Source organism: Primulina eburnea, chromosome 5 (assembly GCF_022965805.1).
Source record: "Primulina eburnea isolate SZY01 chromosome 5, ASM2296580v1, whole genome shotgun sequence".
Classification (NCBI taxonomy): Eukaryota; Viridiplantae; Streptophyta; class Magnoliopsida; order Lamiales; family Gesneriaceae; genus Primulina; species Primulina eburnea.
In genome coordinates, this window is record NC_133105.1 from 38,073,468 (window position 1) to 38,145,556 (window position 72,089).

Here is a 72,089-nt window from a genome sequence, read left to right on the forward strand (position 1 = left end):
CCTAAGCTTCCTACTTCTTCCCATCACCTGTAACACATTACAGAGATGTGATCAACATTTGGTATCCAATACCCAAGAAGTAGAGTTAATTGAAATGTTTACTTCAATGTAGAACATACCATTTCCAGAACTTTTCTGGGCAAGATATTCTTTGCAATTACGCCTCCAATGTCCGGGCTTCTTGCAGTGATGACATACATCATCAGTCTTGTCAGCCTTAACTGGTCTGGCTGCCTCAACGGGATTCGGAGATTGCCTCAACAAGGGCACGTTCTTCTTGGGATGTTGGAAAGAACTCTTCTTTCCCTTCCCATGTGGATCAATCTTCGTACCAGATGAAGAACCCACATAAAGAACCAACTTCTCTTTCTTGATGGTGGATTCAAACGTAACAAGCATGTTCAACAACTCCTCAAGGGTCGGTTCCATCTTGTTCATGTTGAAGTTCACCACAAAAGGATCAAATGAGCTAGGCAGCGATAAGAGCAACACGTCGGTGGTCAACTCCGAAGGCAAGATCATATCCATGCCAACGAGCTTGTCCACGAGCCCGATCACCTTTAGGCCATGCTCTTGGACCGAGGCCCCATCTCGCATGCGCAAAGTGATCAGCTCCTTGACGGTAGCATGCCTTAGAGGTCGTGTTTGCTCACCAAAGAGCTCTTTGAGATGCAAATGAATGTCAGCAGCACTCTTTGCATCCTCAAAACGCCTCTGCAGCTCATCATTCATAGAAGTCAGCATATAACACCTGGCTATCAAGTCATGGTCACACCATTCCTTGTATGTCTGCAATTCCTCAGGAGTGCAGTCAGTCGGAGCCTCAACAGGGGGCGACTCAGTCAGTGTATATGCTACCCTTTCCGAATTCAAGACAATTTTCAGGTTTCTTAGCCAAGTGAGGTAATTATGTCCAGTTAATATGTGTTTGTCGAGTATTACGGATATCGGATTGCGAATCGATGACATTGTCAATTTGTACTGAAAAGTAAAAACAGATAAATGTTGATGACTATTTTAAATATTTAGTAAGATATGAAGTTTGGACTTTTACTTCATAAATATTTGCTCCCACTGTTTTGACATCTTTCACTACCCTCTAGTGAAAACGGGAAACTCCTTTCCTCAGTAGTTACGTAAGGTCCAATTAGCGAATTGTGATCACGAATAATATCAGCCAATCACAATTCCTAAAAGGTAGTTTCCAATTGCATCACAATGCAACCCTTTACGTAAACTTTTGTCTCACGTTTGATTAGGACCCAATAATATGACGTCGTTCATCTTCACGTGTCAAGCCTTACCCATCGATGTTGAACCTTAATGGACGGTCGCCATGAGTTCCCCCAATAATATGAGCCGAAATCATGGGAGTTCCACGTAGTTCACATCACCATGTCAATGGATGTCACAGCTTTCCGGCACTAAAGGCTCCCCCAATAATATGAGCCGAGCCCCGAGTACGGGATAGCGTTCATCATGCACTCATTGTCGATGGAAGACAAGGAAATTATAAACAAATTTATAATTCCCCTTTTCGGGCTTGATATTAATTTTGAATCTTATTCAAAATGAGGGTTTTTAATTTTGAAAGGTCTCATCATTAATTTTATTTTAAAAGCTCGCCATGTTTGATCGTATGTTTGCCGGATTCATGCAACTTTGTTATTATAATAATAACGCACATACTCATTATTTATAACATATCATGCATATATATTATAAATAGAAACAATACAAGGATGATCAATCGCCCCAAGTACTAATGGCCCGTGTGAGCTAAACACGGGCCTAGGTCCAATCCTAGGGTAAATGCACGGGATGCAATGCAACTATTACATTAGCTTCCAATATTTACATGTCTTCGATCTTCATAATCATCTTGGCCACCATCTTCCAATCTTGATCATCCGCTATTCTAATATTTACAAATAAATATCCATGGCACATAGGGATACATCTCATGGGGGTGGGAACGGGCCATAAACCAAGCCCACTTTATAAATTGATAATTATTACAATCATTCAACATCAAATATCCTAGCATACACCTAGCAAATTGGGCTTGGGCTTTTGATCATCCTTCATGCATAATATCACATATCATACACCATCAATTAATTATCACAATAATTAATTGATCCAATATTATATATCTTGATCTAATCACTAACCGCCACAATTATAAATTAAATTAACAAAGTATACAAACACCTTTGTCTACTTTCAAATTAATTTATTTATAATCGAATTTCTTGTAAATCACAATTTACTATAAATAATTAAAGTCCTACTTCAATTATTTATTTTATGAGAAAATATATGCAACAATTGTAAATTTAAACTTAAGGGGTCAAAACTCATTTTTCACCAAAAATACTTTGGCCCATTTAAATTTCACAAAATATGTTGACCATCTAATGGCCCAACAACTCAAGGCCCATGACACTAAGATTATCCAAAACACTTTTGGAAACCCTAGTCGTCATCGCCGTCGCCGAGCTCCGTCGCCGGATTCTGGTAGCACAAAAATTTTTTTTTTAAAATTTTAAAAACTGAATCTTTCGGGCTGCCCCCATGCTGCCCGAAATTCTCGGGCAGCCCCCTCGGGCTGCCCGAAAATTATTATTTTTTTTTGTTGTTCAAAATTTTCGGCCTTGAGGTATATGTGCAAAATATTTCTCAAGCGGTTAGAAATCGATCTCAACATAATATTACGTAAATATTACAAAAAAACCGTAACCTTAGCTCTGATACCACTTGAAAGCGTACCGGTTACGGTGGCCGAAGCGCAACGGAAGTAAAATTTCGATTTTAAGCCACAAAATTTCGGCCACCATGATTTGTGTGCAATATTACAAACAAACACCATACATAGGATGTTTTAGAATTTTTTACCTATCAACCTCTTGAGGTTGATGATGGCTCCAACTTTGTTGTTGACACAAAGCTCTTGTATGGCAAGAAAGATCTACAAGCCTCCAAGCCTCCTTCTTTCCTTCAAAATCAAGCCCACCACTAACTAGGAAGATCCCCACTTAATTTGCACTAGAAAATTAAGAGGATTTTTCAAAGAGAAGTGTTTTTGATCTCCAACAATTGAAGAACAAAAGAGAGAAAAATGGAGGAGAGAAATTGGCTCTAAGTTTCGGCCATGAGAGAAGGGGAGGAAGGGAATGAGTTGTCTTGGTGTGTAAAAAGTAGTCACTCACTTTTGCATGCCATCCAATTTTTTAATGAAAAGAATTACCCAACCCTTCACCTTCCAAGCATGCTTTGCATGTGGGCTTGTAACAATTTACAAGGGCCCATGGACTTTATTTAAATTGTCTCAACACATTTGAGCCCAATTAATCCTTACTTGATTTTACTCAAGCCCACTAGTTAAATAATTATTTCCAATGGGCTCTACAAGGCCCAATGTTATTTAATTAATTCAACACTTGAATTAATTTAATTATTTGGACTCTACTCGGTCCACTAGTGTTTAATTAATTCAACACTTGAATTAATATAATTAGTCCATAATAATGTGTATGAAAATCACAATTTTCAAAAATACATTATTCTTTTGGCCAAATTTTAATTTAGGAACACTTCCAAAAATCAAAATTTACATTTCTCTCATAGAAGTCATACTTCTATTTTCTTTACGCTTATAAACACATTTATAAGCCGTTCAACACATTGCAACCAAAATCACATGCTAGTATTATTAGATTATTTAACAGTTTATGAATTGTGTATAGCATTATATTCAATCTTTTAACATGTTTTGCTTGATTTCAGAATTGTATTCAATCATGTATGATCAGTGTGATATTCAGATTGAATAGTTGTACTTTGTTTACATATTGTATTCATTGCATCTAAGATAGGAGAGTCTTTAACAGGCATTGTCAAACGCTAGACGTTTCGGTGTATCTCACGCATAAGAGTAGGTATTACTCTTATTGCCGCCGTTGATACAGCTCAGACCGAAGTCTAGGAATGAGACGTTCATTACCCCGATTGGAGGGTAGGTAGTGACGTCTTATCCACACGGGATCCCTGAGTTCTATCGAGTCGAGTCCAGACTGGTTTGATTCGCATTTCATTGCATGTGCATATGATGTCATTCATGATAGCATGTTTCATGTTTAATTGATTTTGTATGTATACATGTTTATACTGGGATTTATTCTCACCGGTTTTCGGCTGTTAAGTTATGTCTGTATGTGTGCATACAACAGGTGGGGCAGGATCTGGGTCACGCCGAGGATGGAGATGGTTGTTGCGACTTTGATTGCACTCCAAGAGCAGGTTGTCACAAGTAGTATTTCGGGAGTCCGAATATCGTATCCACAGGGAAGCTAAGGTAATTACAAGTCCACTACAATGTCTTTTTGTTTTTGTTTTGTTCTTTTTAATTTTAATTGAATCTTTAATGGGTAAATTTTAATTGTTCAAATTTAAATTTAAGTAGTTGAGATTAAAGGATCCACTCTTGGATTTTAATAAGTTAACATTAACGAACAATATTGAAATCCACTTAATAAAATGGTTCCAATATATTAAATAATCATATTTATATTATGTTATAAATTATAATCTTATAAGTACATATATATACCAAAACTTATAAATGTGGTCAAGTATTTATTGTGCTATATTATTTGTAAACACTAAATCAAGTTCCCCTTTAAATGGTTGGTAAAACCAAACAAAACTTTAAATGGTACCCTAATTATACTATAATATCATTCATATATAATAAATCAAGGAATCCAAGTTAAATGGTTGGTAAAACCAAACTACATTAAATGGTTCCAAGAATTTATATTATAATATTTTATATATATAACTCAAGGCATCCATTTTAATGGTTGGTAATACCAAACTAACATTAAATGGTTCACGAATTTGTGTAACATATAGCAACAATAAATCAAAACTCCCACTTATAAGTAGGGTATAAAAATGCTTAAAGAAATAAATTAACATAAACAATAAATATGATTAAATAAATAAACATAGATTCTACCTATAATACCTTATTACATGCCAAGAGCTTCACCTATTCATCTCAACTTTAGGAAGTTAGCTATTCATTATTCAAAGTGTAAAACTTTGAATATGAAATTAACATGCTAATATATTTAAATGAAGAAATAAAAGAAAATATAGAGAGAAATATTATGAACCTCAAGATGTTTCATAGAATGAGGGATATCTCAATACATTACAATGCACCCTATTTATAGCCAATTTGGGGAGCAACCACAAATAAAATATTATTTTTTCACATAGTCTTCATTGGTGTTCCAAGAATTAATATTATAGTCACATCACTTTTGACAAGCATCTTCTCCGAATTTTCTTCTTCACATAAAATGAAACATGTGGTAATTGAGGTTGTCTAGCTGTGGTATTTTTTCAGGATATTTGACCAAGTAGTTGAGAGATATGGTCAAAATACTAGAGCATGGTAAAACTGCACTCCTCGGTAACTTTAATTGTTGCTTAATTTGATCCCAATTGTGAGAGGATTTTTATCTCATGCTTGCCACCAATATTGTAGATTTTAACATCACTTTCTACAGGTCCAAGAATCTCTTAATCCCATTTGCAACGCCAAGGTTATTCTTGTTTTATCGACCTGTTAAAAATAGTAAAAACTTTATATTACACAAACAACTATATTTTATACAATTTATTATAAAACATTATATTTAAAATTTAATAAACAAAAACTATATATTTATATTATAAAACATTTAATTAATGTACAATTTTTATGTTTATCACACCTCCCAACCAGCTTATGCTAGTCCCTAGCAATTTAAGCGTTAATAGCAATACCAAAACATATTGATTAATTTAAATAGAAATGTAATCAGAACTATCTAAGTGTTTAAATAAATTGAAACTGTCAAAGTATATCAAGATCATCATAATTATAATTTTGAATAATTGAGATGATTAATTCAAAGCTTATTTTAGGTAGTTAAATGTACACGGCCTTCAGAAATTCCTAGTAAGAGTCTCAACTCCCTATCCTCACAGGTTAATAATGTTTCAATTTATGGCAACGATTTCCTCCTGGAGTTCGAATACAGATAAATGCTCCGAAAATGGTTTACAGAATGCAGACAGACAACGAGCCAAACTAATCAAAAGATAGAAAATCAATTGATTTAAAATCCAGTTGTTCTTATTATATTTTTTTTCCTGATTTTTTTTTTTTTTTTTTTTACATCATGGAATCAGACTAAGTTTATGCTTTTTGACCACATTTATTTAATTGTGTACAATATATTCTCTCTTTCTTTTTTTTTTTTTTTATTTTTTTTTATTTTTTTATTCTTATGAGAGAAAAATGGGTCGCAGCATATAACTTAAAAATTACATAATCTTCAACATCTTTTCTTTTTGTATTTTTCTTTTTTCTTTCTTTTTTTTTTCAGGAAATATATATTTTTTTTTTCAAAATAAGAACTCAAGATCTAAACAATAGATAGTCTCTCTCATGATCATTAAAGGCTCGAAAGCTGTTTTCTCAGTCCTCTCCACTCACTCACAAATATGTGTGAGTTCAAAATTTTAGGCACTCTTATATAAGGTTATCTTGGGCCATATACTTTACTACCTAATTTTATCACAATGGTTATCACTCAAAAAGATTATAAATCAATTTTATATTGATCAGAATATTAAAATGACCTTTTTTCAAATAAATTTAAACATTCTTAAATAGATTAATGCATGTTCTAATTTAAATCTTCAATATGTAAGTATGAATTTTTGCAAAAATTACTAAGGTACAAACAATAAACAGGTTTTATTTTAAAATAATATTAATTTTTTTGTTTTTAAATTTGTTTTTTTTTTTTTTTTTTATATGTGTTTCTCCCCCAATCAGAATTGACATTGTCCCTAATGTCAAAATAGCTATCATAAAGAGTACATAATGAAGAGATATCACCTGGAACTTATTGAAGATAAACAAACTGAAACAAACGCAAACCATCCACGATTTTGAATCAAGATCCAACTTCCTTTCTTACTGCTTGATTGCGACCAATTGATCTTTGTTTCATCGGATCAGGCTATGAAACAAAAGCTTCCAAATCATCAATTAATTGATCGGCAGTCGAAGCACAGATGAGCATCCGTCGTGAATTTCTGAAATGAAATTCTGTTCCACAGCTTTATCAGAAATGTCAACAAACTGTCATAATAATTATTGATATTCAACAAGCCCACGGGTTTATTATGGAATTAAGTTGTGCCCAAGAAACAGTGTGAAAATTTCTTCTAATGTACCAAACCACTGGTAGTGCGATAAAAGCATCAGAATTTTCAATCATTTGAGTGATTCTTCATACATAGAAGAAACTTTTAATTCCTCCCCATCGTAACACCTGTAATATTTCCTTCAGCTAAGCTTAGGGATAATACCCAATACCTGACTACCTCCAAGATGGAGCAGATGTTGAAACAGATCCCATTAACCCAATATTACCCCCCATATACCAAGTGAATTTTTCTCTCAGCCAATATCTTTCCCAAGATTATTCGCTGCTTCTACAAACACTTCATTTTTTCCAGGACTCGACCCACAAATACACAAATATTTTTCAATGTTTGTTGCAAGAGGATCCAGTCATGTTTTTACTTTCCTTTTTTTTTTCTGCGAAGTAGAAAGAAAGATGATAGATTTTTAGGGGTAATATGTTATCATGACAAAACTATGGGTCAAGCTGTAACAGAATAAATAGTAAAAAATTAATGACACACATGCTTATAAACAGTATGTGATTGTGGCTCACAATTTTCCTCTGGTTTTTACGTCCAGAAACGCTCTCAACGCCTTCTATGATCGAGGATATGCTTCCCATCCAATTTCTTTTATAAATTGGCAAACAGGGTCTTTTTTAGTCAGATTCCCAAGACTATGACGCTCATCTTGAATTGTTTCAATAACGGGAATTCAATATGCACATGTCCACTAGAATGCGTCTCAAGAGTCAATAAAGTTATCTAAAGACTCCTACTCAGCCATCTTAATGAAATCAATTTATCTTCTCTGTTATTGGAAACACATCCCAAAGATCTGCATCGTTTGTCACAAGTCCATCTTGCACACTATGACAAACCCCTAAAACTTTTGGCCCTTCGTTTTTTCGCATAAGTGCTTTTTCCTAATCCAGGCAAATACCGAATAAGCAATGATGTTTGGAACTTCTCCTCCTAATCGGACCTGCTTCTATTACAAGACGAATATCTTCTGGATTCCTTTTGCATTAGTACATCTCAATCTTTCACACCTTCCTGCATAAATTTTTCTTAGAACTTTTCAGAAACAGAGGGAAAATATTTAAATTTTTGAGAGAAATTTCATCCATTTTGAAAAGAAAAGAAATGATTTTTTTTTTTTTTTAAATTTTTGTATCAGCAATTGTGGGAAAACTGTTTAACCGACTATGAGAGTCACGGAGTACCGTTATCCGCCATTTAACCGGGAAAATAAAAAGATTAAAAAACCTGAAATAAAAACAAACAATAATCAAATGCAACACAAAAAAAATCAGGATCAGAAAGGGAAATAAACTCTTCTTGAAAGATTTCATTTTCCAAAAATGGTTTAAGCCTTTGTCCATTTACTTAAAAACATCACCATTTTTAGGATTTTCATCATCCACAGCTCCATAAGGATACACATGCTTTATAACATATGGGCCTGTCCATCTTGATCGTAATTTTCCTGGGAATATGTGAAGTCGAGAATAATAAAGCAAAACTTTTTCCTCATCTCAAAAGATTTCTAAGAATTGTTTTATCATGAAATGATTTGATTTTTGCTTTATAATCCTTGAATTCTCATACGCATGCATTTCTGAGTTCATCAAGTTTCATTAAGTTGCAATTTACGCAATTTGTTGGCATCATCCATGCTTGAATTTAAAGTTTTTATCGCCCAATAAGCTTTATGTTTCCAATTCCCACAGGCAAATGACATGTTTTCCTAAAACCAACCTATAGGGAGATATTCAATGATGTTTTAAAAGCTGTTCGATATGCCCACATGCATCTTAAGTCGCAGAGACCAGTCTTTTCTATTTGAGTTAACAGTTTTTTCAAAATTTGCTTTATCTCCCTATTAGCTAATTCAACTTGTCCATGTTTGAGGATGATAAGGAGTTGTTACTTTGTGAGTAATACCATATTTTTTCATGTAATGAAGCAAATGGTTTATTAAACAAAGTGAGTTCCCCCATCACTTATCATAGCTCGAGGAATTCCGAATCTACTAAAAATTTTCTTTCAAAAATTTGATGACGATTTTATGATCATTGTTCGACATGGAATTGCCTCTATCCATTTGGAAACATAATCAACTGCAACTAAAATATACAGTATCCAAACGACGGTGGAAAAGGTCCCATAAAATCTCTTCCCCAACAATCAAATATTCAATTTCAATGATAGGATTCAAAGGCATCATGTTTCTTTTTGAAATCGCAACCCAATTTTTGACAATTTTCACAGATCTTGCAGATTTCGTGGGTGTGCTTAAACAAAGTGGGCCATAAAATCCACACTGCAAGATTTTTGCAGCGTTTTCTTTGAAGAAAAATGTCCCCCGCCATGCTTCTGAATGACAAAATTTAATGCACTACTTACCTCATTGTCGGGTATGCAACGTCGAAAATTTGATCCGGACAATACTTGAACAGATCCGGATCATCCCAATAAAAGTTTTTTACCTCATTCAAAATTTCTTTTATCTTGGGAACTCCATTGCGTGGCATTTTTCCTGTCACAAAAAATTTACTATGTTCGCAAACCAAGGATGTAGTAGTAACTGAAATAGATGTTCATCAGGAAAATTATCGTTAATTGGTGTCATTCAAAAGATGATCCTGTTCTAGTCTCGATAAATGATCGGCTACGACATTCTCGGTTCCTTTTTTATCTTTGATTACAATGTCAAATTCTTGGAGCAACAAAAATCCATCGTATCAGTCGTGGCTTTGCATCCTGTTTGGTCACAAATATCTAAAAGCAGAATGATCAGTAAACACGATAGTTGTTGATCCAATCAAATAAGAACGAAATTTATCTAATGCAAATATTACAGCAAGTAGCTCTTTGTTCAGTTGTGGAGTTAATTCATTTGAGCATTGTTTTAAAGTTCTTACTTGCAATATATCACATAAGGCTTACCGTTTCTTTCTTTGACCCAATACGCACCACTGCATAATCACTCGCATCGCACATGATTCAAATGGTAAGACCAATCAGGAGGTTGCATGATAGGAGCTGATTTTAATGTCGAATGATTTTATCAAAGCTTTTGACATTCTTGAGTCCACTCAATGCACTGTCTTTGTTAAGAGGTTACAAATGGTTTAGAGATTAAACTAAAGTCCTTTATAAACCTCCTATAAATCCAGCATGTCCCAAAAATGAGCGAATTTCTTTAATGGTTTTTGGAGGGGGTAAATTGGCCAATGACATCACTTTGCTTTATCGACTTCAATTCCTGAGATGACACGACATGTCCCAAACCAATTCCAGAAGTAATCATGTAATGGACATTTTTCCCAATTTAAAATAAGACCTTTTCCCTCGCATCTTTTTAAAACTTTTTCCAATTTTCAAGACAATTTATCAAATGTATTCCCAAAAACAGTTAAATCATCCATAAAAATTCCAAACAATTTTCAACCATGTCGCAGAAAATGCTTAGCATACATCTTTGAAATGTTGCTGGGGCATGCATAAACCAAATGGCATCCTTCTGATGCAAGTGTCCCAAAAGGACATGTGAATGTAGTTTTTTCTTGATCTTCGAGTGCAATGGGAATTGTAATAGCCTGAATATCCGTCAAGAAAACATAGTAGGGGGACCTGCTACTCTTTCTAAATTTGATCCAAAATGGTAATGGAAAATGATCTTTTCTAGTGGCGTCATTAATTTTCTATAATCATACACATCCGCCAACTAGATGGACTCGACTTGTTACAATTCACTTTTTTCATTTTTTTATCACTGTGATGCCAGATTTTTTGGAACTACTTGTGTTGGGCTTACCCACTTACTATCAGAAATAGGTAGGATAATTCCAACATCAAGTAGTTTGAAGAACTTCAGTTTTCACAACATCTTTCATATGTGGATTTAATCTCCTTTGTGGTTGTTGATGATGTTTTTGCCATTTTCTTTCTAAGTGAATTTGGTTGTGCAAATAGTGGATTAATGCCCTTAAGATCTTTTAGTGTCCAACCACATTGCATTTTATGTCTTTTAAGCATATCAACTAATTTACCTCTTGATTACTTGAGAGTTTGGAAAATTACCACCGGATATGTTTCATCTTCTCCAAGAAATGCATCTACTTCCATTCTTCTGCAAAGGGTTTTATACTCCAATACTGTGTGGTTCGTCTTTGTTCTCATATTTTTCATCAAATTCTTTCTCTGATCCTGGTAACAGATGATACCTGAAAAAATCGTCAAGATCAATTTCAATATTTCTTTAACAGTTTCAATTGAACAAATATCTAATTGATCACGAGTACTCCCTTCTTGAATGTTTTCTTCCACAGAGTTTCAATAAGATTTTCATCTTCACTTTCATCTCCTTTGTCATGTGCGTTGCTTACAAAGATTAAAAACATTGAGCTCCAAGGTCATGTTACCAAATGACAACTTCATTATTCCATTCCTGCACATTTATAAGAGCATTAGAAGTTGCTAAAAATGGGACGACCTAAAATTACAGGTAGTTGCATTACAAGCTTCAATAGGTTGTGTATCTAAAAACTATGAAATCGCACAGATATACAAAGTATAACTGGACCACCACGTCTTCTACCTAACCTCTTGGCACTTAACCGATCTATCAGCAAGTAAAAGTGTTACCGAGTAGGTTTTTAACTCGCCTAGATTGAGGTTCTTGATTAAACTGAATATGGAAGTAAATTCACACTAGCTCCAAGGTCAAGCAAGGCTTTTTTATCTTTCGTTCTCCAATACTACACGAATAGTAGGACAAACCAGGGTCTTTGATTTCAAAGCATTATTATTTTGAATGATTTGCACTTACTTGTTCGGCTAAAAATGCTTTCTTTTTCACATTCAATTTTCTTTTCACAGTGCACAAGTCTTTCAAAAATTTGGCATATGATGGTAACCTGTTTTTTATTTGCATCTAATAAAGGAATATAACTTTTACTGTTTAAAAATATCAATATATCAGAATTCAAATTTGATTTTTTTGTATTTTTCAATGCATGAGGGAATGGTGGTGACACTGTCTGTTGAACCTCCTCTTCGCAGTTATGGTTCCACTTCCTACCCTTTGGATGTTGATTATCATCATCTTCACAAGGTTCAAGAATGGATTTTTTCCACAACCTTACCACTTCGAAGGGTAATAACAGATTTTACCTGATCCATCGGTTGAGTTCCAGAAGTTTCCAATTTGTGTATGATGATCCTTGGGATTAGGCAGAGGTTGTGAAGGAAATTTACCTTTTTCATGAACATTAAGTGCAGATGCAATTTAGCAAAGAGTATCTTTCAAGTCTGTCAATGGTTTGAGCAGTTTTTGAGTATTGATGAGACTCTTGCTTTGCAATGAAAGAATTCAAGTATCTTCCAAATTCTTTTCGGCGGAGGAACATAAGTGCATAATTTTGAAAATTTTTGTTGATTTTGAAATGTGGTTGCGGAAATTGTGCAGATTATCATTCCTCCAACTAAATTTGTATGATTTCGCCAACCTGGATTGTAATTTTGAGAAATGGTTCAAAATTTGTCCTTTTGAAATTTGTTCAAAACATTGGCTTGCTCATGAGACATTCTTTAAAGAGGGCAAAGTGGGACAATCTTTTTAAAATGATCACTTGTATCACAGATGTGGCACACACAATTCTTGAACAGATTTTAATTGACCATTCCTTTTTCAATCAAGTGCCTCAACTTTCTTGCCAAAGAGGTAAATCTAGCTTGAAGATCATGTTCATCTTTGAGAGTGTACATACCTCCACCAGCATGTAGAGATTGAATCTTGTTTGATGGTTCGATTGTACCTATAGTGTCCCAATTTTGACATTTTCAGCTAATGAATCGAGATACTCATTGCCTCGTTCGGATCTTTATCTTCAATGTTCCATTACACATAAATTCAACCATTTGCCTATCTTTAGGTGTTAAGCCTTCATAAAATGAAAACAACTCTCCAAATTTCAAACCATGATGTGGACAAAGATGTAAGCATTCTTTGTATCTATCCCAACACTGATAAAAAGTTTTCTTGCCTTGTTTTTGAGTGAAAGTGATGATTTTGCCTTTTGAAAAGAATTTGTTCTATGAGATGGAAAAAACTTTTTTCAAAAATTGTTGTTGCAATTCATCCCAAGTTCGAATGGATCCCGATCTAAGATTTTGTAGCCAAGTTTTAGCTTTATCTTTTAAAGAAAAGGAAAAAGCTGTAAGGCGAATGGTGTTCATGCTTACATTTAATCATTATATGTGTTGCCACTTCTTCAAATCTCGTAAATGCATGTATGGTTTTCAGAATCTAAGCCATGAAAGTTGGGTAAAAGTTGGATAATACCAGGCCTTAAAATGAATGAGATGCATCAGGGGGAAAAACTAGACATGAAGGTGCACTATTACGTGTAGGATCATGTGATCTCTAAGTGTTCTTCGTCATCATGTCATGTTGAGATTGAATTTAATCTTCATTTTCTTGGATGTTCTTCCGCCTGTTTTGTAAAATAAAGGGTTATTTCGACATGAGTCGACCACTAAGTGTACGTGACCAATGCTCTGCAAATGCAAAACAAAAAGAACAAAAAAAAAAAACACACAAAGCAATAAAAGAAAATAAACTTTAACCAATATTAAATAGACTTGAAATTAATTATACTTCCCGGCAACGCGCCGCCAAAAACTTGTTGCGACTTTGATGTTGCACTCCCAAGAGCAGGTTGTCCACAAGTAGATAATTCGGTGAGTCCGAATATCGTATCCACAGGGAAGCTAAGGTAATTACAAGTCCACTACATGTCTTTTTGTTTTTGTTTTTGTTTCTTTTTATTTTAATTGAATCTTAATGGGTAAATTTTAATTGTTCAATTTAAATTTAAGTAGTGTTGGATTAAAGGATCCACTCTTGGTATTTTAATAAAGTTAAATTAACGAACAATATTGAAATCCACTTAATAAAATGGTTCCAATATATTAAATAATCATATTTTATATTATGTTATAAATTATAATCTTATAAGTACATAATATATACCAAAACTTATAAATGTGGTCAAGTATTTATTGTGCTATATATATTTGTAAACACTAAATCAGTTCCCACTTTAAATGGTTGTAAAACCAAACAAACATTAAATGGTACCAATAAATTAATACTATAATATTCATATAATAAATCAAGGAATCCAAGTAAATGGTTGGTAAAACCAAACTAACATTTAAATGGTTCCAGAATTATATTATAATATATTATATTAATAACTCAAGGCATCCATTTAAATGGTTGGTTATACCAAACTAACATTTAAATGGTTCCAAGAATTAGTGTAACATATAGCAACAATAAATCAAAACTCCCACTTAGAAGTAGGTAGAAAAAATGCTTAAAGAAATAATATAACATAAAAAATAAATAATGATTAATAATATAAAACATAGATTCTTACCTTATAATAACCTTATTATCATGCCAAGAGCTTCACCTATCATCTCAACTTTGAAGTTAGCTATTCATTATTCAAAGTGTAAAACTTTGAATATGAAATTAACAGCTAATTATATTTAAATAAGAAGAGAATAAAGAAAAAATAGAAGAGAAATATTATGAACTCAAGATTTGTTCATAGAATGAGGATATCTCCAATACATTACAATGCACCCCTATTTATAGCCAAATTTGGGGAGACAACCACAAATAAAAATTATTTTTTACCACATAAGTCTTCATTGGTGTTCCAGAAATTATATTATATTGCGCAATCATTTTGACAAGCATCTTCTCCGATTTTCTTCTTCACATAAAATGAAACATGTGGATAATTGAGTTGTCTAGTTGTGTATTTTTTTTCAGAATATTTGACCAAGTAGTTTGAGAGATATGGTCAAAATACTAGAGCATGGTAAAACTGCGCACTACCTTCGTCAACTTTATTGTTGCTTAATTTGATCCAATTGTGAGAGGATTTTTATCTCATGCTGCACCAATTTGTAGATTTTAACATCAACTTCTACAGGTCCAAGATCATCTTAATCCCATTTGCAACGCCCAAGGTTATCTTGTTTTAATCGAACCTGTAAAATAGTAAAAACTTATAATTACACAACAACTTATATTTTATACAATTTATTATAAAACATATAATATTAAAAATTAATAAAACAAAAAAACATATATTTATAAATTATAAAACATTTACATTATACATTTTATGGTTATCAGATGGACATAGCGGGTGATCTCGGGCATAGCAGAAGAACTAGTAGTTGTACTTTGGCATTACTGTATTTAATTACTCAGTTGTCGAATATGGTTGGAACCAGACATATTTGTATATTATGTGTTGAATAACCATAGAGACTCTCAATGTTAGCTTCATTTGAGTTAATGTAAAAGCAAAATTTGCCCCCGTTTTATTATTATGATCCGTTTTATCCCAAAGAAAAGAATTAGAGCCCGGGTCCCCACCACACAGGTGTAATCCAGCAGAAGAGTTCCTTTAGACTGAGAAGGATAGAATGAGCGGGGTAGATCGAGTCTTCTTCCTTGCTTATGATGTGCTAGCATGATTATTGCTTCCTATTACATGTTGGTTGTGTTTGATTTCTTTCAGCATGTGATAAACTGAATCAGAACTGATTCTAGATCGGAGGTAACTGACTCAGAGGGATGGCTGAGACAGTTGTATATCTTTATACTAATCCTTTGGATTATTAGATATACCTCCTAAAGAGCAGTTGTGCCAGTACGACCACCCGCGCCAGAGCGGGTAGCACATCCGAGATCGATGGATGTCACTGCCGGCCCATGGAAACTCTATTAAAGCGATTCCAGTCATTCCGACCACCGACTTTAAGGGTACAGAAATGCAATTGAATGTGAAAGCTGGTTGGGGATATCGAGATGTTATTCGAGCTCGGAATATAGTGATGAGAAGCGAGTGAAACTCATTGGCCATCAATTGTAAATGTGGCTAAGTTTGGTGGGTGAATATAAGGAGAGCACGAAACAGCGTGGCACCGAGGTTACATGGAACGCATTCAAGACGGAGTTTATCAGCGATTCTTTCCTGTATCCTACCGTAAGATAAAGGCGCTGACATTTGCAAACCTAAGGCAGGAGGGCAATTGAACATTGAGGAGTACGTTGATAAATTTTTCTTCCTTGCTTCTCTTTGCACCTCACGTTTCAGGTAGTGATGAAGGCCCATGGCAGATCAGTTTTAAATGGCCTGAATCCAGATATCTTTACGTTGGTAAATACGGGGAGACCCACAACTTCGGATGCATTGAATCGGGCCAAAGGAGATGATGATTGGTGTTTGGATTGTGTTGGTGTTTTTGTGGTTGGTTTTGGTTTGGGTGTTGTTTTGTTTGTTGGTGTTGGGTGTTGTTGGGTTTGGGTTTTGGGGGTTTGGTTGGTTTGGGTTGTTGTTTTGTTTGGGGGGGGTGGTGTGGTGTGGCCCGTTTTTGGGGTGGTTGGTGTTTGGTTGGTTTGTGGTTGTGGTGTGGTGGGGTTTGTTTGTGTGGTGGGGGTTGGGTTGGTTTGTTGTTGTTGGTTTGGTGGTGGGTTGGGTTTTGTGGTTTCGTGTTTGTTTGGTGTTTGGGGTGGTGGGTGGTTGTGGTTTGTTTAACACACACCAACCACAACACCATCCCAACAACACAACAAACACCCAAAGGGGGTGTTTGTGGGGGGGGGGGGGGGGGGGGGGGGGGGGGGGGGGGGGGTGTGGGGGGGGGGGGGGTGGCGTGGTTGGTGGGGTGGTTGTGGGGGGGGGGGGGGGGGTGGGGGGTGGGGGGGGGTTGGGTGGGGGGGGGGTGGTTGTTGGGGGTTGGGGTGTGGTGGGGGTGGTGGTGGGGGGGGGTGGGGGGTGGGGTGGGGGTGGGTGTTTGTTGGGTGGGGGGGGGGGGGTGGGGGTGGGGTGGTTTGGGGGGGGGGGGTGGGGTGGGGGCCCCCCCCAAACCACAAACAAAACAACACAAAACAACCAAACACCAAACAAACAACAGGGGGTGGGGGTGGGGGGGGTTTTGGGGTGGGGGGTTGGGGGTGTGGTGGGGTGGGGTGGTGGGGGGGGGGGGTGTTGGGGGGGGTTGGTTACTGAGGACACGGAGTGTTCGTATGTGGCTCCGAGTCTAAGACCGCCCATTACCTCCAGTACAACCTCCTTCTCGATTCGAAAGTTGGTGGTAGCAGCAGCGGACGCAAAGATCAGTTGAAGCAAAGGGTAAACAGGTTTAAGAGGGCAGGGAGCAGTCTTCGAGCTCCCGCGGGTCCAGACAGAGAGGCTTTGGCCAGAGGTCTAGAGGTGGCAAGTGGATATTGCAGTTACTTGTGGAGGTAAGCATGCCACAGACCAATGTCAAGGTGTAGTTGCGGCAGGTGTTAACGTATGCAAAAACAGGGGCATTAGCCAAGGTCTGTCCTCAGAGGAGTGGGGGCATCGAGATTCCAGGCTGCCGGATCGTCTGCCTCCGTGATCACAGCCTGAGAGGCAAGCTTCATCTGTTCACTCATTTCAGCCGCCACCAGCACAGACCCAGCCTTCGAGCCAGAGGGCGGCCAGCCAGGGAGTCAGCCTCAGAGACAAACAGGCTCAGGTGTTTGCTTGACTGAAGAGCAAGCACAGGATGCCCCAGATGGATGTTATAGATGGTAACTGTTCTCTTTATGGTTATCCTGCTTATATCTTGATAGATACGGTGCCGCATACATTCATTTCAGACGATTGCATTGTTGCATTCATTGCCTGTTGAGTCTTTGTTAGATGTTGTATCTATTACTCTCCTTGGGAAGTGGGTTGATTTCTGTAAACTACGTGTTAGACATTGCCTTCTACAGTTTGAGGGGCTGAGATTGACCTAGATTGTATAGTGTTGGTCTAGCTGATTTTGATTGTTATAGTCGGTATTGACATGCTAACCAAGTACAGGAGCCACTGTAGATTGTTTCCATAAGATTGTCAGATTCAGACCCGAGATGACAGACGAGTGGAAATTCTACGGGAAGGGTTCCAGATCTCGGATTCCCTTGATTTCGGCTCTTACTATGAACAAGATTGTTGCCAAAAGGAGCAGATGGTTTCTTTATTTATGCCTGTTAGATATGCAGAAGTCGAGCCCAGCGTTGGCCAGATTTGCCAGTAGTATACGGGAATTTCAGATATTTTTCCAGATGAAATCCCAGGATTACCTCCTGGTTCGAGAGGTAGATTTTAGCATTGAACTTTGTACCAGGTACCGTTCCTATTTCGAGAGCTCGTATAGGATGGCACCTATTGAACTAAAAGAATTGAAAGCACAATTAGAAGATCTTCTAGCCAAGGGATATATCAGACTAGTGTGTCTCCTTGGGGCGCTCGGTTCTATTTGTGCGAAAGAAAATGGTTCGATTGCGTTTTATGTTGATTACAGGCAACTGAACAGGCAACGATCAAGAATAAATATCCTTTGCCTAGGATTGATGATTTATTTGATCAGTTGCAGGGTCCTCCGTGTATTCTAAGATGATTTGCGTTCTGGGTACCATCAGCTCAGAGTTCGAGATTATACATACCTAAGGCAGCATTTCGAACCAGGTATGGACATTACGAATTTATTGTCATGCCTTTTGGTTTAAACCAATGCTCTGCGGTATTTATGGGCTTGATGAACCAAGGTGTTTCAAAGGTATTTGGATGATTTGTATTGTCTTCATCGATGATATTTTGGTGTATTCGCCGAACGAAATGAGCATGCAGAGCATCTCAGAATTGTTTTCAGACGTTGAGAAACGAGAGCGACTGTATGCTAATTGTCCAAGTGTGAGTTTTCGTTGAATCGTAGTTGTATCTCTTGGGGCATAATCATATCTGGAGATGGTATTTCTTTTGATTCCGAGTAAATGGAAGCGTCGGTGATCAGTTGGTCGAGACCGACTTCTGTACCCAGAAATACGCAGTTTCATGGGCTTAGCCGGATACTACAGGAAGATTTATCAAAAGATTCTCCAGTATTGCAAAGCCAATAACTCAATTGCGCAAAAGCAATGCACCATTTGTTTGGTCAGAGGAGTGCGAGTCTAGCTTTCTAGAGTTGAAGAGAAGGCTGACCAGTGCTCCAGTACTGGACGATATACCTTCAGGTAACGGGTGATGATTTCGTTGATATTGTTTGCTTCTCATAGAGTTGTTTTGGATGCTTTCTCATACATGATGTATGTATTCTAGTCGGTTATGTGTTCTTATGCAGCGAGGCCATGTGATCGCATACGCCTCGAGGACAATTGAAGCCACACAGATCCGATACCCCATTCATGATCTGGAATTGGCGGCTATCGTATTTGCTTAAACATTTGGCCGTCATTATCTCTACGGCAAAAATTTGAGCATTTGAGATATTTTCCGATCACAAGGTTAAAGTAACCTTTCTCTCAATCAGAACTGAATATGAGGCAGCGTAGTAGATGGTAGATCTTCTGAAAGACTTTGACTGATGAAACAATATTATCCAGGGAGGAGAAGTCAAAGCAAGCAGCAGATGGCCTTGAGTCGTAAGGTATTGTCCTTGTCCTTATCGCGATAGGTGTTAACAAGTTAGTTGAAAAATTGCTGTACATCTGGATTAGAATTTGATACAGATAGTAAGCCACTGCGACTTGTATGATCCAAGTTGAGCCCAATTTGATTATGAGGATCAAGGAAGCACAAAGAAGCACGATATCGAATGTGCCAGAAATCAATCCAAATGGTCAGATCAGGGCATGTATCAGATATCAGGTACGAGATCATGTGTTGTACGTGAATAACGTCTAGTTGTGCCAGATGTTGCAGATTTGAGGACAGCAGATTCTGACAGAGGCAACATTGTAGGTCGGTTCAGCATTCATCCGGTGGCAGGAAGATGTACAATGACTTGAAGGACACAGTTCTGGTGGAAACAAATGAAGTCAGACATTGCCGAATTTGTGTCTAAGTTTGAACTGCCAACAGGGTAAAAGCCTGAGAAAGGAAGAAGCCCGGAGGTTTACTTCAGAGCTTAGCCATTCCTGAATGGAAATGGGGACCACATTTCCAGGATTTCGTGACGGGAAGTTACGCATCCATCCAAGGGCTTGTGATGCGATTTGTTATTATTGACAGATTGACCAAATCTGCATGTTTCATCACCATACAGAATGAACGTATAGAAAGGATCAGATGGCGGAGAGATTTATATTCGAGAGTGTAGTCAGATACATGGAAGTGCCGAAGTCTATCGTATCGATCGTGATCCACGATTCACTTCAAACTTCTGGCACATGTTTCAGCAGCCTTAGGTACGACATTTACACCTGAGTACTGTTACCATCCTCAGACAGACGGACAGTCAGAACGGACTGTCCAAACATTAGAGGTATGTTGTTGAGGCATCGTTGCTAGTTTTGGCATTGGTTGGCAAGATTCCCTAACCTCTTTGTGAATTCTCTTACAACAATAGCTATCAGACGAGTATCGAGATGGCACCGTTGAAGCTTTGTATGGCAAGAGTGCAGATCTCCGTTTATATGGGATGACGTATCAGAAGTACCAGAACTTGGGCCAGATATGATTCGTGACATGACAGAGGGAAAGTGAAACTCATTCAGAAGAGGATGAAGACAGCACAAGAGTCGACAAGCAAGTACGCCATATCAGACGTAGACCTTAGTATTTGAGGCGGGAGATAGAGTGTTTTGAAGATTTCTCCTTCAGAGGCGTGTTCGTTTTGGCAAACGCAGGGGGAAATTATCTCCTCGATACATTGGTCCTTACGAGATTCTTGAAAAGATTGGCGATCGAGCTTATCGACTTGCCACTTCCTTCTTCTCTATCTAGGAAACATGACGTATTTCATGTATCGATGTTGCGGAAAATATATGCCAGATGTTTCTCATGTCATTCAGCCTGACGAAGCGGAGCTTGATCAGACCTTGAGCTATGTTGAGCAACCAATACAGATTCTTGATCGGGAAAGAAAAAGAAAAATCAGAACGAAGATATTCAATTGTGAAAGTTCAGTGGAGTCGACATGGCATTGGAGGAAGCGACTTGGGGAGACAGAGGCAAGGCATGAGACAGGAAACACCCGTTAGTTTTATATGATTGTAAGTTTACATCTAGCTTTGATGTCATTACTTTGATGCTTTCAATGATGATAGAATGATGTATGAGTTAGAGGAAGAACTCTTATCTAAGAGGGGGGAGGGAGAAATGTAATGCCCGAGGATTGATTATCGTAAGTTTCTATGAGATTAGTGAATTAAATAGATATAAGTGTAACGGACCCTACGAGACCAGATGGTAAAGATATAATTCACCATATTTCGGGCAGAAACTAGTGGCTCCGAAGCGTAGGCGAAAAGAGATGAATAGAGATTTAGGGCAGAATTAGAACGTAGATAGTAGGTATAGAAGAAGTGACCCTCCGAGCGCCAATGCTCAAGGGGGAGTACGTTCGGGCAGAAGGTGTGTGGATGGCGCACGGGCGGTTAATTTATGACCGCCGCAGAGCGCAGGAATCTCGCATGGCGGGCAGAACCTTCCGCGCCCGGGCGTAGATCTCTTACCGCCGAGCGCCGAGCTCGCGCCCGGGCGGTAAGTTTCGACCGCTCCCGCGCGCCAGCAAGATTTGGCCAAGGGAAGCCACGTTCGGATGCATGCACGTGGTAATATATAACGATTTTTCCCTCAGAAATCTGAATACGAATCAGAAAGGAAAAAAGCTCCGAGAGGCTTTGAAATCCTTACGCTCGCATCTTTCAATCCGTCCGTCAGATCGAAATCCGAACTTCGGTACCGTGTTCCTATGTTGTATGCTACGCATGGACGTAAGTTTTACTATGTTTTGGCATGTCTTGAAATTATGATGTTGAAGAATCAGATAGGATTCATATACGTTGTTTCTGACATTTAGACATCGTATAATTACAACGATTTAAGAACGGACACCGTATAGAATTGTTATGAATTTTAGAGTTTGAATTGACTGGGTGTTGGTACCAGATTTATACCATTATCAGTTATAAATTAGGGGAATTGATGTAGATGTTTAATATGGAGATTGTACAGTTGAAATGATACCGAAAATCAAGTATTTAATTGGATATGTGTTGATTGAGAATAGAGATTGATAGAAAGTGTATCAATGTACTCTTTCAGATTTGATTGACAGACTTGATATCAACTTCGAGACTTCGACGACTTGAAAGGTATAAGTCATGGTTTTGTTTGGGGAGATGTAACTCAAATAAGATATTATTTTAAGTTTCCAAACCAAAATCACACACTAGTATTTTAGATATATATGTAACATGTTTATGAATTGTGTATAGCATTATATTCAATCTTTAACATGTTTATGCTTTGATTTCAGAATTGTATTCAAGCATGATGATCACGTGTGATATTCAGATATGAATATTGATTATACTTTTTTACGATATGATATTCATTGCATCTAAGATAGGAGAGTCTTTGACAGGCAATTGTCAAACAGCTGAGACGTTTCGTGTGTATCTCAGCATGAGAGTAGGTATTACTCTATTGCCGCCGTTGATCAGCTCAGACCGAAGTCTAGGAATGAGACGTTCATTACCCCCGATTGGAGGGTAGGTAGTGACGTCTTATTCACACCGGGATCCCTAGAGTTCTAGTCGAGTCAGCCGACATGGTTTGATTCGCATTTCATTGCTGTGCATTGATGTCATTCATGATTAGCATGTTTCTGTTTAATGATTGTATGTATGTATACATGTTTATACTGGGATTTTCTCACCGGTTTTCCGGCTGTTTTATGTCTGTATGTGTGCATCAACCACAGTGGGGCAGGATCTGGGTCACGCAGAGAGGATGAGATGGAGATGGAACCCATATGTGGTGATCTCGGGCATAGTGAAGAAAGAGTGTACTTTTGGGCCCATTGTACTGTATTTAATTACTAGTGTGTCGAATATGGTTTGGTCAAACCAGAACATTTTGTATATTAGTGTTGATACACTAAGAATGCTAATGTTATCTTTCATTTGATGTTAAAGTGTAAAAGCAAACAATTTGACCCACTTTTTATATATACTGATCCAGTTTTAATCCCAAAGAAAGAATTAGAGCCGGATCCCCCACCATCTCCGGTACCAACTAAAATTCATTCTTGTAAATATTGCAAAAACCTTTGCCAAGAACAAGAAAATCCATCAATATCAAGCATAGAAATGAAATAATGTTTTTCACAAGTCTGGTACAAATACAAACATCTCTAAAACAGCTTAAAATCATTGTTCAATCACTAAATAAACATCTCCTACGCTTGGCAGCAACTCTTGCTCCATTGCCCATCCTCAAGGAAGGTCCACCCCTGAGCTTCCTACTTCTTCCCATCACCTGCAAATCCATTACAAGATGTGAGCCCAACCGGTATCCACTATACCCAAGAAGTAGAGTTAATGAGAGATATTTACTTCAATGTAGAACCTTACCTGCCAGAACCTTCGGGCAAGATATTCCCTGCGTTTTCGCCTCCAATGTCCAGGCTTCTTGCAGTGTGGACAGATGTCAACGTCTCTCAGCCTTCTGGCGCGGCTGCCACTACGGGATCGGGTCTGCCTTTCAGGGCATCACTCTTTTTGGGGCGCTTGAACAGAGCGTTCTTTCCTTCCCAGGTGGACGGTCTTCGTACCAGATGAAGAGCCCACATAAAGAACCGACCTTCTCCTTTCTTGATGTGGACTCAAGTCCAAGCATGTTCAACAACTCTCAAGGTCTCTCCATGCTTGTTCATATTGAAATCACCACAAAAGGTCAATGAGTTGGCAGCGATGATCAAAGCAACACGTCGTGGTCAACTCCGAGGCAAATCAAATCCATGCCAACGAGCTTGTCCACGAGCCAATCAACTTTAGGCCATGCTCATGGACCGAGGTCCCATCTCGCATGCGTAAAGTGATTAGCTCCTTGACCGGTAGCATGCCTAAGAGTCCGCGTGTGCTCCACCAAGACTCCTTGAGTGCAATATGAATGTCAGCAGCACGTCTTTCACCCTCACGCCTCTGTAGCTCATCATTCATAAAGCCTGCATATAACACTGGCCTTCAAGTCATGGTTCACACCATCCTTGTAGGTCTGCAATTCCTCGGGCTGCAGTCAGTTGGAGCCCTATCAGGGGGCGACTCAGTCGTGATATGCATTTCTCGCCGTTCAAGACATCTTTGATTTTAGCCAGTGATATAGTTAGGTCCGGTTGTTAGACGTGTTTTTCGAGTATGCGAGAAAGTGGGATTGCAATTGAAGACATTGTCCAAATGTTTGTACTGAAAAGTTAAAACAGATAATGTTAATGACTATTTTAAAAAATATTATAAGATATAAAGTATGGACTTTTACTTATAAATATTTACTCCCATGTTTGACACATCTTTCACTACCCTCTATTGAAAACGGGAAACTCCTTTCACTCAGTGGTACGTAAGGCCCCAATTAGCGAATTATGATCCCGAATAATATCAGCCAATCACAATTCCTAGAGGTAGTTTCCCATTGAGTCATACCATGAAGCTATGGCTAGCAAAATCCTTATGGACTTGAACATTGCGACTGGGGAAAAGGTTTCCTCAAAGTCAACTCCTTGTCGTTGAGTATATCCTTTTGCCACCAATCGCGCCTTGAAGGTCAATACCTTCCCATCCGCCCCAAGTTTCCTCTTGTAAATCCATTTACACCCTATGGGAACAGTTCCCTCAGGTGGATCCACAAGATTCCACACTTGGTTCGAATGCATGGAATTCATCTCAGATTCCATTGCTTCAAGCCACTTGGATGAATCGGCATCAGATAACGCTTCTTTGAAGGTCCTTGGATAACATCCAAGGTTAGGCTCATCATGGCCCTCTTCAAGAAGCAGACCATACCTTATAGGTGGTCTCGAGACTCTCTCGGATCTTCTAGGAGCTTGTATCTCCTCTCTTGGCTCTTCGGGTGTGGGTTCTTCAATTGTGGGTGTCTCTCGAACTTCTTCGAGTTCTATCGTCTCCCCTTTTCTATACAATAGAAATTCCTTTTCCAAAAAGGTTGCATTCCTAGAAACAAACACTTTTGTTTCTTGGGGATGATAGAAGTAGTATCCAACCGAATTCTTTGGATATACCACAAAGTAACATAAAATGGATCGACTATCCATTTATCTCCCACTACCTGCTTCACATAAGCAGGGCACCCCCATATTCTAAGATAAGAATATTTGGGTGGCTTACCCATCCATATCTCATATGGAGTCTTGTCAACTGCTTTTGAATGGACATTGTTCAACAACAGTGCCGCTGTCTCAAGCGCATATCCCCAAAAGGATGGCGGCAACTCCGTGAACCCCATCATAGACCGAACCATGTCCATCAGAGTCCGGTTACGACGCTCCGAAACACCATTCAACTGTGGTGTAGCAGGCGGAGTCCACTGTGAGAGAATCCCATTCTCCCTAAGATACTCTTGGAACTCGGCACTCAAGTACTCACCACCTCGATCCGATCGAAGTGCCTTGATGCTTCGTCCCAATTGCTTCTCTACTTCACTTCTGAATTCTTTGAAGCTTTCAAAGGCTTCAGACTTGTATTTCATCAAATACACATACCCATACCTCGAAAAGTCATCGGTAAAGGTGATGAAGTAGGCATGTCCATGCTTAGTAGTGATGCTAAGCGGACCGCACACATCGGTATGGATCAAATCCAATAACCCTTTGGCTCGCTCCACATGGCCCTTAAAGGGAATTTTGGTCATCTTTCCTTTCAGACAGGATTCACAAGTCGTGAGAGCATTAATATCGGACATATCAAACATGCCAACTCCCACTAGCTTGTTCATCCTTCTTAAGGAAATATGTCCTAATCGAACATGCCATAATTGTGCCGAATTAAGAGTATCTTGTTTGCGCTTATTTGTTGTTGTTATTGCTTGGACATTGTTAATCGGAATATCTTTTAATTTTAAGGTGTAGAGATGGTTTTCAAGTTCTCCTGTACTGCCCGAGGATTTGATTATCGTAATTTGCTATGAGATTAGTGAATTAAATAGATATAACTGTAACCGGACCACTACGAGACCTGATTGGATAAAGAATATAAATTTCACCAATTTCGGGCAGAACTAGTGGCGCCCGAGCGGTAGAAAGTGACCGCCCGAGCGCCAATGCTCAAGGGGAGTACGTTCGGGCAGAAGGTGTGGCGCCCGGGCGGTAATTTATGACCGCCCGAGCGCCAGAATCTCGCATGGCGGGCAAAACCTTCCGCGCCCGGGTGGTAGATCTTTACCGCCCGAGCGCCGAGCTCGCGCCCGGGCGGTAAGTTTCGACCGCCCGAGCGCCAGCAAGATTTGGCCAAGGGAAGCCACGTTTCGGATGCATGCAAGTGGTAATATATAAACGATTTTCCCTCAGAAATCTGATAAGAATCAGAAAGGAAAAAGCTCCGAGAGGCTTTTGAAATCCTTACGCTCGCATCTTTCAATCCGTCCGTCAGATTCGAAATCCGACTTCGGTACCGTGTTCCTATCGTTGTAGGCTACGCGTGGACGTAAGTTTTACTATGTTTTGGCATGTCTTGAAATTATGATGTTGAAGGAATCAGATAGGATTCATATACGTTGTTTCTGACATATTAGACATCGTATAATTACAAACGGATTTAAGAACGGACACCGTATAGAATTGTTATGAATTTTAGAGTTGAATTGACTGGGTGTTGGTACCAGATTTATACCATTATCAGTTATAAATTAGGGGAATTGATGTAGATTGTTTAATATGGAGATTGTACAGTTGAAATGATACCGAAATCAAGTATTTAATTGGATATGTGTTGATTGAGAATAGAGATTGATAGAAAGTGTATCAATGTATCTCTTTCAGATTTGATTGACAGACTTGATATCAACTTCGAGACTTCGACGACAAGAAAGGTATAAGTCATGTTTTGTTTGGGGAGATGTAACTCAAATAAGATATTATTTGAGTTTCCCAACCAAAATCACATGCTAGTATTATTAGATATATTGTAACATGTTTATGAATTGTGTATAGCATTATATTCAATCTTTTAACATGTTTATGCTTTGATTTCAGAATTGTATTCAATCATGTATGATCAGTGTGATATTCAGATATGAATATGATTGTACTTTGTTTACATATTGATATTCATTGCATCTAAGATAGGAGAGTCTTTAACAGGCATTGTCAAACAGCTAGACGTTTCGGTGTATCTCAGCATAAGAGTAGGTATTACTCTTATTGCCGCCGTTGATACAGCTCAGACCGAAGTCTAGGAATGAGACGTTCATTACCCCGATTGGAGGGTAGGTAGTGACGTCTTATTCACACCGGGATCCCTAGAGTTCTAGTCGAGTCGAGTCCAGACATGGTTTGATTCGCATTTCATTGCATGTGCATATGATGTCATTCATGATAGCATGTTTCATGTTTAATTGATTGTATGTATGTATACATGTTTATACTGGGATTTATTCTCACCGGTTTTCCGGCTGTTAAGTTATGTCTGTATGTGTGCATAACAACAGGTGGGGCAGGATCTGGGTCACGCAGAGGATGAGAGATGGTGTTGCGACTTTGATTGCACTCCCAAGAGCAGGTTGTCCACAAGTAGTATAATTCGGTGAGTCCGAATATCGTATCCACAGGGAAGCTAAGGTAATTACAAGTCCACTACAATGTCTTTTTGTTTTTGTTTTTGTTTCTTTTTAATTTTAATTGAATCTTTAATGGGTAAATTTTAATTGTTCAAATTTAAATTTAAGTAGTTGAGATTAAAGGATCCACTCTTGGTATTTTAATAAAGTTAACATTAACGAACAATATTGAAATCCACTTAATAAAATGGTTCCAATATATTAAATAATCATATTTATATTATGTTATAAATTATAATCTTATAAGTACATAATATATACCAAAACTTATAAATGTGGTCAAGTATTTATTGTGCTATATATATTTGTAAACACTAAATCAAGGTTCCCACTTTAAATGGTTGGTAAAACCAAACAAACATTTAAATGGTACCAATAAATTAATACTATAATATATTCATATATAATAAATCAAGGAATCCAAGTTAAATGGTTGGTAAAACCAAACTAACATTTAAATGGTTCCAAGAATTTAATATTATAATATATTTATATATAATAACTCAAGGCATCCATTTTAAATGGTTGGTAATACCAAACTAACATTTAAATGGTTCCAAGAATTTAGTGTAACATATAGCAACAATAAATCAAAACTCCCACTTATAAGTAGGGTATAAAAATGCTTAAAGAAATAAATATAACATAAACAATAAATAATGATTAAATAATATAAAACATAGATTCTTACCTTATAATAACCTTATTATCATGCCAAGAGCTTCACCTTATCATCTCAACTTTAGGAAGTTAGCTATTCATTATTCAAAGTGTAAAACTTTGAATATGAAATTAACATGCTAATTATATTTAAATGAAGAAATAAAAGAAAAATATAGAGAGAAATATTATGAACTCAAAGATTTGTTCATAGAATGAGGGATATCTCAATACATTACAATGCACCCCTATTTATAGCCAAATTTGGGGAGACAACCACAAATAAAATATTATTTTTTACACATAAGTCTTCATTGGTGTTCCAAGAAATTAATATTATATTGCACATCACTTTTGACAAGCATCTTCTCCGAATTTTCTTCTTCACATAAAATGAAACATGTGGATAATTGAGTTGTCTAGCTGTGGTATTTTTTTCAGAATATTTGACCAAGTAGTTTGAGAGATATGGTCAAAATACTAGAGCATGGTAAAACTGCCACTCCTTCGGTAACTTTAATTGTTGCTTAATTTGATCCCAATTGTGAGAGGATTTTTATCTCATGCTTGCCACCAATATTGTAGATTTTAACATCAACTTTCTACAGGTCCAAGAATCATCTTAATCCCATTTGCAACGCCAAGGTTATTCTTGTTTTATCGAACCTGTAAAAATAGTAAAAACTTATAATTACACAACAACTTATATTTTATACAATTTATTATAAAACATATAATATTTAAAAATTTAATAAAACAAAAACTATATATTTATATTATAAAACATTTAATTAATGTACAATTTTTATGTTTATCACACCTCCCAACCAGCTTATTGCTAGTCCCTAGCAATTTAAGCGTTAATAGCAATACAAAACATATTGATTAATTTAAATAGAAATGTAATCAGAACTATCTAAGTGTTTAAATAAAATTTGAAAACTGTCAAAGTTATATCAAGATCATCATAATTATAATTTATGAAATAATTTGAGATGATTAATTCAAAGCTTATTTTAGGTAGTTAAATGTACACGGCCTTCAGAAATTCCTAGTAAGAGTCTCAACTCCATATCCTCACAGGTTAATAAATGTTTCAATTTATGGCAACGATTTCTCTCATGGAGTTCGAATACAGATAAATGCTCAGAAAAATGGTTTACAGAATGCAGACAGACAAACGAGCCAAACTAATCAAAAGATAGAAAATCAATTGATTTAAAATCCAGTTGTTCTTATTATATTTTTTTTTCCTGATTTTTTTTTTTTTTTTTTTTTTACATCATGGAATCAGACTAAGTTTATGCTTTTTGACCACATATTTATTTAATTTGTACAATATATTTCTCTCTTTCTTTTTTTTTTTTTTTATTTTTTTTTTATTTTTTTATTCTTATGAGAGAAAAATGGGTCGCAGCATATAACTTAAAAATTACATAGATCTTCAACATCTTTCTTTTTGTATTTTTCTTTTTTTTTCTTTTTTTTTTCAGGAAATATATATTTTTTTTTTCAAAATAAGAACTCAAGATCTAAACAATAGATAGTCTCTCTCATGATCAATAAAGGCTCGAAAGCTGTTTTCTCAGTCCTCTCCACTCACTCACAAAATATGTGTGAGTTCAAAAATTTTAGGCACTCTTATAAGGTATATCTTGGGCCATATACTTTACTACCTAATTTTATCACAATGGTTAATCACTCAAAAAGATTTCATAAATCATATTTTTATATTGATCAGAATATTAAAAATGACCTTTTTTCAAATAAAATTTAAACATTCTTAAATAGATTAATGCATGTTCTAATTTAAATCTTTCAAATATGTAATGTATGACATTTTTGCAAAAAATTACTAAGGTACAAACAATAAACATGGTTTTATTTTAAAATAATATTTAATTTTTTTTTTTAAATTTGTTTTTTTTTTTTTTTTTATATGTGTTCTCCCCCCAATCAGAATATGACATTGTCCCTAATGTCAAAATAGCTATTAATAAAGAGTACATAATGAAAGAGATATCACCTGGAACTTTATTGAAGATAACAAACTGAAACAAACGCAAACCAATCCACGACTTTTGAATCAATGATCCAACTTCCTTTTCTTACTGCTTGATTGCGACCAATTGATCTTTGTTATCATCGGATCAGGCTTATGAACAAAAGCTTCCAAATCATCAATTAATTGATCGGCAGTCGAAGCACAGATGAGCATCCGTCGTGAATTTTCTGAAATGAAATTCTGTTCCACAGCTTTATCAAGAAATGTCAACAAACTGTCATAATAATTATTGATATTCAACAAGCCCACGGGTTTATTATGGATATTAAGTTGTGCCCAAGAAACAGTGTGAAAAATTTCTTCTAATGTACCAAAACCACCTGGTAGTGCGATAAAAGCATCAGAATTTTCAATCATTTGAGTGATTCTTTCATACATAGAAGAAACTTTTAATTCCTCCCCAATCGTAACACCTGTAATATTTCCTTCAGCTAAAGCTATAGGAATAATACCCAATACCTGACTACCTCCAAGATGAGCAGATGTTGAAACAGATCCCATTAACCCAATATTACCTCCCCCATATACCAAGTGAATTTTTCTCTCAGCCAATATCTTTCCAAGATTATTCGCTGCTTCTACAAACACTTCATTTTTTCCAGGACTCGACCCACAAAATACACAAATATTTTTCAATGTTTGTGCAGAGGATCCAGTCATGTTTTTACTTTCCTTTTTTTTTTCTGCGAAAGTAGAAAGAAAGATGAGAGATTTTATAGGGGTAATATGTTATCATGACAAAACTATGGGTCACAGCTGTAAACAGAATAAATAGTAAAAAATTAATGACACACATGCTTATAAACAGTAGTGTGATTGTGGCTCACAATTTTCCTCTGGTTTTACGTCCAGAAACGGCTTCAACGCCTTCTATGAGTCGAGGATATGCTTCCCATCCAATTTTCTTATAAATTGGCAAACAGGGTCTTTTTTAGTCAGATTCCCAAGACTATGACGCTCATCTTGAAATTGTTTCAATAAACGGAGAAGTTCAATATGCACATGTCCACTAGAATGCGTCTCAAGAGTCAATAAGATGTTATCTAAAGACTCCTTACTCAGCCCATTCTTAATGAAATCAATTTTATCTTCTCTGTTATTGGAAACACATCCCAAAGATCTGCATCGTTTGTCACAAGTCCATCTTGCACACTTATGACAAACCCCTAAACTTTTGGCCCTTCGTTTTTTCGCATAAGTGCTTTTTCCTAATCCAGGCAAATACCGAATAAGCAATGATTGTGGAACTTCTCCTCCTAATCGGACCTTAGCTTCTATTACAAGACGAATATCTTCTGGAATTCCTTTTTGCATTAGTAATCTCAATCTTTCACACCTTCCTGCATAAATTTTTCTTAGAACATTTTCAGAAACAGAGGGAAAATATTTACAAATTTTTGAGAGAATTTCATCCATTTTGAAAAGAAAAGAAATGATTTTTTTTTTTTTTAAATTTTTGTATCAGCAATTGTGGGAAACTGATTTAACCGACTATGAGAGTCACGGAGTACCGTTATCCGCCATTTAACCGGGAAAATAAAAAGATTAAGAAAACCTGAAATAAAAACAAACAATAATCAAATGCAACACAAAAAAAAATCAAGGATCAGAAAGGGAAATAAACTCTTCTTGAAAGATTTCATTTTCCAAAAATGGTTTAAGCCTTTGTCCATTTACTTTAAAAACATCACCATTTTTAGGATTTTCAATATCCACAGCTCCATAAGGATACACATGCTTTATAACATATGGGCCTGTCCATCTTGATCGTAATTTTCCTGGGAATATGTGAAGTCGAGAATTATAAAGCAAAACTTTTTTACCAATCTCAAAAGATTTTCTAAGAATTGTTTTATCATGAAATGATTTGATTTTTGCTTTATAAATCCTTGAATTCTCATACGCATCATTTCTGAGTTCATCAAGTTCATTAAGTTGCAATTTACGCAATTTGTTGGCATCATCCATGCTTGAATTTAAAGTTTTTATCGCCCAATAAGCTTTATGTTCCAATTCCACAGGCAAATGACAATGTTTTCCATAAACCAACCTATAGGGAGACATATTCAATGATGTTTTAAAAGCTGTTCGATATGCCCACAGTGCATCATTAAGTCGCAGAGACCAGTCTTTTCTATTTGAGTTAACAGTTTTTTCCAAAATTTGCTTTATCTCCCTATTAGCTAATTCAACTTGTCCATTTGTTTGAGGATGATAAGGAGTTGTTACTTTGTGAGTAATACCATATTTTTTCATTAATGAAGCAAATGGTTTATTAACAAAGTGAGTTCCCCCATCACTTATCATAGCTCGAGGAATTCCGAATCTACTAAAAATATTTTCTTTCAAAAATTTGATGACGATTTTATGATCATTTGTTCGACATGGAATTGCCTCTATCCATTTGGAAACATAATCAACTGCAACTAAAATATACAAGTATCCAAACGACGGTGGAAAAGGTCCCATAAAATCTATTCCCCAACAATCAAATATTTCAATTTCAATGATAGGATTCAAAGGCATCATGTTTCTTTTTGAAATCGCACCCAATTTTTGACAATTTTCACAGATCTTGCAGATTTCGTGGGTGTCTTTAAACAAAGTGGGCCAATAAAATCCACACTGCAAGATTTTTGCAGCTGTTTTCTTTGAAGAAAAATGTCCCCCGCATGCTTCTGAATGACAAAATTTAATGACACTACTTACCTCATTGTCGGGTATGCAACGTCGAAAAATTTGATCCGGACAATACTTGAACAGATACGGATCATCCCAATAAAAGTTTTTTACCTCATTCAAAAATTTTCTTTTATCTTGGGAACTCCATTGCGGTGGCATTTTTCCTGTCACAAGAAAATTTACTATGTTAGCAAACCAAGGTGTAGTAGTAACTGAAAATAGATGTTCATCAGGAAAATTATCGTTAATTGGTGTCATTTCAAAAGATGATCCTGTTACTAGTCTCGATAAATGATCGGCTACGACATTCTCGGTTCCTTTTTTATCTTTGATTACAATGTCAAATTCTTGGAGCAACAAAATCCATCGTATCAGTCGTGGCTTTGCATCCTGTTTGGTCAACAAATATCTAAAAGCAGAATGATCAGTAAACACGATAGTTGTTGATCCAATCAAATAAGAACGAAATTTATCTAATGCAAATATTACAGCAAGTAGCTCTTTTTCAGTTGTGGAGTAATTCATTTGAGCATTGTTTAAAGTTCTACTTGCATAATATATCACATAAGGCTTACCGTTTCTTCTTTGACCCAATACTGCACCGACTGCATAATCACTCGCATCGCACATGATTTCAAATGGTAAAGACCAATCAGGAGGTTGCATGATAGGAGCTGATGTTAAATGTCGAATGATTTTATCAAAAGCATTTTGACATTCTTGAGTCCACTCAAATGCACTGTCTTTTGTTAAGAGGTTACAAATGGGTTTAGAGATTAAACTAAAGTCCTTTATAAACCTCCTATAAAATCCAGCATGTCCCAAAAATGAGCGAATTTCTTTAATGGTTTTTGGAGGGGGTAAATTGGCAATGACATCAACTTTTGCTTTATCGACTTCAATTCCATGAGATGACACGACATGTCCCAAAACAATTCCAGAAGTAATCATGTAATGACATTTTTCCCAATTTAAAATAAGACCTTTTTCCTCGCATCTTTTTAAAACTTTTTCCAAATTTTCAAGACAATTATCAAATGTATTCCCAAAAACAGTTAAATCATCCATAAAAATTTCCAAACAATTTTCAACCATGTCGCAGAAAATGCTTAGCATACATCTTTGAAATGTTGCTGGGGCATTGCATAAACCAAATGGCATCCTTCTGAATGCAAATGTTCCAAAAGGACATGTGAATGTAGTTTTTTCTTGATCTTCGAGTGCAATGGGAATTTGATAATAGCCTGAATATCCGTCAAGAAAACAGTAGTAGGGATGACCTGCTACTCTTTCTAAAATTTGATCCAAAAATGGTAATGGAAAATGATCTTTTCTAGTGGCGTCATTTAATTTTCTATAATCAATACACATCCGCCAACTAGATGGGACTCGACTTGTTAACAATTCACCTTTTTCATTTTTTATCACTGTGATGCCAGATTTTTTTGGAACTACTTGTGTTGGGCTTACCCACTTACTATCAGAAATAGGGTAGATAATTCCAACATCAAGTAGTTTGAGAACTTCAGTTTTCACAACATCTTTCATATGTGGATTTAATCTCCTTTGTGGTTGTTGAGATGTTTTTGCATTTTCTTCTAAGTGAATTTTGTGTGTGCAAATTAGTGGATTAATGCCCTTAAGATCTTTTAGTGTCCAACCAATTGCATTTTTATGTCTTTTAAGCATATCAACTAATTTACCTTCTTGATTACTTGAGAGTTTGGAAGAAATTACCACCGGATATGTTTCATCTTCTCCAAGAAATGCATACTTCAATTCTTCTGGCAAGGGTTTTAACTCCAATACTGGTGGTTCGTCTTTGTTCTCATATTTTTCATCAAATTCTTTCTCTGATCCTGGTAACGAGTGATACCTGAAAAAATCGTCAAGATCAATTTCAATATTTTCTTTAACAGTTTCAATTGAACAAATATCTAATTGATCACGAGTACTCCCTTCTTGAATGTTTTCTTCCACAAGAGTTTCAATAAGATTTTCATCTTCACTTTCATCTCCTTTGTCATGTGGTTGCTTACAAAGATTAAAAACATTGAGCTCCAAGGTCATGTTACCAAATGACAACTTCATTATTCCATTCCTGCAATTTATAAGAGCATTAGAAGTTGCTAAAAATGGACGACCTAAAATTACAGGAGTTGCATTACAAGCTTCAATAGGTTGTGTATCTAAAACTATGAAATCGACAGGATATACAAAGTTATCAACTTGGACCAACACGTCTTCTACCATACCTCTTGGCACTTTAACAGATCTATCAGCAAGTAAAAGTGTTACCGAAGTAGGTTTTAACTCGCCTAGATTGAGTTCTTGATAAACTGAATATGGAAGTAAATTCACACTAGCTCCAAGGTCAAGCAAGGCTTTTTTAATCTTTCGTTCTCCAATAATACACGAAATAGTAGGACAACCAGGGTCTTTGTATTTCAAAGCATTATTATTTTGAATGATTGCACTTACTTGTTCGGCTAAAAATGCTTTCTTTTTCACATTCAATTTTCTTTTCACAGTGCACAAGTCTTTCAAAAATTTGGCATATGATGGTACCTGTTTTATTGCATCTAATAAAGGAATATTAACTTTTACTTGTTTAAAAATATCATATATATCAGAATTCAAATTTGATTTTTTTGTATTTTTCAATGCATGAGGGAATGGTGGTGACACTGTCTGTTGAACCTCCTCTTCGCAAGTTATGGGTTCCACTTCCTTACCCTTTGGAGTTGATTTATCATCATCTTCACAAGGTTCAAGAATGGATTTTTCCACAACCTTACCACTTCGAAGGGTAATAACAGATTTTACCTGATCCATCGGTTGAGTTCCAGAAGTTCCAATTTGTGTATGATGATCCTTGGGATTAGGCAGAGGTTGTGAAGGAAATTTACCTTTTTCATGAACATTAAGTGCAGATGCAAATTTAGCAAGAGTATCTTTCAAGTCTGTCATGGTTTGAGCAGTTTGAGTATTGATAGACTCTTGCTTTGCAATGAAAGAATTCAATGTATCTTCCAAATTTCTTTTCGGCGGAGGAACATAAGGTGCATAATTTTGAAAATTTTGTTGATTTTGAAAATGTGGTTGCGGAAATTGTGCAGCATTATCATTCCTCCAACTAAAATTTGGATGATTTCGCCAACCTGGATTGTAATTTTGAGAAAATGGTTCAAAATTTGTCCTTTTGAAATTGTTCAAAACATTGGCTTGCTCATGGAGACATTCTTTAAAAGAGGGCAAAGTGGGACAATCTTTTGTAAAATGATCACTTGTATCACAGATGTGACACACAATTTCTTGAACAGATTTTAATTGACCATTCTTTTTCAATTCAAGTGCCTCAACTTTTCTTGCCAAAGAGGTAAATCTAGCTTGAAGATCATGTTCATCTTTGAGAGTGTACATACCTCCACCAGATGTAGGAGATTGAATCTTGTTTGATGGTTCGATTGTACCTATAGTGTCCCAATTTTGAGCATTTTCAGCTAATGAATCGAGATACTCAATTGCCTCGTTCGGATCTTTATCTTCAAATGTTCCATTACACATAAATTCAACCATTTGCCTATCTTTAGGTGTTAAGCCTTCATAAAATTGAGAAACAACTCTCCAAATTTCAAAACCATGATGTGGACAAAGATTAAGCAATTCTTTGTATCTATCCCAACACTGATAAAAAGTTTCTCCTTGTTTTTGAGTGAAAGTGATGATTTGCCTTTTGAAAGAATTTGTTCTATGAGATGGAAAAAACTTTTTCAAAAATTGTTGTTGCAATTCATCCCAAGTTCGAATGGATCCCGATCTAAGATTTTGTAGCCAAGTTTTAGCTTTATCTTTTAAAGAAAAAGGAAAAAGCTTAAGGCGAATGGTGTTCATGCTACAATTTAGATCATTATATGTGTTGCACACTTCTTCAAACTCTCGTAAATGCATGTATGGATTTTCAGAATCTAAGCCATGAAAGTTGGGTAAAAGTTGGATAATACCAGGCTTAAAATTGAAATGAGATGCATCAGGGGGAAAAACTAGACATGAAGGTGCACTAGTACGTGTAGGATTCATGTGATCTCTAAGTGTTCTTCGTCTATCATGATCATGTTGAGATTGAATTTAATCTTCATTTTCTTGGATGGGTTCTTCCGCCATGTTTTGTAAAAATAAAGGGTTATTTCGAATGAGTCGACCACTAAGTGTACGTGACCAAATGCTCATGCAAATGCAAAACAAAAAGAAAAAAAAAAAAACACACAAAAGCAATAAAAAGAAAAATAAACTTTAAACAATATTAAATAGACTTGAAATTAAATTATACTTCCCCGGCAACGGCGCCAAAAACTTGTTGCGACTTTGATTGTTGCACTCCCAAGAGCAGGTTGTCCACAAGTAGTATAATTCGGTGAGTCCGAATATCGTATCCACAGGGAAGCTAAGGTAATTACAAGTCCACTACAATGTCTTTTTGTTTTTGTTTTTGTTTCTTTTTAATTTTAATTGAATCTTTAATGGGTAAATTTTAATTGTTCAAATTTAAATTTAAGTAGTTGAGATTAAAGGATCCACTCTTGGTATTTTAATAAAGTTAACATTAACGAACAATATTGAAATCCACTTAATAAAATGGTTCCAATATATTAAATAATCATATTTATATTATGTTATAAATTATAATCTTATAAGTACATAATATATACCAAAACTTATAAATGTGGTCAAGTATTTATTGTGCTATATATATTTGTAAACACTAAATCAAGGTTCCCACTTTAAATGGTTGGTAAAACCAAACAAACATTTAAATGGTACCAATAAATTAATACTATAATATATTCATATATAATAAATCAAGGAATCCAAGTTAAATGGTTGGTAAAACCAAACTAACATTTAAATGGTTCCAAGAATTTAATATTATAATATATTTATATATAATAACTCAAGGCATCCATTTTAAATGGTTGGTTATACCAAACTAACATTTAAATGGTTCCAAGAATTTAGTGTAACATATAGCAACAATAAATCAAAACTCCCACTTATAAGTAGGGTATAAAAATGCTTAAAGAAATAAATATAACATAAAAAATAAATAATGATTAAATAATATAAAACATAGATTCTTACCTTATAATAACCTTATTATCATGCCAAGAGCTTCACCTTATCATCTCAACTTTAGGAAGTTAGCTATTCATTATTCAAAGTGTAAAACTTTGAATATGAAATTAACATGCTAATTATATTTAAATGAAGAAATAAAAGAAAAATATAGAGAGAAATATTATGAACTCAAAGATTTGTTCATAGAATGAGGGATATCTCAATACATTACAATGCACCCCTATTTATAGCCAAATTTGGGGAGACAACCACAAATAAAATATTATTTTTTACACATAAGTCTTCATTGGTGTTCCAAGAAATTAATATTATATTGCACATCACTTTTGACAAGCATCTTCTCCGAATTTTCTTCTTCACATAAAATGAAACATGTGGATAATTGAGTTGTCTAGTTGTGGTATTTTTTTCAGAATATTTGACCAAGTAGTTTGAGAGATATGGTCAAAATACTAGAGCATGGTAAAACTGCCACTCCTTCGGTAACTTTAATTGTTGCTTAATTTGATCCCAATTGTGAGAGGATTTTTATCTCATGCTTGCCACCAATATTGTAGATTTTAACATCAACTTTCTACAGGTCCAAGAATCATCTTAATCCCATTTGCAACGCCAAGGTTATTCTTGTTTTATCGAACCTGTAAAAATAGTAAAAACTTATAATTACACAACAACTTATATTTTATACAATTTATTATAAAACATATAATATTTAAAAATTTAATAAAACAAAAACTATATATTTATATTATAAAACATTTAATTAATGTACAATTTTTATGTTTATCAGATGGACATAGCGTGGTGATCTCGGGCATAGCAGAAGAACTAGTAGTTGTACTTTTGGCATGTACTGTATTTAATTACTAGTTGTCGAATATGGTTTGGAACCAGACATATTTGTATATTATGTGTTGAATAACATAGAGACTTCTAATGTTAGCTTTCATTTGAGTTAATGTAAAAGCAAAAATTTGACCCACGTTTTATATTAATGATCCGTTTTAATCCCAAAGAAAAGAATTAGAGCCCGGGTCCCCACAACAGGTGGTATCAGAGCAGAGAGTTCCTTTAGACTGAGATAGGATAGAATGAGCGGGGTAGATCGAGTCTTCTTCCTTGCTTATGATGTGCTAGCATGATTATTGCTTTCCTATTACATGTTGGTTGTGTTTGATTTCTTTCAGCATGTGATAAACTGAATCAGAACTGATTCTAGATCGGAGGTAACTGACTAGAGGATGGCTGAGACAGTTGTATATCTTGTATACTAATCCTTTGGATTATTAGATATACCTCCTAGAAGAGCAGTTGTGCCAGTACGACCACCCGCGCCAGAGCAGGGTAGCACATCCGGAGATACGATGGATGTCACTGCTACGCCCATGGAAACTCTATTAAAGCGATTCCAGTCATTCCGACCACCGACTTTAAAGGGTACAGAAAATGCAATTGAATGTGAAAGCTGGTTGGAGGATATCGAGATGTTATTCGAGTCTCTGGAATATAGTGATGAGAAGCGAGTGAAACTCATTGGCCATCAATTGTAAGATGTGGCTAAGTATTGGTGGGTGAATATAAGGAGAGCACTAGAACAGCGTGGCACCGAGGTTACATGGAACGCATTCAAGACGGAGTTCTATCAGCGATTCTTTCCTGTATCCTACCGTAAAGATAAAGGCGCTGAATTTGCAAACCTAAGGCAAGGGCAATTGAACATTGAGGAGTACGTTGATAAATTTTCTTCCTTGCTTCTCTTTGCACCTCACGTTTCAGGTAGTGATGAGGCCATGGCAGATCAGTTTATAAATGGCCTGAATCCAGATATCTTTACGTTGGTAAATACGGGGAGACCCAACAACTTCTCGGATGCATTGAATCGGGCCAAAGGAGCTGAAGCAGGGTTACTGAGACAACGGAGTGTTCCGTATGTGGCTCCGAGTCTAAGACCGCCATTACCTCCAGTACAACCTCCTTCTCGATTCGAAAGTGGTGGTAGCAGCAGCGGACGCAAAGATCAGTTGAAAGCAAAGGGTAAACAGTTTAAGAGGGCAGGGAGCAGTTCTTCGAGCTCCAGCGGGTCCAGACAGAGAGGCTTTGGCCAGAGTCTAGAGGTGGCAAGTGGATATTGCAGTACTTGTGGAGGTAAGCATGCCACAGAACAATGTCAAGGTGTAGTGGGCAGGTGTAACGTATGCAAACAACAGGGGCATTATGCCAAGGTCTGTCCTCAGAGGAGTGGTGCATCGAGATTCCAGGCTGCAGGATCGTCTGCCTCCGTGACTCAGCCTGAGAGGCAAGCTTCATCTGTTCACTCATTTCAGCCGCCACCAGCACAGACCCAGCCTCGAGCCAGAGGCGGCCAGCCAGGGAGTCAGCCTCAGAGACAACAGGCTCAGGTGTTTGCCTTGACTGAAGAGCAAGCACAGGATGCCCCAGATGATGTTATAGCTGGTAACTGTTCTCTTTATGGTTATCCTGCTTATATCTTGATAGATACAGGTGCATCGCATACATTCATTTCAGAGCGATTTGCATTGTTGCATTCATTGCCTGTTGAGTCTTTGTTAGATGTTGTATCTATTACTTCTCCGTTGGGAAGTGGGTTGATTTCTGTAACTACGGTTAGACATTGCCTTCTACAGTTTGAGGGGCATGAGATTGACCTAGATTGTATAGTGTTGGGTCTAGCTGATTTTGATTGTATAGTCGGTATTGACATGCTAACCAAGTACAGAGCCACTGTAGATTGTTTCCATAAGATTGTCAGATTCAGACCCGAGATGACAGACGAGTGGAAATTCTACGGGAAGGGTTCCAGATCTCGGATTCCCTTGATTTCGGCTCTTACTATGAACAGATTGTTGCAAAAAGGAGCAGATGGTTTCTTTATTTATGCTGTAGATATGCAGAAGTCGAGCCCAGCGTTGGCAGATTTGCCAGTAGTACGGGAATTTCCAGATATTTTTCCAGATGAAATCCCAGGATTACCTCCGGTTCGAGAGGTAGATTTTAGCATTGAACTTGTACCAGGTACCGTTCCTATTTCGAGAGCTCCGTATAGGATGGCACCTATTGAACTAAAAGAATTGAAAGCACAATTAGAAGATCTTCTAGCCAAGGGATATATCAGACCTAGTGTGTCTCCTTGGGGCGCTCCGGTTCTATTTGTGCGAAAGAAAGATGGTTCGATGCGTTTATGTATTGATTACAGGCAACTGAACAAGGCAACGATCAAGAATAAATATCCTTTGCCTAGGATTGATGATTTATTTGATCAGTTGCAGGGATCCTCCGTGTATTCTAAGATTGATTTGCGTTCTGGGTACCATCAGCTCAGAGTTCGAGATATAGACATACCTAAGGCAGCATTTCGAACCAGGTATGGACATTACGAATTTATTGTCATGCCTTTTGGTTTAACCAATGCTCCTGCGGTATTTATGGGCTTGATGAACCAAGTGTTTCAAAGGTATTTGGATGAATTTGTTATTGTCTTCATCGATGATATTTTGGTGTATTCGAAGAACAGAAATGAGCATGCAGAGCATCTCAGAATTGTTTTGCAGACGTTGAGAAACGAGCGACTGTATGCTAAATTGTCCAAGTGTGAGTTTTCGTTGAATCGAGTTGTATTCTTGGGGCATATCATATCTGGAGATGGTATTTCTGTTGATCCGAGTAAATTGGAAGCGGTGATCAGTTGGTCGAGACCGACTTCTGTACCAGAAATACGCAGTTTCATGGGCTTAGCCGGATACTACAGAAGATTTATCAAAGATTTCTCCAGTATTGCAAAGCCAATAACTCAATTGACGCAAAAGAATGCACCATTTGTTTGGTCAGAGGAGTGCGAGTCTAGCTTTCTAGAGTTGAAGAGAAGGCTGACCAGTGCTCCAGTACTGACGATACCTTCAGGTACGGGTGATTTCGTTGTATATTGTGATGCTTCTCATAGAGGTTTGGGATGTGTTCTTATGCAGCGAGGCCATGTGATCGCATACGCCTCGAGACAATTGAAGCCACACGAGATCCGATACCCCATTCATGATCTGGAATTGGCGGCTATCGTATTTGCATTAAAAATTTGGCGTCATTATCTCTACGGCAAAAAATTTGAGATATTTTCCGATCACAAGAGTCTAAAGTACCTATTCTCTCAATCAGAACTGAATATGAGGCAGCGTAGATGGCTAGATCTTCTGAAAGACTTTGACTGTGAAATCAAATATTATCCAGGGAAGTCAAATGCAGCAGCAGATGCCTTGAGTCGTAAGGTATGTTCCTTGTCCTTATCGACGATAGGTGTTAACAAGTTAGTTGAAAATTGCTGTACATCTGGATTAGAATTTGATACAGATAGTAAGCCACTGCGACTTGTTATGATCCAAGTTGAGCCCAATTTGATTATGAGGATCAAGGAAGCACAAAGAACCGATCAGAATGTGCAGAAATCAATCCAAATGGTCAGATCAGGGCATGTATCAGAATATCAGGTACGAGATCATGTGTTGTACGTGAATAACCGTCTAGTTGTGCCAGATGTTGCAGATTTGAGACAGCAGATTCTGACAGAGGCACATTGTAGTCGGTTCAGCATTCATCCGGGTGGCAGGAAGATGTACAATGACTTGAAGACACAGTTCTGGTGGAAACAAATGAAGTCAGACATTGCCGAATTTGTGTCTAAGTGTTTGAACTGCCAACAGGTAAAAGCCGAAAGGAAGAAGCCCGGAGGTTTACTTCAGAGCTTAGCCATTCCTGAATGGAAATGGGACCACATTTCCATGGATTTCGTGACGAAGTTACCTCGATCATCCAAGGGCTGTGATGCGATTTGGGTTATTATTGACAGATTGACCAAATCTGCATGTTTCATCCCATACAGAATGACGTATAGAAAGGATCAGATGGCGGAGATTTATATTCGAGAGGTAGTCAGATTACATGGAGTGCCGAAGTCTATCGTATCAGATCGTGATCCACGATTCACTTCAAACTTCTGGCACAGTTTACAGCAGGCCTTAGGTACGACATTACACCTGAGTACTGCTTACCATCCTCAGACAGACGGACAGTCAGAACGGACTGTCCAAACATTAGAGGATATGTTGAGAGCCATCGTGCTAGATTTTAGCATTGGTTGGCAAGATTCCCTACCTCTTTGTGAATTCTCTTACAACAATAGCTATCAGACGAGTATCGAGATGGCACCGTTTGAAGCTTTGTATGGCAAGAAGTGCAGATCTCCGTTATATTGGGATGACGTATCAGAAGTACCAGAACTTGGGCCAGATATGATTCGTGACATGACAGAGAAAGTGAAACTCATTCAGAAGAGGATGAAGACAGCACAAGATCGACAAGCAAAGTACGCCAATATCAGACGTAGACCGTTAGTATTTGAGGCGGGAGATAGAGTGTTTTTGAAGATTTCTCCTTTCAGAGGCGTTGTTCGTTTTGGCAAACGCGGGAAATTATCTCCTCGATACATTGGTCCTTACGAGATTCTTGAAAAGATTGGCGATCGAGCTTATCGACTTGCACTTCCTCCTTCTCTATCTAGGAAACATGACGTCTTTCATGTATCGATGTTGCGAAAATATATGCCAGATGTTTCTCATGTCATTCAGCCTGACGAAGCGGAGCTTGATCAGACCTTGAGCTATGTTGAGCAACCAATACAGATTCTTGATCGGAAAGAAAAGAAACTCAGAACGAAGAATATTCAAATTGTGAAAGTTCAGTGGAGTCGACATGGCATTGAGGAAGCGACTTGGGAGACAGAGGCAAGCATGAGACAGAAACACCCTGAGTTATTTATATGATGTAAGTATTAATCTAGCTTTGATGTCATTACTTTGATGCTTTCAATGATAGAATGATGTATGAGTTAGAGGAAGAACTCTTATCTAAGAGGGGGAGAAATGTAATGCCCGAGGATTTGATTATCGTAAGTTTCTATGAGATTAGTGAATTAAATAGATATAAGTGTAAACGGACCACTACGAGACCAGATTGGATAAAGAATATAAATTTCACCAATTTCGGGCAGAACTAGTGGCTCCCGAGCGGTAGAAAGTGACCTCCCGAGCGCCAATGCTCAAGGGGAGTACGTTCGGGCAGAAGGTGTGGCGCCCGGGCGGTAATTTATGACCGCCCGAGCGCCAGAATCTCGCATGGCGGGCAGAACCTTCCGCGCCCGGGCGGTAGATCTTTACCGCCCGAGCGCCGAGCTCGCGCCCGGGCGGTAAGTTTCGACCGCCCGAGCGCCAGCAAGATTTGGCCAAGGGAAGCCACGTTTCGGATGCATGCAAGTGGTAATATATAAACGATTTTCCCTCAGAAATCTGATAAGAATCAGAAAGGAAAAAGCTCCGAGAGGCTTTTGAAATCCTTACGCTCGCATCTTTCAATCCGTCCGTCAGATTCGAAATCCGACTTCGGTACCGTGTTCCTATCGTTGTATGCTACGCATGGACGTAAGTTTTACTATGTTTTGGCATGTCTTGAAATTATGATGTTGAAGGAATCAGATAGGATTCATATACGTTGTTTCTGACATATTAGACATCGTATAATTACAAACGGATTTAAGAACGGACACCGTATAGAATTGTTATGAATTTTAGAGTTGAATTGACTGGGTGTTGGTACCAGATTTATACCATTATCAGTTATAAATTAGGGGAATTGATGTAGATTGTTTAATATGGAGATTGTACAGTTGAAATGATACCGAAATCAAGTATTTAATTGGATATGTGTTGATTGAGAATAGAGATTGATAGAAAGTGTATCAATGTATCTCTTTCAGATTTGATTGACAGACTTGATATCAACTTCGAGACTTCGACGACTTGAAAGGTATAAGTCATGTTTTGTTTGGGGAGATGTAACTCAAATAAGATATTATTTAAGTTTCCCAACCAAAATCACACACTAGTATTATTAGATATATTGTAACATGTTTATGAATTGTGTATAGCATTATATTCAATCTTTTAACATGTTTATGCTTTGATTTCAGAATTGTATTCAAGCATGTATGATCAGTGTGATATTCAGATATGAATATGATTATACTTTGTTTAGATATTGATATTCATTGCATCTAAGATAGGAGAGTCTTTGACAGGCATTGTCAAACAGCTAGACGTTTCGGTGTATCTCAGCATGAGAGTAGGTATTACTCTTATTGCCGCCGTTGATACAGCTCAGACCGAAGTCTAGGAATGAGACGTTCATTACCCCGATTGGAGGGTAGGTAGTGACGTCTTATTCACACCGGGATCCCTAGAGTTCTAGTCGAGTCGAGTCCAGACATGGTTTGATTCGCATTTCATTGCATGTGCATATGATGTCATTCATGATAGCATGTTTCATGTTTAATTGATTGTATGTATGTATACATGTTTATACTGGGATTTATTCTCACCGGTTTTCCGGCTGTTTTTATGTCTGTATGTGTGCATAACAACAGGTGGGGCAGGATCTGGGTCACGCAGAGGATGAGAGATGGACATATCGTGGTGATCTCGGGCATAGTAGAAGAACTAGTAGTTGTACTTTTGGCATGTACTGTATTTAATTACTAGTTGTCGAATATGGTTTGGAACCAGACATATTTGTATATTATGTGTTGAATAACATAGAGACTTCTAATGTTAGCTTTCATTTGAGTTAATGTAAAAGCAAAAATTTGACCCACTTTTTATATTAATGATCCGTTTTAATCCCAAAGAAAAGAATTAGAGCCCGGATCCCCACATCTCCGGTACCAACTAAAATTCATTCTTGTAAATATTGCAAAAACCTTTGCTAAAGAGACAAGAAAATCCATCAATATCAAGCATAGAAATGGAAATAATGTTTTTCACCAAGTCTGGTACAAACAAAACATCTCTTAAAACAAGCTTAAAATCATTGTTCAAATGCAAGTAAACATCTCCTACAGCCTTGGCAGCAACTCTTGCCCCATTGCCCATCCTCAAGAAGGTCTCACCTTCCCTGAGCTTCCTACTTCTTCCCATCACCTGCAAATCATTACAGAGATGTGAGCCACAGCCGGTATCCAATACCCAAGAAGTAGAGTTAATGGAGATATTTACTTCAATGTAGAACATACCTTTGCCAGAACCCTTCTGGGCAAGATATTCCCTGCAGTTACGCCTCCAATGTCCAGGCTTCTTGCAGTGATGACAGATGTCAACAGTCTTCTCAGCCTTCACTGGTGTGGCTGCCACTACGGGACTCGGAGTCTGCCTCTTCGAGGGCACACTCTTCTTGGGGCGCTGGAAAGAACGTTTCTTTCCCTTCCCAGGTGGACCGGTCTTCGTACCAGATGAAGAGCCCACATAAAGAACCGACTTCTCTTTCTTGATGGTGGACTCAAAAGTCACAAGCATGTTCACCAACTCCTCAAGGGTCGTCTCCATCTTGTTCATATTGAAATTCACCACAAAAGGATCAAATGAGTTAGGCAGCGATAACAGCAACACGTCGGTGGTCAACTCCGAAGGCAACATCAAATCCATGCCAACAAGCTTGTCCACGAGTCCAATCAACTTTAGGCCATGCTCATGGACCGAGGCCCCATCTCGCATGCGCAAAGTGATTAGCTCCTTGACGGTAGCATGCCTAAGAGTCCGCGTCTGCTCACCAAAGAGCTCCTTGAGGTGCAAATGAATGTCAGCAGCACTCTTTGCACCCTCAAAACGCCTCTGTAGCTCATCATTCATAGAAGCCTGCATATAACACTTGGCCTTCAAGTCATGGTCACACCAATCCTTGTAGGTCTGCAATTCCTCAGGAGTGCAGTCAGTCGGAGCCTTATCAGGGGGCGACTCAGTCAGTGTATATGCAATTTTCTCCGAGTTCAAGACGATCTTTAGATTTCTCAGCCAAGTGATATAGTTAGGTCCGGTTAGAACGTGTTTTTCGAGTATGGCAGAAAGTGGATTGCGAATTGAAGACATTGTCAAATTTTGTACTGAAAAGTAAAACAGATAAATGTTAATGACTATTTTAAAAATATTTAATAAGATATAAAGTATGGACTTTTACTTTATAAATATTTACTCCCACTGTTTTGACATCTTTCACTACCCTCTATTGAAAACGGGAAACTCCTTTCCTCAGTAGGTACGTAAGGCCCAATTAGCGAATTATGATCCCGAATAATATCAGCCAATCACAATTCCTAAGAGGTAGTTTCCAATTGCATCACAATGCAACCCTTAACGTAAAATTTTGTCTCACGTTTGATTAGGACCCAATATTGACGTCGTTCATCTTTACGTGTCAAGCCTTACCCATCGATGTTGAACCTTAATGGACGGTCGCCATGAGTTCCCTCAATTATCTGAGCCGAAGTCATGGGAGTTCCACGTAGTTCACATCACCATGTCAAATGGATGTCACAGCTTTCCGGTACTAAGGGCCCCCCCAATAATATGAGCCGAGCCCCGAGTACGGGTAGCGATTCGTCATGCACCCATTTGTCGATGGAAGACATGGAAATTATAAACAAATTTATAATTCCCCTTTTCAGGCTTGATATTAATTTTGAATCTTATTCAAAATGAGAGTTTTTAATTTTGAAAGGTCTCATCATTAATTTTATTTAAAAGCTCGCCATGTTTGATCGTATGTTTGCCGGATTCATGCAACTTTGTTATTATCATAATAATAACGCACATACTCATTATTTATAACATATCATGGATATATTATAAACAGTAAACAAACAAGGATGATCAATCGCCCCAATACTAACGGACCGTGTGAGCTAAACACGGGCCTAGGTCCAATCCTAGGGAAATGCACGGGATGCAAATGCAACTATTACATAAGCTTCCAATATTTACATGTCTTCGATTTTCATAATCATCATGGCCACCATCTTCCAATCTTGATCATCCACTATACTAATATTTACAAATAAATATCCATGGCAAATAGGGATACATCTCATGTGGTGGGAACGGGCCATAAACCAAGCCCACTTTATGAATTGATAATTATTACAATCATTCAACACAAAATATCCTAGCATACACCTAGCAAATTTGGGCTTGGGCTTTTGATCATTCTTCATGCATAATATCACATATCATACACCATCAATTAATTATCACAATAATTAATTGATCCAATATTATATATCTTGATCCAATCACTAATCGCCACGATTATAAACTAAATTAACAAAGTATACAAGCACCTTTGTCTACTTTCAAATTAATTTATTTATAACCGAATTTCTTGTAAATCACCATTTACTATAAATAATTAAAGTCCAACTTAAAATATTTATTTCATGAGAAAATATTTGCAACTTTTGTAATTTTAAACTTAAGGGCCCTAAAAATTATTTTTCACCAAAAACATTTTGGCCCATTTAAAATTCACAAATATGTTAGCCATCCAACGGCCCAACAACTCAAGGCCCATGACACTTTGATAATCCAAAACACTTTTGGAAAACCCTAGTCGTCATTGTCGTCGCCGGAGCTCCGTCGCCGGATTCCGGCAACAAATATTTTTTTTTTATTAAATCATAGGGGTTTCGGGCAGCCCCTAGGGCTGCCCTTGCTGCCTGTTTCGGGCAGCCCCTCGGGCAGCCCGAGGTGTCCGAAATGGGCAGCAACTTGCTGCCCAAAAATGAAAAATTTTCGGCCTTGTTTTTGTTGCAAAAATATTTCTCAAGCGGTTAGAAATCAATCTCAATATAATATCTTGTATTTGCTACAAAAAATCGTAACCATAGCTCGGATACCACTTGAAAGGGGATCGGTTACGGTGACCGGAAAGGCAACGGAAGCACAAAAATTTTCGATTTTAGCATATAAATTTCGGCCACCTTGAGTTTGTGTAGGAAATACAATAAAACACTAAAATGACATTCATAGTATGTTTAGAAATAGTTACCTATCAACCTCTTAAGGTTGATGATGGCTCCAACTTAGTTGATATACAACTAAGCTCTTGATGGCAAGACAATCTACAAGCTTCACCTTGTTCTTGAATCTTTCCTTCAAAATTAGGCCCACCACTTGCAAACTAGAACCCCTCTTATTTTGCACTAGAAAAATAAAAAGATTTTTCAAGGAGAAGTATTTTTCTTCCTCTACACTTGAAGAGAAAAATTGAGAGAAAACTTGGTAGAATTATGATTGTAAGTTTCGGCCATATGCATTCAAAAATAGCAGGAGGGAAGACTAGTCTTGGTTGTGGGAAAAGTATTTGTGAATTCCAATGCCATGCCTTGGACTTTGCACAAGTTGTCTCCCCAAACTTTCATCTCCCATGCATGCATATCTAATTTGATTTTTAACAAATAAAAATCCATGGACTAAATTTAATTATCTCAAACATATTTGAGACTAATTAAATATTACTTGAATTTACTCAAGTCCACTAGTTAAATAATTTATTTAAATTGAGCTCTACAAGACTCAATTTGATTTAATCAATTCTACACTTGAATTAATTTAATTATTTGGACTCTACTAGGTCCACTAGTGTTCAATTAATTCAACACTTGAATTAATTTAATTTAGTCCATAATAATGTTTATGAAAATCACAATTTTCAAATACATTATTTATTTGGCCAACTTTTAATTTAAGAACACATTCATAAATTAAAATTACATTTCTCTCATAGAAGTCATACTTCTATTTTTACTTATGCTTATAAACTCATTTATAAGCCGTTCAACACATTGAACTATTTTACTTCTCAACGGGATCTATAAAGCTAGTACTTGTGTAGCCCTCAATGGTTCATTGATACAACTAGCCGTGGGTTCACATCTCCATGTGATTCGGACTAAACATGTCCTTATATGAGCATACCCCAATTGCTCCATTCTTACTTATCAACTCCTTGATAACAAGAACGTCAGAACTTAAGTCTGATAGTACCCAACCAATCATGTTAAATGCCTAGCAGCATCGCTTACATGATTCCCTAGGTATCAAATGATAGTGCCTGCAAGAACCATTCAATTATGGTTAACGTACAGTACGGTCCCTTCAACTCATATATCCCGATCGATTCGACAACCATTGGTTTATCGAGAGTTGAAAATGAATCGATACTGTGTGTCATGCCGTAGTTGCATCGATGGTGTAATCTATGAAACTCCTTTCATAATAACCACCATACTCTGATCAGAGATTTCACACTACATATACATGAAAACACATAGGATATCCATACCCGAAGGTAAGCGGTGAATCCCCGACTACAATGCATCGACTCCTATGTGTTTCGATAGAACACCCAACCTTGCCACCTAAAGACCCCATAAGAGTCGGTAAACAAGTCAAAGTGTAAGTCTAGCACATAGAGTCTCAATGTTGTCCCGGGTCATAAGGACTAATGGTGTACAACCATAAACCAGGACTTTTCCACTCGATAAGTGAGAACCACTTGGAAAGTCCTTTTATGGAGGGTTGTTCAGTGCACTCTCTACAAGGAGCACCTATCTGCATGTATGGACATCACAATGTCCCCGACCAATGAACATGGTACTCACATCGCAGATACTAGTCTCTAACTCGAGCGGCCTATATCCTTCTTAGTGGCGGCTGAATTGACTAGGAACCGTTTAGAATATACAGTATTCCAAATATGAGTTTCATGATACTCATCATATGAGCATCTCATATTCTTTCTACTATTTGTATATTCAAGGACTTTATCTATGCAACTAGCATGGGTATACAGATAAAGATGCGCCAATATAATAAATTAAATTATTATTAAAATAAAGATCGTTTATACATAGAGTTTCATCGTGAACACTCGGCCAACACTTGGCTCGATGTGCACCTACTCTAACAGATCTACCCCGCTCATTCTATCCTATCTCAGTCTACAGAACCTACGGCTCTGATACCACCTGTTGTGGGGACCCGGGCTCTAACTCATTTCTTTCTGGGATTAAATGGATCTATGAGAAATGTGGGTCAAATTTTCGCTTTTCAACATTAATTCTAATGTATGTAACCAAGCATAAGTTCTTTATTTATATTACAAACATACAAACATGTCTTGTTCTAGTACATTAATCCAACTAGGGTTTAATACAACAAATCAAATACAAATAGTACAAGTCTAATAAAAACCACTAGTCCTCTGCGGCGCCCGAAGTCACAACGCTATCAGGATCTCATCTCTGTCTCGACCCAGATCCTGCCCCACCTGTTGTTATGCACACATACAGACATAACAACAGCCGGAAACTCCGGTGAGAACAAATCCCAGTATAAACATGTATACATGCATATAATCAATCTAAAACATGGAACATGCTATTATGAATGACATCCATATAAACATGCAATGCGAATCAAACCATGTCTGGACTCGACTCGACTAGAACTCTAGGGATCCCGGTGTGAATAAGACGATCTATCACCTACCCTCCCAATCGGGGTGACGTTACGTCTTATTCCTAGACTTCGGCCTGATCTGTATCCACATCTACAATAGGAGAATGATCTTCCCCTAAGCTGTGATATCACCGAACATCTAAAAGTTTGACGGATCTGTCAAGACTCCCTATCTTAAATGCAATGCATAACAATCTGTAAGCAATGCATAATTATCTCACAAGATTTGAATACAAGTCTATAAACAAATCACAATCATAATTCAAGATAAACAATAAATCTAGTATGTGATTTTGGTTGGGAAACTCAAATGGGATCTCATTTGAGTTGTATCTCCCCAAACAAAAACATGCATTATACCTTTCTCGTCGCTAAACCTTTATAGATGTCGAGGTCTCGATGTCAAAGTCGTCGACACCAATCTGAAATGGAAATGTGATATATATTTTATCAATCTCTAATCCTACCAAGATATATATACAATCTGTAGCTAGTCTTGATACAATTTGACGGCATAACAACGTAATTCTCGGTACCGGTCAATCCAACTCTAACCTATATCAACACATCATAGTTCTCAATTCATAGTTAATCTCATAACCATGCCCAACTCTAACAATCTGTGTATATTTAATCATATACATACCTGAAATCCTCAAACAATCGCACATCATATCCTTTTCTTAATCTGTTTGCGAATATACGATGCTCATAATCTCAAGAACACATATTATACATCATATCATAATTTCCTCAACATCTAAATTTCAAACCATGTGGGAATTTAAAGAAACTTACATCTTCTTGTAGCCAATGATGTCAGGAACAAGAATCTCTATTCGGTATAAAAATCGGATAGATAAATCTTACGAAATTTTACCTCAAACTTTGAAGAAACTTGAGGAATTCTAAGGAGCTCTCGGTCGGTCTGTTGCTGGAATGAAAAAATGAAGATTCAGCTCAAATCTATATATATATGTGCCATGTGTCAGCTTGAAAAACAAAGGTGGACTTCTCGCATGCAGCACCGTGGGTGCGGTCATGTTAGAACCGCGGGTGCGCTATGCTCTCGGCAACCCTATAATATTCTGAAAATAGCGATCGCGGGTGCGGTCTCTTCAAGACCGCGGGTGCGGTCTTGTCACCGCAGGTGCGGTCCTTCTGCACCGCGAGTGCGGTGATGCTACTGGAAATTTTGCTAACTTACTGTCCATGTACCGCGGGTGCGGTCTTAGTGGCACCGCGGGTGCACTCCTGTTTTGGCCGCGGGTGCAGTCTTGCAAAACCCTAATTCTCATGTCTTTTCTCCTCTCCGTTCACATCATGCATTCCCATGTCTTCCGAGTATGATATTAATGAAAACTAATAATCTCGAGCCTTACATTTCTCCCCCTCTAAGAAATGATTTCGCCCTCGAAATCGCAGGTAAATTATCAAACATACATGACAAGTAATATAATCAGAACTAAAAATTTACTTACATCATGTAAATAATTCGGGATGTTTCTGTCGCATATCTGCTTCTGTTTCCCAAGTCGATTCTTCGATGCCATGACGACTCCATTGGACTTTCACTAACGGAATAGCCTTCGTCCTGAGCTTCTTTTCTTTCCGATCAAGAATTTGTATCGGTTGCTCAACATAGCTCAAGGTCTAATCAAGCTCAGCTTCGTCAGGCTGAATGACATGAGAAATATCTGGCATATACTTACGCAACATTGACACATGAAAGACATCATGTATCCCGGATAACGAAGGATGAAGAGCAAGTCGATTGGCTCGGTCGCCAATCTTCTCTAAGATCTCGTAAGGACCAACGTATCTAGGAGACAACTTCCCACGCTTGCCAAATCTGACAACGCCTCTAAATGGAGAAATCTTTAGAAATACTCGGTCTCCTTGCTCGAATACCAACGGTCTACGTCTGACATTGGCGTATTTGGCTTGCCTATCTTGTGCCGTTTTCATTCTCTTCTGAATGATTTTCACCTTCTCAGTCATATCACGAATCATATCTGGCCCAAGTTCTGGTACCTCTGAAACGTCATCCCAGTACAACGGAGATCTGCACTTCTTGCCATATAAAGCTTCAAACGGTGCCATCTCAATGCTCGTCTGATAGCTATTATTGTAAGAAAATTCACAAAGAGGTAGAGAATCTTGCCAACTAGTGCCAAAATCTAGCACTACGGCTCTCAACATATCCTCTAAAGTCTGGATAGTCCGCTCTGACTGTCCGTCTGTTTGAGGATGATAAGCAGTACTCAGGTGTAATGTCGTACCTAAGGCCTGCTGTAAACTGTGCCAAAAGTGTGAAATGAATCGTGGATCTCGATCTGATATGATAGACTTCGGCACACCATGCAATCTGACTACCTCTCGGACATATATCTCCGCCATCTGATCATGTCGATACGTCATTCTGTACGGAATAAAGCAAGCTGATTTGGTCAGTCTGTCAATAATGACCCAAATCGCATCACAGCCTCTAGATGATCGAGGTAACTTCGTCACGAAATCCATGGAAATGTGATCCCATTTCCATTCTGGAATGGCTAAACTCTGAAGTAAACCTCCGGGCTTCTTCCTCTCGGCTTTCACTTGCTGGAAATTCAAACACTTTGACACAAATACGGCGATATCTGACTTCATTTGCTTCCACCAGAACTGTGTCTTCAAGTCATTGTACATCTTTCGGCCACCAGGATGAATGCTAAACCGACTAAAGTGTGCTTCTGATAAAATCTGATGTCTCAAATCTGAAACATCTGGCACGACAAGACGGTTATGCACATATAGCACATGATCACATACCTAGGTATTCTGATAAATGCCCTGATTGGACCATCTAAATTGATCTCTGCACATTCTGATTCGTCTTTGTGCTTCTTTAATCCTCCAAATCAAATCAGGTTCAACGTGAATGGAAGCAAGTCGTAGTGGCCTACTTTCTGTATCAAACTATAATCCAGACAAACAGCAGTTTTCAACTAACTTTGTAACACCTATCGTCGATAAGGATAGGGAACAAACCTTTTGACTCAAGGCGTCCGCTGCTGCATTTGACTTCCCTGGATTGTATTTGATCTCGCAATCAAAGTCTTTCAGCAGATCAAGCCATCTACGCTGTCTCATGTTCAGTTCTGATTGAGAAAATAGATACTTCAGGCTTTTGTGATCGGACGTAAATCTCAAATTTCTCGCCGTAGAGATAGTGACGCCATATCTTTAATGCAAATACGATAGCCGCCAATTCAAGATCATGAATGGGGTATCGAACTTCATGTGGCTTCAATTGTCTCGAGGCGTATGCGACCACATGACCTCGCTGCATAAGAACACATCCCAAACCTCTGTGAGAGGCATCACAATATACAACGAAATCCCCCGTACCTGAAGGTATTGTCAGTACTGGAGCACTGGTCAGCTTCTTCTTCAATTCCACAAAGCTAGACTCACAATCCTCGGACCATACAAATGGCGCATTCTTTTGTGTCAACTGGTTATTGGTTTTGCAATACTGGAGAAATCTTTAATAAATCGTCGATAGTATCCTGCTAGACCCATGAAACTGTGTATCTCTGGCACAGAAGTCGGTCTCGGCCAACTGATCACAGCTTCCACTTTACTTGGATCTACAGCAATACCATCTCCAGATATGATATGTCCCAAGAAGACAACTCGATTCAACCAAAACTCACACTTTGACAATTTAGCATACAGTCTTTCATTCCTCAATGTCTGCAACACAATTCTGAGATGCTCTGCATGCTCATTTCTGTTCTTTGAATACACCAAAATGTCATCAATAAAGACAATCACAAAATCATCTAAATACCTCTGAAAGATTCGGTTCATCAAGCTCATAAATACCGCTGGAGCATTTGTTAAACCAAAAGCATGACAATAAATTCGTAATGTCCATACCTGGTTCGAAATGCTGTCTTCGGTATGTCTACATCTCGAACTCTGAGCTGATGATATCCAGATCGCAAATCGATCTTGGAATAAACAGAGGATCCCTGTAATTGATCAAATAAATCATCGATGCGCGGCAATGGATATTTATTCTTCACTGTCGCTTTGTTCAATTGCCGATAGTCTATACACAATCGCATCGATCCATCTTTCTTTCGCACAAAGAGCACTGGTGCGCCCCAAGGAGATACACTAGGTCGGATATATCCCTTGGCTAGAAGATCTTCTAATTGTGCGGTCACGTTAGCACCGCGGGTGCGCTATGCTCTCGGCAACCCTATCATTTTCTCAAAATAGCGATCGCGGGTGCGGTCTCTGCAAGACCACGGGTGCGGTCTTGTCACCGCAGGTGCGGTCCTTCTGCACCGCGGGTGCGGTGATGCTACTAGAAATTTTGCTAACTTACTGTCCATGTACCGCGGGTGCGGTCTTGGTGGCACCGCGGGTGCTGTGTAGCTTCAACTTTTCTTGTTAAAATCTACAATTGCATAACCGCGGGTGCAGTATTGCAAAACCCTAATTCTCATGTCTTTTCTCCTCTCCGTGCACATCATGCATTCCCATATCTTCCGAGTACGATATTAATGAAAACTTGTAATGCCTGAGATTTTCGTAGATAGTTGAATACGAAACGCAAGAACAGACGGGGCGAAACGATGCGATAAAATATGAAATTTTAGCTGTGCAAGACCGCTCCCGCGGTCTGGCAAGCACCGCACCCGCGGTGCAATGGGCAGAAAGTTAGTAAAATTCCCGTAGCCACATCGCACCCGCGGTAGAATTAAACCGCACCCGCGGTGCTGAGACCGCACCCGCGGTGTTTACATGACCGCACCCGCGGTCGACAGTTTTGGAAAAATTGTAGGGCTGCCGAAAGCTTGGCGCACCCGCGCTCCTTACAGTACCGCACCCGCGGTGGTGCATGCGAGGAATCCACTCTCTTTCTCCTGTTGACACATGGCCTAGTATATATATATAGTTGCGCTGATTCAGCTATTCTTCAGTTCCAGCCCTGAGAACTGAGATTTCCTCCATAACTTCTCAAGGTTTTCAAGCTTTAAAGTTAGATATCTCACGATTTAGCCATCCAAATCATATTCCGAGTTAAGAATTGTGTTCCTTGCTTTGAAAGCTACAAAGTGATGTAAGTATTGTTTAACTCTAGCAAGTTTCACGATTTAGATGTTAGAGGAATTGGAATATGATAGTTATATTATGTTCTTGACGTATTGAGCATGATATATTTGTAAACAGATCGAAGAACAGATATCATATGCAATTATTATGAAATTCAGCACAGTTAGAAGTACATTATATCGATTTTGAATATGGTTTTGTGCATAGGATTTGAGTATGAGTTGAGGATGATATAGTGTTGATATCTGTTGAAATTTGGATTGACCTGTGTTAAGAATATACGTCGTTATGCCGTCAAATTGTATCGAGATCACGTAGTGACTTGGATATGTGTTGATTAGATAAGAGATTGATAGATTTTGTATCAACATTTCCATTTCAGATTCGTATTGTCAACCGTGACAGCAACTGTGCGACGAAAGGTATAGTACATGTTTTGTTTGGGGAATCACGACTCAAATGAGATCACATTTGAGTTTCCCAACCAAAATCACATACTTGTTTTATTGTTTATATCTAGATATGATTATGATTGTTTATAGATTTGTTTATAGAACTTGTATACAAATCTTACTATGCTTTGTTTACAGATCATATGGCATTGCATTAGAATGATTATGCTTGTTTACAGATTGTGTATTCATGCATTAAGATAGGACAGTCTGGAGATCAGGCAGACTACTAGACGTTCGGCGATATCACAGCTTAGGGGAAGATCACCGCCCCTATTGTAGACGCGGATACAGATCAGGCCGAAGTCTAGGAATAAGACGGACAGCACCTCGATTGGGAGGGTAGGTGACAGACAGTGCCGTCTTATTCACAACGGGATCCCTAGAGTTCTAGTCGAGTCGTGTCTAGACATGATTAGACTCGCATTGCATGATTATATATGAATGACATTCATATTAGCATGTTTCATGTTTTAGATTGTTTTAATGCATGTATACATGTTTATACTGGGATTTGTTCTCACCGGTTTTCCGGCTGTTGTTATGTCTGTATGTCTGCACAACAACAGGTGGGGCAGGATCTGGGTCGAGACAGAGATGATCGTGTTAGCGTGGAGATCACGGGCGTAGTAGATGGACCAGTAGTTGTCTTTTATTATGTACTGTCTTTTAATACTGGTTAGTTAAGGATATACAGAATAAGACATGTATTGTATGTTGTATGTTGTAAATTAAATAAAGAATGTATGCATGTTTGTTTACATTTTAGTTAATGTAAAAGCGAAAAAAAAAAAAATTTGACCCACTTTTTAAATAATATTGATCCATTTAATCCCAAGAAAAAGAATTAGAGCCCGGGTCCCCACAACAGGTGGTATTAGAGCGATAGATCCTTTAGAGTGAGATAAGATAGAATGAGCGGGGTAGATTGAGTCTTCTTCCTTGCTTTATGATGTGCTAGCATGATTAGTGCTTTCCTTATTGCGTATGTGTTATCTGATTTGATTATGACATGTGCTTAACTGAATCAGAACCGATTCTAGATCAGAGGTAACTGACTAGAGGAGGGCTGAGACGATTGTATATTTGGTATACTAATCAGTTGGATTATTAGATACATGCCTCCTCGAAGAGCAGCAGTGCCTCTACGACCCACAGCACCAGAACAAGGTAGCACATCCGGAGATCCAATGGACGTTACTGCTACGCCAATGGAGACGCTGCTCAAAAGATTTCAATCCTTTCGACCGCCAACCTTGAAAGGTACAGAACTGGCAGTGGATTGTGAAAGTTGGCTTGAAGACATTGAGATGTTATTAGAGTCTTTGGAGTATGGTGACGAGAAAAGAATAAAGCTTATTGGCCATCAACTCCAGGATGTAGCTAAGAACTGGTGGTTGAACATGAAGAGAGCACTAGAGCAACGTGGTACCGAAATTACATGGAAAGTGTTCAAGACGGAGTTCTATCTGCGTTTCTTTCCTATCTCCTATCGTAAAGATAAAGGTGCTGAATTTGCCAATTTGAGGCAAGGGACTTTGAACATTGAAGAGTATGTTGCCAAATTCTCTTCCTTGCTTCGTTTCGCACCCCATGTTTCAGGGAATGACGAGGCCATGGCGGATCAATTTATCAATGGCTTAAACCCGGACATCTTTACGTTGGTAAATACGGGGAGACCCAACAACTTCTCGGATGCATTGAATCGGGCCAAAGGAGCGGAAGCAGGATTGATAAGACAGCGGAGTGCTCCATATGTTGCTCCTGTGCCAAGACCACCACAACTTTCAGTACAATCTCCTCCTTCTAGATTTGAAAGTGGCGGTAGCAGCAGTGGCAGAAAGGATCAATTGAAAGCCAAGGGTAAACAGTTTAAAAGACCAGGGAGCAGTTCGTCGAGCTCCAACGGATCAAGACAGACGGGTTTTGGTCAGAGTACCAGGTATTCAGGTGTTTATTGTAGTTCCTGTGGAGGAAAACATGCGACTGAACAGTGCCAGGGAGTTACAGGCCGATGCAACACTTGTAGGCAACCGGGGCATTTTGCCAAAGTCTGCCCACAGAGGAGTGTACAGCCAGCCCAGAGTGGACGAGCATCCGGGCCAGTACCTCAGTTTGAGCGGCAGGCATCATCGGTTCACTCTTTCCAGCCTCCACCAGCACCGACTCAACCCAGAGCTCGAGGTAGTCAGACAGTGAGTCAACCTCCGAGGCAACAGGCTCAAGTGTTTGCATTGACAGAAGAGCAAGCACAAGATGCACCAGATGATGTTATAGCAGGTAACTGCTCTCTTTATGGTTATCCTGCTTATATCTTGATAGATACAGGTGCATCGCATACATTCATTTCGGAGCGATTTGCATTGTTGCATTCATTGCCTGTTGAGTCTTTGTTAGAGGTTGTATCTATTAATTCTCCGTTGGGAAGTGGATTGATATCTGTAACTACGGTTAAACATTACATTCTACAGTTTGAGGGGCATGAGATTGACCTAGATTGTATAGTATTGGGTCTAGCTGATTTTGATTGTATAGTCGGTATTGACATGCTAACGAAGTACAGAGCCACTGTAGATTGTTTCCATAAGATTGTCAGATTCAGACCCGAGATGACAGACGAGTGGAAATTCTACGGGAAGGGTTCCAGATCTCGGATTCCCTTGATTTCAGCTCTTACTATGAACAGATTGTTACAAAAAGGAGCAGATGGTTTCTTTATTTATGCTGTAGATATGCAGAAGTCGAGCCCGGCAGTGGCGGATTTGCCAGTAGTACGGGAATTTGCAGATATTTTTCCAGATGAGATTCCAGGATTACCTCCGATTCGAGAGGTAGATTTTGGTATTGATCTTGTACCAGGTACCGTCCCTATTTCGAGAGCTCCGTATAGGATGGCACCCATCGAACTAAAAGAATTGAAAGCACAGTTAGAAGATCTTCTGGCCAAGGGATATATCAGACCTAGTGTATCTCCTTGGGGCGCTCCGGTGCTGTTCGTGCGAAAGAAAGACGGTTCGATGCGATTGTGTATAGACTACCGGCAACTGAATAAGGCAACGATCAAGAATAAATATCCTTTGCCTAGAATTGACGATCTATTTGATCAGTTGCAGGGATCCTCTGTCTATTCTAAGATTGATTTACGTTCTGGGTATCATCAGCTCAGAGTTCGAGATGTAGATATACCGAAGACAGCATTTCGAACCAGGTATGGACATTACGAATTTATTGTCATGCCTTTTGGTTTAACAAATGCTCCTGCGGTATTTATGGGCTTGATGAACCAAGTGTTTCAGAGGTATTTGGATGAATTTGTGATTGTCTTCATTGATGATATTTTGGTATATTCCAAGAACAGAAATGAGCATGCAGAGCATCTCAGAATTGTCTTGCAGACATTGAGAAACGAGCAACTGTATGCAAAATTGTCAAAGTGTGAGTTTTGGCTGAATCGCGTTGTATTCTTGGGGCATATCATTTCTGGAGATGGTATTTCTGTTGATCCGAGTAAAGTGGAAGCTGTGATCAATTGGCCAAGACCGACTTCGGTACCAGAAATACGCAGTTTCATGGGTCTGGCAGGATACTACCGAAGATTTATCCAAGATTTCTCCAGTATTGCAAAGCCAATCACACAATTGACACAGAAGAATATGCCATTCGTTTGGTCAGAGGAGTGCGAGTCTAGCTTCCTAGAACTGAAGAAAAAGCTGACTAGTGCTCCAGTGTTGACGATACCTTCAGGTACGGGTGATTTCATTGTATATTGTGATGCCTCTCACCGAGGGTTGGGATGTGTTCTTATGCAGAGAGGTCATGTGGTCGCATACGCCTCAAGACAATTGAAGCCACATGAAGTTCAATAGCCCATTCATGATCCGGAATTGGCGGCTATCGTATTTGCATTAAAGATTTGGCGTCATTATCTTTATGGCGAGAAATTTGAGATCTACTCAGACCATAAAAGCCTAAAATATTTGTTTTCTCAGTCGGAGTTGAACATGAGGCAGCGTAGATGGCTTGATCTATTAAAAGACTTTGATTGCGAGATCAAATATTATCCAGGGAAGTCAAATGCAGCAGCAGACGCCTTAAGTCGAAAGGTTTGTTCCCTATCCTTATCAACGATGGGTGTTACAAAACTCGTTGAAAATTGCTGTTTCTCTGGACTAGAATTTGATACAGATAGGAGGCCACTACGACTTGCTGCTATTCAAGTTGAGCCAGATTTGATCATGAGGATCAAAGAAGCACAGAGAAGAGATCAGAACAGTGCAAAGATCGATTCAAATGGTCAGATCAGGGCATATGTCAGAATATCAGGTACATGATCATGTGCTGTACGTGAATAACCGTCTTGTTGTACCAGATGTTGCAGAGTTGAAACACAAGATTCTGTCAGAGGCACATTGTAGTCGGTTAAGCATCCATCCTGGTGGCAGGAAGATGTACAATGACTTGAAGACACAGTTCTGGTGGAAACATATGAAATCAGATATTGCAGAATTCGTATCTAAGTGTTTGAACTGCCAACAGGTAAAAGCTGAAAGGAAGAAGCCCGGGGGGTTACTTCAGAGTTTATCTATTCCAGAATGGAAATGGGATCACATTTCCATGGATTTTGTTACGAAGTTACCTCGATCATCCAGAGGTTGCGATGCGATTTGGGTTATTATTGACAGATTGACCAAATCTGCTTGTTTCATTCCATACAGAATGACGTATAAACAAGATCAGATGGCGGATATATATATTCGAGAGGTAGTCAAATTGCATGGAGTGCCGAAGTCTATCGTATCAGATCGTGATCCACGATTCACTTCACACTTTTGGCACAGTTTACAGCAGGCCTTAGGTACGACATTACACCTGAGTACTGCTTACCATCCTCAGACAGACGGACAGTCAGAGCGGACTATCCAGACATTAGAGGATATGTTGAGAGCCGTTGTGCTAGATTTTGGCAGTAGTTGGCAAGATTCCCTACCTCTTTGCGAATTTTCTTACAATAATAGCTATCAGACGAGTATCGAGATGGCACCGTTTGAAGCTTTGTATGACAAGAAGTGCAGATCTCCGCTATACTGGGATGACATCTCAGAAGTACCAGAACTGGGGCCAGACATGATTCGTGACATGACTGAGAAGGTGAAAGTTATTCAGAAAAGAATGAAGACAGCACAGGATAGACAAGCGAAGTACGCCAATGTCAGACGTAGACCGTTGGTATTCGAGCAAGGAGACAGAGTATTCTTGAAGATTTCTCCTTTCCGAGGCGTTGTTAGATTTGGCAAACGAGGGAAGTTGTCTCCTAGATATGTCGGTCCTTACGAGATCCTAGAAAAGATTGGCGATCGAGCTTACAGACTTGCTCTTCCTCCTTCTCTATCCGGTATACATGACGTGTTTCATGTATCAATGTTGCGAAGATATGTGCCAGATATTTCTCATGTCATTCAACCCGACGAAGCTGAACTTGATCAGACTTTGAGCTATGTGGAACAACCAATACAGATTCTTGATCGGAAAGATAAGCAACTCAGAACGAAGATTATTCCACTTGTGAAAGTTCAGTGGAGTCGTCATGGCGTCGAAGAAGCGACTTGGGAAACAGAAGCAGATATGCGCCAGAAACATCCCGAGTTATTTCAATGATGTAAGTATTTGTCTAGCTTTGATGTGATTACTTTTATACTTGCATTGATAAAATGACCTGCAATTTCGAGGACGAAATCATTTCTTAGAGGGGGAGAAATGTAATGCCTGAGATTTTCGTGGATAGTTGAATACGAAACGCAAGAACAGACGGGGCGAAACGATGCGATAAAATATGAAATTTTAGCTGTGCAAGACCGCTCCCGCGGTCTGGCAAGCACCGCACCCGCGGTGCAATGGGCAGAAAGTTAGTAAAATTCCCGTAGCCACATCGCACCCGCGGTAGAATTAAACCGCACCCGCGGTGCTGAGACCGCACCCGCGGTGTTTACATGACCGCACCCGCGGTCGACAGTTTTGGAAAAATTGTAGGGCTGCCGAAAGCTTGGCGCACCCGCGCTCCTTACAGTACCGCACCCGCGGTGGTGCATGCGAGGAATCCACTCTCTTTCTCCTGTTGACACATGGCCTAGTATATATATATAGTTGCGCTGATTCAGCTATTCTTCAGTTCCAGCCCTCAGAACTGAGATTTCCTCCATAACTTCTCAAGGTTTTCAAGCTTTAAAGTTAGATATCTCACGATTTAGCCATCCAAATCATATTCCGAGTTAAGAATTGTGTTCCTTGCTTTGAAAGCTACAAAGTGATGTAAGTATTGTTTAACTCTAGCAAGTTTCACGATTTAGATGTTAGAGGAATTGGAATATGATAGTTATATTATGTTCTTGACGTATTGAGCATGATATATTTGTAAACAGATCGAAGAACAGATATCATATGCAATTATTATGAAATTCAGCACAGTTAGAAGTACATTATATCGATTTTGAATATGGTTTTGTGCATAGGATTTGAGTATGAGTTGAGGATGATATAGTGTTGATATCTGTTGAAATTTGGATTGACCGGTGTTAAGAATATACGTCGTTATGCCGTCAAATTGTATCGAGATCACGTAGTGACTTGGATATGTGTTGATTAGATAAGAGATTGATAGATTTTGTATCAACATTTCCATTTCAGATTCGTATTGTCAACCGTGACAGCAACTGTGCGACGAAAGGTATAGTACATGTTTTGTTTGGGGAATCACGACTCAAATGAGATCACATTTGAGTTTCCCAACCAAAATCACATACTTGTTTTATTGTTTATATCTAGATATGATTATGATTGTTTATAGATTTGTTTATAGAACTTGTATACAAATCTTACTATGCTTTGTTTACAGATCATGTGGCATTGCATTAGAATGATTATGCTTGTTTACAGATTGTGTATTCATGCATTAAGATAGGACAGTCTGGAGATCAGGCAGACTACTAGACGTTCGACGATATCACAGCTTAGGGGAAGATCACCGCCCCTATTGTAGACGCGGATACAGATCAGGCCGAAGTCTAGGAATAAGACGGACAGCACCTCGATTGGGAGGGTCTTATTCACAACGGGATCCCTAGAGTTCTAGTCGAGTCGTGTCTAGACATGATTAGACTCGCATTGCATGATTATATATGAATGACATTCATATTAGCATGTTTCATGTTTTAGATTGTTTTAATGCATGTATACATGTTTATACTGGGATTTGTTCTCACCGGTTTTCCGGCTGTTGTTATGTCTGTATGTGTGCACAACAACAGGTGGGGCAGGATCTGGGTCGAGACAGAGATGATCGTGTTAGCGTGGAGATCACGGGCGTAGTAGATGGACCAGTAGTTGTCTTTTATTATGTACTGTCTTTTAATACTGGTTAGTTAAGGACATACAGAATAAGACATGTATTGTATGTTGTATGTTGTAAATTAAATAAAGAATGTATGCTTGTTTGTTTACATTTTAGTTAATGTAAAAGCGAAAAAAAAAAAAAATTTGACCCACTTTTTAAATAATATTGATCCATTTAATCCCAAGAAAAAGAATTAGAGCCCGGGTCCCCACAAAACTAATAATCTCGAGCCTTACACACATGGCTTGGACCTATATAATGTACAAATTCTTCATTTTCATTAGCAACCACCGATAGAAATCTCAGAAAAAGCTCCAAGTTCTCCCTAGCTTAGAATTGTGATTGTTTCACATTTAGTTATCCGATTTTCGATCCGGGGTGATATTCGTACTCCTCTTGCGATTTTCTATCAAAGGAAGTAATTATTATTAACTTTCAACATATTTTGAAGTTGAGATGTGTAGGGAATCAGATATTGATTGTTATTATATGTTCTTGTGATATCGGAGAGCGTATATTTGAAACAGGATCGAAGAAATGGTACCACATGCATTTGTTATGAATTTCAGCATATATTGTATATGAAATTATGCAGATTTCAGAAATTATGTAGGCTTTTGATGAAGATTATGATTTGTGGATATTGATTATGTTGCTATTGAGTTATCGGTGTCACAAGATTATGCCGTTGTACCGTCGATTGGTATCGAAATTGATTGTTGATGTATACATGTGTCGAATGGAGTTATGAATTGATATTGAACATTCAACATTGCCATTTCAGATTTATATTGGTAAAGTTCGTCTTCGAGACTTCGACTACAATAAAGATTGTACGACGAAAGGTATAATTCATGTGACTTTGGGGAGACATAACTCAAATGAGATTCAATTTGAGTTTCCCAACAAAATCACATGCTAGATTTTGTTTATATTTTGAATGTTATGCCTTGTTTATAGATTTATATTCAAGCCTTGAGAAAGGAGTCATTGAATGATTTGTCAAACTAGATGTTCGGTAGTATCGTCGCATTGGAGCAGTTCAACTCCATGTGTAGACACTCGATACAGACATGACCGAAATCTAGGAATAAGACGTACCGTTACCCCGATTGGGAGGGTAGGTGACAGAGAGCGACGTCTTATTCAAACCGGGATCCCTAGAGTAGATTCGAATTGAGTCAAGACATGATTTGATTGATATTGCATGCTTCTATTGACTTGGTTTCATAGACTATGGAACCTATTGCTTTTGATATTATTCATGATAGTTTGTTTCATGATTTATATTTTGTTTATGCATGCATACCATGTTTTATACTGGGATTGGTTCTCACCGGAGTTTCCGACTGTTGTTATGTCTGTATGTGTGCATAACAACAGGTGGGGCAGGATCAGGGTCACGACCAAGATGAGATCGAGATAGAGTGGTGACTTCGGGAATAGAGGACTTCTAGTAGTTATTGTACTAGATTTGTACTACTAATGATTTGGAGATTGTATGGTATGAAACTTTAGTTTGGTATGGATGTATTAGAACAAACCATGTATTTACGTTTGTTGTAATTAAATAAAGAGAGTTCTTATGCTTGGTTTATATACATTTGATTTAAAGTTAAAAGCAAAAATTTGACCCACGTTTTCTAACAACGATCCGATTAATCCCGTAATGAACTGAGTTAGAGCCCGGGTGTGGCGACCCGGACGCTAATCATGTTCTTAATCATCATTGGGACTAATTAATCAATTATAATAAAAAGGGTCTAATTTTATTTTTTTTTAATGCGGAACGTAATGACATAAAAACATATATACATCTCAGTATATAAAAGTACAACTCCTGTATCATATACATTTAGTCAACTAAGGTTTAACAGCTAATATCAAGTGTCCAACCCTATCCCTAATCCAAATCCGGAATCTCCACTCTAATCACGATCTCTCTTCATCTCCTCAACCCTGAACCTGTCCCACCTGTTGTCATGTACACATACAGACAAGACAACAGCCGAATAACTCCGGTGAGAAAAAATCCCAGTATAAATCAACGAAACATGCAATCGTATAAACAAATATAAAGCATGTAACAGGTAACAGCAATATGCATCAAAATCTGAAACATAACTAATATCAAACTGTTGACAATACTCGTAGCTACACAATTTAGACTAGACTCACTCCTAGTCTAGGGATCCCGGTTTTCCAGAAGTTGGCGTTCCTATATTGAACAACAGTAATAGAAAAGACTCCAGTTCTATCCACGTCGATAAGGGATCGATCACCAGAAATAGAAAAAGGTCTGATTCTATCCACAGCGATATGGTATCGATCACCCGTAATAGAAGGAACTCTAATTCTATCCACACCGATATAATATCGATCACCAGTAATAGAAGAAGCTCCAATTCTATCCACACCGATACGACATCGATCAACAGTAATAGAAGAAACCTAAATTCTATCCACATCGATAGCCAATACTGAAAGGGGATCGGTTACGGTGACCGGAAGCGCAACGAAGTTTAAAAATTCAAATTTTTAGGGAAAATTTTTGGCCACCCCTCATTTCATGTAGCAAATACAAAAACACAACTAATGACATACATAGGGTGTAAGAAATTCGTTACCTATCAATCTCAAGAGATTGATGATGGCACCAACCAAGTTGTAAACAACTTGGCTCTTGAAAAGGATGACAATCTACAAGCCTCCTCCTCCAAGTCCTTGAATCTTTCCTTCAAATTAGGCCCACCACCAACTAGGTAGATCCCCTCATATATTGCACTAAAAAAATATGAGGATTTTTCAAAGAGAAGATAGTGTTTTCTTCAACAAATTGAAGAACACAAAAATGAAGAAAAATGGAGATAAAAAATTGGAGAGAAAGGTTGAAAATTTCGGCCATATTGCTTGCAATGAGGGGAAGGGAGACTTGTCTTGGTAGTGGAAAAAGTAGAAAGAACTTTTTGCATGCCATGCCTTGAAAACTCAAAAAGTAGTCTCCCAACCTTTCACCTTCCATGCATGCATATTATATGGTTTTTATCAAAATAAAAAACCATGGACTAAATTTAATTATCTCAAACATATTTGAAACTAATTAAACAATAATTAATTCAACACTTGAATTAATTTAATTTAGTCCTATAATAATGTTTATGAAAATCACAATTTTCAAATACATTATTCAATTGGCCAACTTTTAATTTAGGAACACTTCCATAAATTAAAATTTACATTTCTCTCATAGAAGTCATACTTCTATTTTTCTTTACACTTATAAACTCATTTATAAGTCGTTCAACACATTGAACTATTTTCATCCTTTATAGAAGTCATACTTCTGATTTTCCTTACGCTTATAAACTCCTTTATAAGCCGTTCAACATATTGAACTATTTTACTTCTCAACGGGATCTAGAAAGCTAGTACTTGTGTGGCCCTCAATGGTTCACTGATACAACTAGCCGTGGGTTCACATCTCCATGTGATTCGGACTAAACATGTCCTTATATGAGCATACCCCAATTGCTCCATTCTTACTTATCAACCCCTTGATAACAAGAACGTCAGAACTCAAGTCTGATAGTACCCAACCAACCATGTTAAACGCCTAGCAACATCGCTTACATGATTCCCTAGGTATCAAATGATAGTGCCTGCAAGAACCATTCAAATATGGTTAGCGTACAGTACGGTCCCTTCAACTCATATATCCCGATCGATTCGACAACCATTGGTTTATCGAGAGTTGTCAATGAATCGAAACTATGTGTCATGTCGTAGTTGCATCGATGGTGTAATCTATGAAACCCCTTTCATAATTACCACCATACTCTGGCCAGAGATTTCAACCTACATACACATGATAACACATAGGATATCCATACCCGAAGGTAAGCGGTGAATCCTCGACTACAATGCATCGACTCCTATGTGTTCGACAGAACACCCAACCTTGCCACCTGATGACCCCATGAGAGTCGGTAAACAAGTCAAAGTGTAATTCTAGCACATAGTGTCTCAATGTTGTCCCGGGTCATAAGGACTAATGGTGTACAACCATAAACTAGGAAGTTTCCACTCGATAAGTGAGAACCACTTGGAAAGTCCTTTTATGGAGGGTTTTTAGGGCACTCAACAAGGAGCACCTATCTGCATGTTCGGACATCACAATGTCCCCTACCAATGAAACATGGTACTCACATCGCAGATACTAGTCTCGAACTCGAGCGGCCTATATCCTTCTTAGTGGCGGCTGAATCGACTAGGAACTGTTTAGAATATACAGTATTACAAATATGAGTTTCATGATACTCATCATATGAGCATCTCATATTCTTTCTACTATTTGTATATTCAAGGGCTTTATCTATGCAACTAGCATGGGTATACAGATAAAGATGTGCCAAAATAATAATTTCAAATATTACTAAAATAAAGACTGCTTATATATAGAGTTTCATTGTGAACACTTGACCAACACTTGGCTCGACGGGCACCTATTCTAACAATCTTCCACTTGCACTAGAGCCAACTACCCGTATGCTTCAAACCCATTGATTCGCGATGCATCTAGAATAATGGTCCAGGTAAAGGCTGAGCTAGTGGATCAACAACATTATCTGCGAAGCCGACTATGTCAAAAGACACTTCTTCCTCTTTCCACAATCTCTCTGAGGATGTGGTACTTACTCAATACATGTTTGGACTTCTGATGAGACCTTGGCTCCTTTGCTTGAGCTAAAGCTCCCGTGTTGTCACACAACACTAGGATAGGAGCAATTCAATTAGGAATGACGTCCAACTCTTGGACAAAATTCCTTATCCAAACAGCCTCCCTTGCTGCATCTGATGTGGGGACCCGGACGCTAATCATCTTCTTAATCATCTTTTGGATTTAATTATCAGTTCTGATAAACAGGGTCCAAAAATTTTTCTTCTTAAACTATAAATGCTGAAGGTAATGGAATCTAAATAATATACATATCTGTATGAAACTACATTTCAGTATAAATGCACAACACTGTACAACAGTCTTTTCTAGTAATCTAGGGTTCAACTACTAAAGTTCAAGTAATAAAACCATATCTATCCAAGTCCGGAATCACCACGCTAAACTCGTCTTCTCTCGTCGTCTTCTCGACCCCGATCTTGCCCCACCTGTTGTCGTGCACACATACAAAACAAGACAACAGCCAGATAACTCTGGTGAGAATAAATCCCAGTATAAAACATGGTAAACATGCATATACATATAATAATTAATGTAACATGTTGTCAAGAATAAAAGCAATAACAATAGTGATAGAGTTCATCATCTATGAAATCTAATCTAACTGAACATGCCACTCAAATCAGATAAGCATGCATATAATAATCTAAATCATGAAACATGATGTCATGACTAAAAGTAATAACAATGGGTTCCATAATCTATGAAACCAGTACATATACGCATGCAGTTCTAATCAAATCATGTCTAGACTTGACTCAACTATAACTCTAGGGATCCCGGTACGAATAAGACGTCAATGGCTGTCACCTACTCTCCAATCGGGGTGACTGTACGTCTTATTCTTAGACTTCGGTGCTAGCTGTATCGAATATCTGCACTCGGTCTAGATCTGATCCGAAGCGTCAATACCACCGAACGTCTAGCTTTTGGCCGGTTCTGCCAAAAGGCTTTCTATCTTAAATGCTATGCATATCAATCTGTAAATAAAGCATAATCATATTCATATCTGAACATGACAATAATCTCATAAACTTAAGTGAAATTCTATAATCAAAGCATAAACATAACAAAGTATAACAACAGTCTAGTATATGATTTTGTTGGGAAACTCAATGAAATCCGAATTGAGTTGTGTCTTCCCGCATATCACATGAATTATACCTTTGTCTTCCCTATCTGACGAAGACGATGACCTGTATTCAACTCTGTCCATATCAAATCTGAAATGACAATATCGAATACCCTGTATCAGTGAATAACTCAATATACACCATGTTCTGATCAATACTAAAATCAGTATACAATCTGATCAATGTCTGAACAAGATACAATCTGAGTCATATCAATAATACCACAATCTAATCAAAATCATATCTGAATCTGATCAATCTAACTCAGCTGATGTTTCGACGGCATAACAATACAATCTGCATAACCCCGTCAATCTGAACATCACAAATACAATTCTAGAACGTATAATTAATACTGATATAACTCATAATCTCAACAATGACATAAATCTGATATCGAATTTCAGTCAATATCTTTCAAAAATCATAACAATTACAGAAACAGTCTGTTCTTTAATCTGACTTCAATTTTACAAGGTCTACGGTTGTAAAAACACCATATCTGAATCATATTCAATTCTGACAATATCATAATTTCAAATCATGTTCAAACGTAACAAAACTTACGTCCTTACGTATCTATCGAAGGGAGGAGCACGAATCTGCATTCGGATTCAAATTCTGATACACGGATCTTCCACAAAAGGCGTAAGGATTTTCACCCTTTTTCCCTAAAATTTTCTCAAATTTATGCTGTTCTGAGGAAGAGAAGAACGAGCTCCACCTATATATACTACATGCAACAGTAGGAGACGTGTCTCATTTTTCATGTTGCACGTCGCACCGCGGGTGCGGTCATACATGCACCACGGGTGCGGTCCAGTCTCGTCAGCTATATCCAGAATTTCCCGAAGTTTGACTGTGGGTGCGGTCCTGTTCTTACCGCGGGTGCGGTCCTGCTTCGCATAAATTTGCCAACTTTCTGTCCATGCACCGCAGGTGCGGTCGTGTCTGGCACCGCGGGTGCGGTGTGGCTTCGGCCTCACTTCCAAAATTCCATAATTGCATGACCGCAGGTGCACTCCTGTTCTGGACGCGGGTGCGGTCTTGCAAACCCTATTTTCTCATTTCTTTTCTTCTCTCATTGCATGTCATGCATTCTCATATCTTCCGAGTATCTCGTTAATGAAGATTGATAATCTTGGTTTATCAATTCTATAATTTCTGGGCATTACATCTGATGCAGCAATGTATTCGGCCTCTGTGCTGGAATCCGCAGTATTGTCTTGGTTGGAACTCTTCCAAGAGACAGCAGCACCATTAAGCATGAATACAAACCCTGAGGTTGACTTCGAGTCATCGATATCGCTTTGGAAGCTAGAGTCGGTATAGCCTTCCAATTTTAGTTCTCCACCCCATAGACCAAGA

General features: G+C 38.0%; 1 protein-coding gene across 1 annotated transcript; it reads right to left on the bottom strand.

Moving 5' to 3' along the window:
* Window positions 1-13,802: 13,802 nt before the first annotated feature.
* LOC140831518 (uncharacterized) lies at window positions 13,803-37,473 on the bottom strand (the record flags this gene model as incomplete). Its single annotated transcript, XM_073195271.1, has 9 exons — window positions 13,803-13,824; window positions 32,726-33,352; window positions 33,731-33,784; window positions 34,355-34,637; window positions 35,061-35,501; window positions 35,676-35,925; window positions 35,965-36,599; window positions 36,693-36,944; window positions 37,419-37,473. Coding segments are annotated over 9 exons (2,619 nt in total), but the record flags the coding sequence as incomplete, so codon positions are not given.
* Window positions 37,474-72,089: the final 34,616 nt, after the last annotated feature.